This window comes from Manihot esculenta, chromosome 13, assembly GCF_001659605.2.
Source record: "Manihot esculenta cultivar AM560-2 chromosome 13, M.esculenta_v8, whole genome shotgun sequence".
Classification (NCBI taxonomy): domain Eukaryota; kingdom Viridiplantae; phylum Streptophyta; class Magnoliopsida; order Malpighiales; family Euphorbiaceae; genus Manihot; species Manihot esculenta.
Window position 1 is genome coordinate 28572226 of NC_035173.2, and position 72089 is coordinate 28644314.

Genomic DNA, 72089 nt, shown 5'->3' on the forward strand with positions numbered 1-72089 from the left:
TCGGCGGCACCTTCGGCGGCCGAAACTCCCAGACAGAGGCGAAACTCATGCATGTTCGGCGGCACCTTCGGCGGCCGAAAGTGCCAGACAGAGACGAAAGTCTCCTTTCGGGGGCAACTTCGGCAGCCGAAAGGCCTGCCTCCCCAGCCATGTTCGGCGGCCGAAAGCTCCTTCGGCTGCCGAACCTGGTTTCTGCCAAAGGGCAGAATCTTGGCTCCTTTATGCACATTTGCCTCCCAACTCTCCCAACATGCATTTAACTCATCCAAATCATGCAAATATACATACAATGGTTCCTAGGGGCCTCAAACTAACTTAAACCCCAACTACAACACACAACCACAACTCAATCCAACATACATTGCTCAAAACACATCATTAACTCAAAAACCTAACTATGAACTAAACATGCATTCTACCCCATAGATCTTGCATAAAACTTACTTTAAACATAAAATGAGCTTAAGATCGGCTCTTACCTCTTGAAGATCGAGAGGGAGACGTCCTAAACTCGGAGGTGGGAGATTTTGGGTTCTTGAACCTCAAAGCTCCAAAACTTTGCTCAAAGCTTGAAAATCTTCAAAACCAAGTAAAAACTCATGAAAATCGAGTAAGATGGGAAGGAAAGAACTCAAGATCGGTGAGGGGGCGGCGGAGAGCTCACTTTGGCCGGAAATGGGGAAAAAGCTCGCCCATTTTCGGCTAGGGGACCCTTTTATAGTGGCTGGCCAGGTCACGTTCGGGGGCCGAACGTGCCTCCGCATGCATGCCATGTTCGGCGGCCGAACTTGAGGTTCGGCGGCCGAACCTGAACTTCCCTCACTTGTGCTTTCGGGGGCCTAACGTGCCTCCAAAACGCATGCACGTTCGGCGGCCGAACCTGGGTTTTCCTCCAAAGACTTTTCATGCAAAAACTCATTAAATTTTCATACTTAAAACCATGAAATACCTTAAAACATTTTATGAAAACTTGTTTCTACCCTACTAGAGGCTTCCGACATCCGAGATTCCACCGGACGGTAGGAATTCTGATACCGGAGTCTAGCCGGGTATTACAAGTTAGTTCTCTCTATTGACACATTCGTTCATATTAGGAGTAATTAATTTTAAATTTTATAATAAATTTAAACCGAATTTAAATAACGGTTATCGTTGACGCTCGTGAAACCCACGATAGAAAATTTCAAAATACACGATTTTCAAAAGTATAACGAAAATTACAAATCTCATCACAAAGTTTGAAACGAAAATTCTAACGTTTAAAGATTAATTTTATATTTTTATTATTTTTTAAAATTTTTTAAAATTTTTTATATTAAAATTTTTGCTATTATAAATAGTTTTTTTCTTAACTATTTTATATACTTTTCAATTTTTAAGAATTTAATAAAAAATTTCAGTTTTTAGTCTTTCATGTTTTAAACTCATTTCAAGCGAACGGTATTTAAAATTCCTGACGGAATCTAATCAGTTTTATTTCAAACGTTATTAATTAAAACGTTATCAATCTTTTAGAAGGTATATTACTCTATATTTTTTTATATTTTTATGAAAAGGAAATAACTTAATTGTTTAAAAAAAAAAAAGAAATTTAAGCTAAGTTTCACCAACTGTATATGAATTTCTCAATTTAATTTATAAATTATATGTACTTTTATAGAAATATAATAAATCTTCATGTACTTTTATTTTATAAACTAAAGTTTGTCTAAATTTCATTAAGTTTTAGCACTGTCTGAAAGGTGATAAAGAAGCTAATGGCGACAATGTAAAACTAATAACAACTTTGCTATAAAAACTTAATGAATGATTATTTAATTAAGTTTTCTGACATTAAATTAAATTTTTTGAACCACATGAATTATTCTATATTCTGAAAATCTTATTACAACTTTTATATATAAATTTGCTAATATATTTTTTAAAATTAAAATTAAATAATAAAAAAAATTATTTTGTTAAAATTTTTTTAGAAATTATTTTCAAAAAGTAAAAAAAAATTATGAAAAATATTCTTAAAATATAAATTATTTTTTTTAAAACAAATGAAGGCTAAATCAAATATTTTGATATTCTCATTATTTTAGTTTTATTTTTAATTCAATATATTGCATCTAGGTTAGGTTGAAACCGATTAATAATTGAAAGAAAATTTTCAAATTCTATTTTTTTTTAGTTTTCATTTATTTCACGAAAATAATTTATATTTAAAAAATGTTTTTTTAATATAAATTATTTTAGGTTAGGTTGAAACCGATTAATAATTGAAAGAAAATTTTCAAATTCTACTTTTGTTTAGTTTTCATTTATTTCACAAAAAATAATTTATATTTAAAAAATATTTTTTTAATAATATAACTGATTTTTTATTATTTAATTTTAATTTAAAAATAAAATTTATTAAAAAATTTATATATAAAGACTTTAATAAACGGAGAAAATATTTTTTAAAAAAAGATTTATTTTTTCTTTTAATTAAGAAAATACTTTTTTATTCAAATTCATGAACTAATAATCGATTTTTAAATTTAAGATTAACTGGATTAATTTTGGTTTGTTTACAAAATCGAACGATAGAGTGAAGTAAAATTGATGATGATAAAAGAAAAAAAAAGTAAAAGTGATGAGATGCTGGGTTGGGTCACTTATCTGTTGAGCACATGAACATTTGTTCGAGAACCACATCAAGACCGGTGTGGGCGTGGTCCAAATAGGCTAGGGTTCTCTAGGACTGCAGGATAATACTTAGACCATTGAAGAAAACTTGTCTAAAGAAAATCGATGTATCTATAATAATCTAAGACATTCGCCTATTCATAAAAAAGAAAAATGTAATGATTTTTTTTTGTCAAATGAAAATATTATATTAAAATTCAGCTTAGTTTAATATAAATTAAGCCAAATTTAGAGAACAAATATAAAAATAATTAGAGATCATAATATATAAACTTAGTCTGTCATCCATTTAGAAACTTTAACAATTGTATGATCTAATCTGCCAATCTCTCTCTAAAAGAACTCATACCAAGTCCATCTATCTTAGAAAATTCATATCAACAAAGTGACGCTAAATTCATTATCAAATACACCCTAAACTTAGAAGAAACAATAAATCTTTTGATCTTTTACAAAAAAAATAGGAGAACACTCATCATCAAAACTAAAGTTAAAATTAATTAAATATCAAAAATTCTACACCAAATAACATTTTAGATACTAAAAGTGTAAGAAAATCTGAATTAGATAAATAAACTAAATTAACATTTTAGATACTACACGTGTAAGAAAATTTGAATTAGATAAATAAACTAAGTTAAAGAATCGGCGAGAAGAAATCAAATAACAATCTAACACTCTTTTATTTTTTGAAATCGTCTATTCAGAAAATAAAATGGTTAAAATCTTAAAAATGCTATGATTTCGATAACAAGTCTCACCTTTTCTATGCAAGAAACTAAAAGGAAACTATTAAAATCCAAGACAATAATGAAAACTTGCATTACCAACATGCAAACAATCAAAAACTAAAAAAAAAAAAAAAACATAAGGATGGAAATAAACCAAATTATACAATTAAATGGATTCTTCCAAACCAAACACAGATAAAGGTCACGCTAGAAATAAATATATATATATATATATATATATATTTCAATCTCCATAAATATAGAGAGATATTGTCACTCAATGAATGGTTAGATAAATTATTAAATATATTCAGAACATATACTCACTCACTCGCATGTAAAAAATAAATTTTATTATATATAATTTATAATTCATATATAAAAATATTCCAAATCTTGTTTTTATCTGAATTAATACATTCCAAATCTTATATATATATATATATATATCAAAAAAGTTTTCCACTGACTCCAAATAAAAAAAAATATGACAAAATTTTCATTTAGAACATAATAATTTACAAAGATACTACAAGTCTTATCGATCAAGGTTACCTGCATCGCGAGAACATGGATTCTCAAATTAGACATACAAAGTAAACATCTACCCTTTGATCCCTTCTAAAAACCAAGAAACAACTTCAGCTGCCTTTGCTCATTTCTATTGTTCCCTCCTAAAAATCAAGAAAAAACTTCAGCTGCCTTTGCTTATTTCTATTGTTTTTCCATACTTTTTGCGATTGCAATTTTGTCAAGGGGAAAAGAAAGTACATAAAAGAAACTTTTTATTACTATTATAAACAAAAAGTGCAAGGAAAATTTAAAATTTGCAGATTTTGCTCACATATTCGCCCACCAACACCATCATGCTAAGCTTACAGGAGCAATAACATTTGTACAATCACACGTGTCAAAAGCTAAATCAAACCCCCCGGAAAGATCCAACTCCAGGTCTAGTCATATGTGAATTAGATTTACATTTCGCGCTGATAATATAGATTTCAACTGAACATACTCAACTCTCACCTAAAGTTCAAAACCTGGGAACCTGGACCTTTCAGGTTCAAGAAGATCAAACCAGAGGCAAGCTGTTCCAGCGAGTCCTTCAAAAAGAGAGTAGGAATAATCAGCTCTGCTACCATGTCCTCCAGCTACAAGTTTAGTTGCATTGTGATACAAGAAGCTTGCAAATGCTTTTGCTCGCTCTTCATATACGGCATCTCCTGTAAGACGGAAAAGTGAAAGGAAGGCATATGCATTTCCAGCTACGCCATCAGCAAGTCCCACCTTCTTCACTATCCCACTCTTCCATACAACTTCCCCTGCTTCTATAGCAGCATCTCGAAATTCTCTATCATTTTGAAAAACCTGCACATACAAACCAGGAGTTGCAACACCCACCCTTAAAGTAAGAACTTATTTGACATTGCTGGTAGAACAGCCATCGAGTAAAACACTTCCTTAAAAATATTATTTAGAAAGTATTCAAAAATAATTTAAAATTATTTTTGACATAATTTAATTATAAAAACACCAAACTAACAAAACAATTTTTCCCAAACTGCTTCTTTGAACAAGATCTAAAATGGTACTATTTCTAAAAAACACTTTTCTGGCTTTCAAATGCAATGCCAAACAGGTTATAAGTTTGGCTCCTGCAACTATTAGCTTTGCCTGGTTTTGGGCTTCTGTTATTCCCTTATGCAATCATCGAGTATAACAATCCTGGCCTACAATGGGCAAGCAATCTCTACATGTCTAAACAGACTACTCGTGAAGAAACTAGAAAGCAAATTGGTATGCTTCATGGATCACCTTCAAACTTGACCAAAGTATCGATTCATATTATTTATTTCATTAAATTAGCAATGGACTGACGAATTTGACATGTACAAATCATCAATTTGATTATTCATTAATGAACGCAATAAAGTACGACTTTATTAATTATCACCTGTGATGCCTTGCATAAGGTGATGGCCATGCCAGTTGCACCATGAGACCACTGCACTAATTTGTCCCTTGAGTTTCCTTCACTTGATGGGTAATTTCCACTAAGAGGGAACCTGTTGCTCATCATATACCTTAAAGTCCCCTTAACATCCTCTGCATCCTCTTGGCCGAGAGAAAAGTGAAGTAGCACTTGCAAGATTCCAGCAAGGCCATTGGCTGCACCCCAATACCTTGTCCCATGCCATCTATACATCAAGGGGCAGGCTGGATTGTCAGATGCTCCTGCCCTTCCTCCAGCTAATATTGCATCAACAACAGGCAGCAGAAGATCACTTGGCAATGTCTCTTCTCCAAGGTACTTATTTATAAACAAAGCAGCCCATAGAAATCCTGCTCGTCCATACATAAGGTCATAAGACATTCCAAATCCACCTTCCTCGGGTCCGATTGGAAGGGCTCTCTCTTGGGCTACCTAAAAAAAGGGATCAGTTTAACTTGTATCAATGCTTTTCTCATGAACCTAACCATATATAAATGAATAATCATAATGAAATATGGATATGATGAACTTCTAAAACAATTGGATCCATGCAATTAAGCTGCTTTGACAGGATGTGAAATTCATCATTCTGACTTCATCTTATAAGAAAACCACAGAAAAGCTTGGAGAGAAGTTGATCAAACAGAAACATATCAATGTTCCACGAAAGAGAGAATCTGAAAGAAGTTGATAAAAAAGGAACATATTAACGCATTACCGTCCGCTGTCCAAGCAAAAAACCATTGTTTAAATCATCAACATGACCATAGCCTTATCAAAGCAAAATAAAAGGTAGTGAATAATTTTAAGAACTAATTTATGACATGCTTCTTTAGATTTCCAGGAGGATAGAATTGGTGAATAATTCTTTGCACCTAAAGAGAGTGGGTCATATCTAATGAAGTTGTCTCATCAGGTCCAAAATTAATGTCATGAATGTAGCCGTGATGGCAAATCCAGAAGATTCGAGCAAATCAGCATCAGTTGTTATAGGGATTTCACATCAGACAAAATGACCCAACTATCAATATATATATATATATCATTTTCAACATGCGGATAGAATGAACGCACCTAAGAATTGTTAAATGCTGTTCCTTAGACATCTAAGATATATCCAATAAATAAAAGTTGATTCAAGTAAATAAGCATCAGTTGTTATAGAGACATCACATCAGACAAAATGGCCTAATGTTCTATATATCAATCACTTTGAACACGTGGATAGAACGAGTGCACCCAAATGCTGTTAATAATATTTCTCAGTATCAAAGATACATCCAATAAATAGAAGTTATTGCTAAAGACCTAAAACACAAGAAATTGTGGCCATTTCCTATTTGCTCAGATATTGGCAGTGGGTTCACGCTTGTTACCCAGTCCTGCCACACGGTGAAAGAAATAGAATGTCCCGCCCTAGATAAGACGAAAATGACATGGGACCACATTAAAAGCAAAATTAGATTCCTTTTCACTTAGTAAACCTTAAAGTTTTAAGACAACCAAATCATTTGACATGGTCTAATTGCTCTCCAGGCCAAAAGTGGAATATGATCGAAGCACGTGTAGGGTACACAATATCCTCTTTTTTTTTTTTTTTAGGGGCCGAGTTTCATCTTAATTTCAAAGCTTGACTTTTGCATGATAAAATCAAATTTGCTAACCAAACGCTAGACCCTGAATTACTAGAAGCTAACAACAATTTATTCTAACAAATTAAATAGCTCCGAGACATAGGAATTCAAATTCTTTTTAGCACTTTCAGTGAAGCAAGCTATTTAACCATTTGGTAGGGAAATAAGTCCTTTTCTTAAGTGGTACCTACATGGACAATTAATGTTGAGAATTGGCAAGTTGATAATACCTCAAGGAAGAGATTCAAAAACAAGTTGCGTCCTTGTTGGTCTCCTTTGAGATTAGCAACCACAGCTCCAAGAGCATATAATCCACCTCTACCACATAAAAAAGTCACATGCCTGTACATACCCGATATCAAATCAAGCATCCCAAATGGAACAGCATCAAAAAAGATATAGCAAATGAAACAGCATCCACTCATCCAATCTTAATAATAGAAAACTAAAGGCTCACTGCCCTTACAAACAATCACCAACCTTCAATAATTAAAAGTTGTTCCCATCCAAAAGCATATTCTTTTATTCTGTTGACAGTAGCTTAGCCTACTGCTTGAAGTAAAACAAATTGTACTAAAAGGACCACAGTTTAAGAAAATTCTCCCAATTTAAGAAAGAAGTTAAAAGGGAAAATGATCAATCGTGTAAAAATGGATACATTCTTGATAAGGAAACAAAGAAGATTCGACAACTGTTATTATTTGACGTGCTGGTACATGAATGACATCAAGTTCTGAAGGAAATTAACAACACAGCAATACAGAATTGAAATCTAGGGTAAAAGATCTCAATTTCGAATTACCCACGATTGAATGAGTAAAATTAAAGTGGTTTTAGAAGCTGAAAGAAGAGCCAGAAACATCCAGACAAAGCCAATAATCCAACTTCATTCATGACCTTGTCTATTTTTGCTAAATACTAAGTGACCTCATAACCACCAAAATACTTAAAAGATATTTTCACCAAAAAGAGCCACAAGAAAACGTTGCCAGCTATCTTGTAATCAATACGACTTGACGTTCCACCACACAGGTTTTTTTCTCTTTTTCCTTTTTCCCCTCTAAGGCTTAAGCTCTAACCCAGAAATATAATTAGGTATAAAAATAAACAAATATATAAATAAATTACCTTGAAGATGCAGGTGCGGCAGCGAGACACGTATCAACAATCTCCGAGCACAACAGCAAGTCTTGCTGGTTTCCAGTAACCTCGTAAGAACGCAAGCAGGTGAAAACTGTACCTAGTAAACCTGAATAAATTGTCGGGTCAACCACCGGACCCGTAATACGGCGACTCCCTTTCCACGTCATCTCCACCACCTACGAAAAAATTTCCACTAGGTTCAGCTCACATGCTCACTGAGAGTGACAGATTCTTAACCTATGCATCCTAAAAACGTCCTTCTGAATTCTGATAACACACAAAACACAAAACACAAACACAAACACACCTTGTCCTTGAGAGAAATGGCTGCTCTGAGGACAGTTTCGTTAGGAAGTGACAAATTGGCGGCCGTTAGATCCATGTGAAGAATGAAATCAAAATCTAGGTGTTGGTCATCGCTGTTCTCATGGGTCTCTTGAGAAGCAAACTCCATAACAGAAGACATGGCACACAGAGAGAGCTTCGTCGAAGGGTTTTTGAGTACGAATGGTGGGACACAGAATAGAGACGCACTACTTTGTCATGTGATCGTGTGTTGAGCTTCGGTTTGTTATATGAAGCGGTGAGTAACACGCGGATACGTACGCACACGCGGCATTTTGACACGTGTCTTCCAGTAATATGAAAATAATCACCGTTGAATAGCATGAGAATCACGTTGCTGTTACTTGAGCGTGGGCTGGGCCAAGACGGTGATGTGGACATGAGAACCTAAATAATATCCCTTAAAATGGGGAAATTGTTAAGTTGATCCTCTTCATTATAGATTTACGCAATGTTTGGATTGAGGTAAAGTAAGAGGGGAAGGAAAATTGGAGAGAAAAATAATTTTATTTTTCATCCATCACTTGTTTAGATAGATAGAAAATAAAAAAGATTATATATATTAATATCTTTCATTATAAAAGCAGTGTCTGTTGGAAAGAATCCTCAGTATGATTGTAAATCAATCAGTGATCCTCTATCATGATTTTAAATCAATCAGTAATCAAATCTTCCCATGTTTAGCATAACATGATTCTAGGACATAATTGAGGGCACAATCAAAGGTCTAATTATTTATATTATATACTATATAAACTCTGTAACTTATTACACAAGAGATAAGAAAATAAAAACAGTTTTCTTCCTATAATCTCAAGATGGTATCAGAGCATATTTCGGCCTAAAATTATAGTCGTCCTGCAATCATCCGTTACTAGATACCTTTCCCGACCTTCTCTCACTAAACCAACCTACCAGATACCTTTCCCAACTTCTTTCTCTCACCGAAACAACAATGGCCGACCTCCCCAGCCCGGCTGACCAATCCCAGGCAATAATTGATCCAATAGCAGACCTGTCACAAAAACTATTCCAGTTAATTCAGAATAGCCAAAATGGAAATCAGAAATCAACAAACCAATTCACTCTTGATTCAGCACAGCCACCGTCCGACATAAAATTGAATGATTCCAATTATGTTGTCTGGACAAAGATGATGGAGATGTTTATCACAGGGCGAGGGAAATCAAACCATCTGACTGGGACTCCCTCCCCTCCGACAGAAACAGACCCCGCAATTTACCTATGGCAAACTAATGACAGCATTGTCCGAGGATGGTTAATCCAGACGGTAGAGCAGAAGCTCCGTCCAAATTTATTGCAGTACAAGACAAGCAAAGGACTGTGGGATGCCCTCAAGATCAGATTCAATACAGGTAGCAACAAACTTATCATTTACGAGTTACAGTCTAAAGCATACAAATTAACACAACAATGAAACAATCTGGAAGATTTATACAACGATCTTCAGGCCATCTGGGCCGAGATCGATGAAAGAAAACCGACCAGAATCGAAGGAGACAACAATATCATTATCCAGAACCAGGAAATCCAGAAGGAACGTCTGTACCTGTTTTTGGCCGGAGTACAGTCGGACCTCGATCCAGTAAGTTGAAAAGTTGAATCGTGGGATCTCTCCAAATGGGAGAGAAAGTGAATAGTAAATAATTGAAATTATATTTTTATTGTTATAGTAATTTATTTAAATTGTTAAAATAAAGAGCAAAATAGGTATTTTATTATTTAAAAATTAATTTTTCCCTTTATGATAAGATCACTGAAAATAAGTTTTTTATTTTTTTTATTTTTTCTTTATTTTTCACTTTTTATTTTCTTCTCTTAAAAACTTCACAAATATAATGTTAAAAAATATAATGTACACGGTCCCACTCGAGGAAATAAAGACTCGGATACTAGATACTGTAACACCCAGTTCATCATTAAAACTAGCGCTCGCTTGAATAGATCGAATCTCAGTATAAAGTATAAAGTCATCGTTAATAGGCACAAGCCAATATATCCCTATTACGCTTGTAATCAGGGGATCTCTGATCAATTAGCTGACAAAATCCCTTATCAAATAGTCAGACACATCATCGCTGAATTTTCAGAAAATACTATGTTAGCTCCATTTTCTTACGGTATAAAAATTAATGATTGCAGAGATAAAAGTATATAATTTTTATACTACTCTTAAATTTTAAGCAATTGCTTACATTATCTCTATTCTCCGGTTTACTGACTTGATCGTCAGAGTAGCTAACATGGGCACCCACTGCCTCACGTTCTCTTTTTTGCATGATTGACTAATCACAATACAGCCCTACTTTTGATCGCATCATTTGATTCTGTTGCCGAAAATTTCATTGAATTCTCTCTGTTCATTTGGATTAAAACCGGTCTTTTAATTCCCTTATTCTTAAAAAAGAAATATCTCTTTTTTCTTTCGAAATGGCCGGCAATTCACGAGTTGTTGCTAGGTATGCTACTAATGAGGATGCTATCATTTCTTCCACTTTTGGCAATGGACAAAACGCACCCTCTATGGCTAATGAAGCAGATTTCAATAATCTGAGAATTGAGCAAATACTCTAGTATGTCAAAAAGTTGCAGGTTATTTTCGAACAATGCAAAACTCGAGAGTGTTGGATTTTAATCGGATTGAACGCAGTGGAAGAATAGAAAAATAAAATTTTTCTCCAACATATATCACATTTAAACGAGAAAAACAATAATAATTAAAGAGAAAATAAATACTTTTTATTTTCTTTGCAGCAAAATACGATATCGATCGCTTTGGTTGAATTGTCACCAAATACAAACTGTCTAAGTGTCTGGTTGATAGGTCTCAATCAATAGCCAAGAAATTTGATAAAGAAATAGGAAGTTTGTATTTTCATCGCTGTCCTGCTACTGCAAATTACATGTTCTTAAGAAGGAAAATAATAACTTTGCCTATTCTCATGGCCACAAATCGGCAGGAATGAGATTTATTTGCTTTGACTCTAACTGCAATTGACTAAGCAAATTACACACTAAAAAATAATAAATAAATAAGTGCAGCAAAAATAAATGACAGCAGCAACATTATTAGTTCAAGAACTTCCTATTCTTCACAATGACTCTTGTTGACCGACGTACTGGCGTATCATTACCTCCCCCATCAGATGGAACCTTGTCCTCAAGGTTCAGATGCGGAAATCGTAGTTGCAGTTCTGCAGAATGTTCCCAGGTGGCATCCTCAAGTGGCAAATTTTTCCAGCGAACAAGAACTTCTTCCAAGAAGCGATTGCCAGTTTTAGTCCAACGAGCATCCAATATTTCTTTAGGTTCCAAAACAGCATATCTATCATCTGTAAGCTGTGGCAAGTCATTAGAAATAGGAACAACATCGCCAACATGTTGTTTTAGAAGGGAAACATGAAAAACTGGATGGATTTTCGAAGTAGCAGGCAAATACAATTTATAAGCCAAATTTCCAATTTTTTCAATGACAGGAAATGGTCCATAAAAGCGATTGGCTAATTTCTGAAATGCTCGCTTAGAGACAGACTGCTGACGATAAGGTTGTAGCTTAAGATAAACTAAATCACCAGGAGAGAATGAAACATCTCTGCGCTTCTTATCTGCGGATTGCTTCATGTGATGTGCAGCTCGGGAAAGATGGATTTTTAAGTCTTGTAAAATCGCATCCCTCACTGCTAATGTCTGATCAACCTCTTGAACTAAGGAGTGGCCCAACTCATAACGTGGAATCATTGGAGGGTCTCTGCCATACAAAGCTAAAAAGGGAGTCATGCCAATAGAGATGTGGAAAGATGTATTGTACCAATACTCTACCCAAGTCAAAAAAGTGCTCCATTTGCGTGGTTGTTAACTTGCAAAACAACGCAGATACTGCTCCAAACAGCAGTTAGTGACCTCAGATTGTCCGTCAGATTAAGGGTGATATGAAGAGCTCATATTCAATTTAGTTTCAGACAGCTTGAAGAACTCCCGCAAAAAATGGCTCATGAAAATAGGATCGCGGTCACTAATAATCGATCTCGGCATACCATGATATTTCACAACCCCATCCACAAATTTTTCAGCTATCACTTTTGCAGAGTAAGGATGTGATAATGCCAAGAAGTGGGCATATTTGCTCAGGCGATCAATGACAACCAGAATTGAATCTTTTCCACAAGAGGAAGGAAGACCATCTATAAAGTCCATTGCAATATCATCCCAGACTTGATGTGGAATTGGCAATGGTTAAAGAAGACCAGCTGGGGATGAGTTTACTGCTTTATTCTTCTGACAGACAGTGCAAGCTGCAATATAATTTTCAATATGTGTTCGCATAGAGGGCCAATAGAATTGCTGGGCTATTCTCTTAAAAGTGCGTAAAACACCAAAATGACCACCAATAGGAGAGTCATAAAATTCCTGCAAGAGCTAAATAGGCAAGTCAGAAGTTGGAGGAATTACCATGCGATTTTTGTAAAACAATAATCCAGATTTCCAAGAGTATGGCTGCCCCGGTTTTGTAGTTGCCTTTTTATCAAGATCAATCATATACGGATCAGTAGAAGCAAGGGATTTAATGCGATCCCAAAGAGAGGCATGAGGCATGAAAAGTGCATTGAGACTGGGACTTCCCTGTACACGTGATAAAGCATCTGCCACTTTATTTTCTTTGCCCGGCTTGTATATAATTTCATAATCATACCCCAAAAGCTTTGAAACCCAATTCTGCTGTTCTGGTGTGATAACCCGTTGCTCCACCATATATTTCAGGCTTCGCTGATCTGTGTGAATAAAAAATTTGCGATCGAGAAAATAAGGACGCCAAGTACGAACCGCTTGTAATACAGCCAGCATCTCCTTAGCATAAGTGGACCAGGTTTGCTTAGAGATCCCCAAGGCACGGCTCATGAATGCTATTGGGCGATCCTGCTAAGATAAGACTGCTCCGATTCCTGTATTAGAGGCATCGGTTGTGATGACAAACGGTTCATCAAAATTGGGCATGGCTAGTGTTGGAGTAGTAGTCAAAGCTTGCTTCAAGGTCAGAAAGGAGGTATCAGCTTCGTCAGTCCAGAAAAAGTTTCCTTTCTTCAATAAATTTGTCAATGGTTGAGCTAGAACTCCATAGTCACGCACAAATTTTCTGTAATAACCTGTAAGGCCCAAAAAACCACGCAACTCAGTTATAGTAGATGGTTTAGGCCCATCAAGAATTGCCTTGACCTTAGATTGATCCACCTGTACACCCTCACGAGAAACAATATGCCCCAAGTATTCAATTTATTGTTGGCCAAAAGCACACTTGCTGAGTTTAATAAAGAAACGGTGCTTTCGAATTAACTCAAAAGCCAGCCGCACATGCTCCATATGTGATTCCCAAGACGGGCTATATATAAGAACATCGTCAAAGAAAACAAGCACAAATTTCCTTAAGTAGGGTCGGAAAACTGTGTTCATTAGAGCCTGAAATGTTGATGGAGCGTTACATAGGCCAAAAGGCATTACCAGATACTCATAGTGACCGTTATGAGTCCGGAAAGCCGTATTATACACATCTGATGGATGAACTCGAACTTGGTGGAATCCTGCAATGAAATCAAGTTTAGTAAAATAAGCGGATCCATAGAGTTCATCAAGCATATCTTCCACCGTAGGAATCGGAAATCGATCCCGAATTGTAACTTCATTAAGGGCACGGTAGTCTGTACAGAATCTCCAGGAGCCGTCCTTTTTCTTCACTAGCAAAACAGGAGAAGAAAAGGGACTTGTACTAGCCCGAATTAGACCCAATCTCAGCATATCCTGAACTTGCTTATCAATTTCCTCCTTTTGAAAGTGAGTATACCTGTAAGGTCTTACATTAATAGGATCGGTACCTTCTTTTAGATTGATGTGGTGGGAAATTGCTCTCTCTGGTGGCAACTGAACTGGTTTCTGAAGGATATCAGAATATTGAGTTAACAACTTTTGCATGTCTGGATGTAATCCTTCAGGCAAAACAGAGGAAGAGGATTCCATACAAATAGCCCGCAGTTCCTTGGTCATGGCTTTCAAGGAGAGAGGTTCAATCGGCTTACTCCGAATTCCCTGTAAGTGTCTCTGTTGGCCGTCCCATTTGAAATCCATCGTCAGATCCTTCCGATTGCAAGCAACAGTTCCCAGCCGCTGCAACCATTGTCTCCCAAAACAACATCTAGACCCATTATTGGCAGAGAAAAGAAAGTAGCCACAAAGGGTATACCTTGAAGTGAGAAGGGAATATTGTTGAATTTACTACTGCAAATTAATGGAGTACCATCGGCCACTTTGACATTGAAAGGCTTGGTCGGCTTTCCTGGAAGTTTAAGTATCTCAGCAATTTTCGTATTGACGAAATTGTGAGTTGAACCACTGTCAATCAGAGCAATTAATTTGAAGGAATTGATTTGGATAGCAACTCTCATAGTACCCACCGAAGACCATCCTGTAAGGGAATGCAAAGAAATCTCAGGCTCTGCGGCATCATCGTCTTCGTCATCAAAATTACATCCACCGTCGAGTAGAAGCAGTTGAGGTTTAGAATACCTGTGACCTGGCACAAACTTTTCATCGCAGTTAAAGCATAAACCATCAGCTCTCCTTTTCTGCATCTCTTCCCAAGTGAGCCTCTTTACTGGTGTCATCGGTTTGCCCTTAACTGGAGAAGAAGAGCTCAACTGGGAAGATGGGCGAGTTGCCTTTCGTTGTTGCAGCAACTGCTCATCCCTCATTCGGGCGTAATCAATTGCTTCCTTGAGTGTCTTAGGCTTGAACATTCTGATACTATCTGAAATCTCTGTTTTGAGGCCGCCCATAAATGTTCCCACTAGGGCTTTCTGCGTCCATCCTTTCACCTTATTACCCAATCGTTCAAATTTCCGCTGGTATTGTCTCAAGGGACCAATTTGTCGTATTTTGGAGAGGGACTCGTCAAAATCCTCGCATTCAGTGGGTCCAAAGCGGGGCCATAATTCGTCGACAAAGGCCTCCCAGGTAATTTCCTTGGACAAAATGCACCCTCTATGGCTAATGAAGCAAATTCCAATAATCTGAGAATTGAGCAAATACTCTAGTATGTCAAAAAGTTGCAGGTTATTTTCGAACAATGCAAAACTCGAGAGTGTTGGATTTTAATTGGATTGAACGCAGTGGAAGAAATAGAAAAATAAAATTTTTCTCCAACATAGATCACATTTAAACGAGAAAAACAATAATAATTAAAGAGAAAATAAATACTTTTTATTTTCTTTGCAGCAAAATACGATATCGATCGCTTTGGTTGAATTGTCACCAAATACAAACTGTCTAAGTGTCCGGTTGATAGGTCCCAATCAATAGCCAAGAAATTTGATAAAGAAATAGGAAGTTTGTATTTTCATCGCTGTCCTGCTACTGCAAATTACATGTTCTTAAGAAGAAAAATAACAACTTTGCCTATTCTCATGGCCACAAATCGGCAGTAATGAGATTTATTTGCTTTGACTCTAACTGCAATTGACTAAGCAAATTACACACTAAAAAATAATAAATAAATAAGTGCAGCAAAAATAAATGACAGCAGCAACATTATTAGTTCAAGAACTTCCTATTCTTCACAATGACTCTTGTTGACCGACGTACTGGCGTATCACCGGTCTCTCACGATATCTACACAGAATAGCAATCGAAAAACCTTAGAACAGTTCTAAGGAATTGAGAAGAAGAGAGGTTTTGAGTACTAGTTCTCTGTCTTTCATATGAATTCTGGAGGCTCTCAAAAGGGTTTCTTACAAGAGTCATTTGAGACTCTCATAAAATGCCTTTTTATACTAAAATTCTAGGGTTTTAGTATAATAATATTTATTTATTTATTTAACTAATTAAATAAATAAACTACAGCTATGGTCTAGAATTTTAATAAGTAAGCCATATAAATCTTAGACAGTTTTAAAAAAAATTATTATTTTATCTCATTGCCAATTTATATGCAATCAGGTCATACTTGATTTAACTTTTCGTTTTATTTTTTCTTACAATTCTTTATGTGTGTGACCCATTAAGTTCCAAATATGTTGGCAACAAATATAATTAACTAATTAATTAATTTGAAAGTCAAGAACATTGTCTAGCAACATGTTAAGACTACCCAAATATTTGGAATATCAAAGGTGGTTTGACTTAACCTTTCAATACATGGTTTGTCAGTATAATTAATATCCCTTCATCACAAATATTTCGATTTAACATTTGATACATGGAACGTATCTACAATGTTAAATCATATTAGTTTTCATTTTATTAGTCATTGACCTATTGAATAAAATTTCAAATCTCATTTACTAATTTCATTCCACCTTGTGCAAGGATTTCTTAATCAATGCTAGCAGAGAACAAATGAGACATTCCCTAATTTAACCTAGGGTGATGAATCCTACCCCAATCACATAAATACCTTCATACATTTCTTAATATATCCAATTCATCCTCATTTTTTACTCATGAACTAAGCAAAGTGTAAGATGCATTAAAACATAAAAGTCTTTATATAAGTTTATTTATTGATTTCAAATTAAAGGATCACTTACACAACCATCACTTGAGTAATCCATAGACACAGGTTATTTTTCATATGAATTTCTCAAGCGGGTATGTTCAGTGCACTTATTCATAAAATAAGCACCTACATATTAGTTCTAGATATCTCACATATCTCAACCTATGAGATCATTTGCTTCTTCTAAACCTCCGTGGCTGGACCACATCCTTTTTCAACTCCACATACACATTCTATCTGGTACAAAAGGGACCAAAACCCCCGAACATTCGATGGCAGAGAATAAAAAATTTGTTCTTCCATCTCTTTAGGGAAGAAGGTATTCGTTGAAATAGTGTCTGCATTTCCTCCCACTGAAAAATCAAAACTCTTCATTTTTTGAGTGCCCAACTGGTACAGCTGGAAGAAGAGACTCACACTCGGCTCAATGTTATTATTAAAACAAATAAACCAGAATGCCACCAAGATTCTCCAACTATTCCAGTGCAACTAAGCAACTGAAAGCTTATGGAATCGAAGGATCTCAATGAAAAATGAGTCCATGGGGAACTAAAGACCCGTCTTCAGCTGCTCTTCATAGATTATGATGGTATCCACTGCATGGATCTGGTCATCTGCGAGAACGCTTGGGAATGGAGAAAAAATGCAAAAGATTTCTCGAGAGATGTGGTATTTGTTGTGAAGACGGTCTATATCTCTCTCCGTTGGTATGGAAGGTATGTCGCTGATCAGACTGCCTTCGCTTTTGTGGACTGCCCTCAGCAGAACGATGGGAGCTGAAGCACGAATTGGACTATCGGAGGAGGAGCTTGAGGCAGCAGAAGTAGAAGAAGACGCATTCCTATTTGTTTCTATAAAATTGAAAGCGAAGAAGAATTACCTAAAGTATGTGAATAAGAGAAGTGGTCGAAGCTTTTCTAAAACATAGAAGTCAGTTATAAGCAAAAGTGGTATCTGGAGGAGAAGTAGGATATTTATATGATGGTTTCGACGGTAGGTTTTGAATGTGGTTCAAAGAAAAAACCGTCATCATTTATGGGTAGGAGTAGGCAAAGCGACGTGAGCAAAGAAAGGCCAATCTAAATGAGCCACGTACCCTAGATCGTAAAAACAACTGCCACCTTCGAATATAAAGAATTGAAGACCAGCAGGGAATCTATGATGTAACACAATTGTAACGACCCGAAAATCGGACCGCTACCGGCGCTAGGATCCGGGTCGACTTAAGGCCGCCGGGACCCGTAGCAAGCCAAACATACATCCTGGAAACCTGTTTAATCCCATACATGATCAAGAAAATACATAAAAATTTAAACCCTTTCTTTCAAACATCCAACTCAACCTGAACATATACTGAACATGGTCATAATCATAATTATGATCCCTCTGTGGGACCTCAACAATGCCTCAAAGGGCAAATACATCATGAGATGAGTTGGCTTCCATAACATTATAAAACATTTTGATCATGTAATAAAAGGGATACCTCAATACATAATGTCAAGCACAATATCTAATCCTCAAAATCATTACACATAACATAACTATAATATACTGAAACCTCTTATTTTACATCATAATACAACTGTCATGTCCACAAACTAACTATTACATACACTCTTCATATCTCTGGCTAACCTCCTGGTCTACCCTGTACCTGCACATCTGGGGTTAGGGGAGAGGGGTGAGCTACAAAGCCCAGTGAGCAGAATAGAGAAAACATATATTAAAATTTCATGCCATTATGTAATGCAACACATCACAACAAATCACATCTCGGATGGTATTGTCACCTATAGTCCTCTACATAGGTCCAACTGTGCCGGGACGTAGAATGGGTCAACCGGTCTTTCCCTTATCATAACATATCATATGGACCAACTGTGCCAGGGACGTAGAATGGGTACAACCTGGACTTTCTCTTACATCGTGCCAGGGACGTAGAATGGGTACAACCTGGACTTCCATACCATATCATGCCATAACATCATCATATCATAGGAGGACTAAAGGGTCATCCAATAACCAATCCACATCAACATCATGATCATAAATACAATGCAACATGTTCGTGAATACTAATGCAAACAACCTACTATATCTCATGGCATTCATGATGCATGGATCATGCTCAAAATTCATATTCATTTATTTTAAAACTTAAGGTTATTCCACTCACCTCTGGCTAGCTCTGACAAACTCTGTAGCAGCTGGCTCACTGCTGGGGTCCTCGGTTCCTCGGGTCCGAACCTACACAGGTGGACTCCAATGAGGGACCAAACATACATAAACATAACTCTAACATACTCCCCAAAAACCCCCTAAAACATCATGAAACAATCACATAAAAACTTGTAAGAAATGGCTGAACAGGGCACTTTCGGCGGCAGGTTCGGCGGCCGAAAGTCCCTCCAGAGCCGAAAGTCAGGCAGGTTCGGCGGCACCTTCGGCGGCCGAAACTCCCAGACAGAGACGAAACTCATGCATGTTCGGCGGCACCTTCGGCGGCCGAAAGTCCCAGACAGAGACGAAAGTCTCTTTTCGGGGGCAACTTCGGCAGCCGAAAGGCCTGCCTCCCCAGCCATGTTCGGCGGCCGAAAGCTCCTTCGGCTGCCGAACCTGGTTTCTGCCGAAGGGCAGAAACTTGGCTCCCAAATGCATTTTCGCCTCCAAACTCACCAATCATGCACAAACCTCAGCTAAAACATGCATACAAGTTCCTAGGGGCCTCAAAACATCAAATACCCCAACTACAACACTTCAAGCATACTCAAACATGCCACATTGTTCAAAAATCACATAAAACCTAACATTTACTTAAAAACTCATACAACCCTATACATGCCATTCTACCCCATAACATCACTTAAAACTTGTATAAAACACATAACAAGGGTGGATCCGAGCTTACCTCTTGAAGAAACGAGAGGAAAGGCGGTCCTAGCTTGGAGATGGAGAGATTGAGCTCTTTGAACCTCCAAGTACCCAAAACTTGCTCTTTACTCACAGATCTTCAAAACAGAAGTTAAAACCCGTGAAAACCATGGAAGATCTAAGGAAAACACTCAAGTTCGAGGGAGGGGCGGCGGAGACTCACCTTGGCCGACAACGGGGGAGAAAAAGCTCGCCCGTGCGGACCTAAGGGACCCTTTTATAGTGGTTGGCCAGGCCACGTTCGGGGGCCGAAAATGCCTCCGCATGCATGCCATGTTCGGCGGCCGAACTTCACTTTCGGCGGCCGAACCTGGGCTTCCCTCACTCATGCTTTCGGGGGCCTAACATGCCTCCAAAACGCATGCATGTTTGGCGGCCGAACTTGACTTTCGGCGGCCGAACCTGGGTTTTCCTCCAAAGACTTTTTAATGCAAAAACTCATTTAATTTCATACTTAAAACCATTAAAACATGAAAACATTTTTATAAAACATGATTCTACCCTTCTAGAGGTCTCCGACATCCGGGATTCCACCGGACGGTAGGAATTCCGATACCGGAGTCTAGCCGGGTATTACAACAATAATCACCCAAAATAAACTATGAGTTGTCACCATAAGACAGGACTATGTGGCAAGAGTATGATAAGCCGATACGCGGTCCCACCCGTGGAAAGGAAGATACGGACATCGTAGCACCCTGTTCTTCATCAAGACTCGCACTCTCCTGCAGAGATCGAGTCTTCACATAAAGTTACCGTTAACAGACACAATCCAGTAAATCTCCATTACGCCTGTAATCATGGGTTCCCCAATCAACTAACCGGTGGGGTCCCTTATATATTAGTTGGCACCAGCCGAATTTTCAAAAAATACTATAATTAATTCAATCTTTTTATAGTATGAAAGTCAATGATCGCAGAGACAAAAGTACGCAATTCTTATATAACTACTCTTGAGTTCTAAGCAATTCCTTGCATTCGCCATTTTCTTCAGTTTACTGATTTGAGTATCAGAATGATTGTCGTAAGTGCTAACCAACTCACATACTATTTTTTACAAATTAACTAAACGCAGCACAATTTATTTCGGCCATATCGTAAATCTAAAATAAAATAAAAGTTTGACAGAAGAGTTTATCACCAAGTTTCCTCCTCTTCATCAAAAGAAAATAATTCATGATGAGATTGAATTTTTTTGAGCTTGAAATTTTAAAAATTTGGTGTGGAAATCGTAAAAAGTTTGAGTATTAATTGACCATCTCAAATTAAATTAATTTATTTTGATTTATTTCAGTTGAAATAGTTTCATTTTTTTATTTATATATTAAATAGTTTTCATATTATTGTAATAAAAAATGGCATGTGTCCGTATACCTAAGCATAGTCACATCTCCCTTAAATACTATTTATGAGCTTGCATTGACAGTGACAAAAAGCGATAGAAGAAAATAAGTTATAGATAATTGTTACTTATGTCTTACCATAAATAATTGAATAAATTATTATGTGCAACACAAAATAATAAATTTTAATAAGCAATATGATTACGTTGCACTATAATATATAAATATATTTTTTCATTCCTATTTATTTTAAATAAATTAATAAAAAATAAAATTAATTTATATTTTTAAAAAAATTAATAATTATTCATGAACTCGGGAAAGCAAATAGAGAAATAATAAACGAAACCAAAATTAAATATAAATTGTTAACATTTATATTCTGTCATAAATAGTTTAATAAAATATAACACGTTGAATAATTCAAATCATAAATATAGTTTTAATATAAATATACTATAAATTTATAATAAAATAAGAGTTTAACGAAAGAGTTTATTATTAAAATGTTTTATTAAAAAGGAGAATTTATAAGAAATTGAATTTATTGCTGAATTTTAAATTTTAGAAATTTTATTTAGATATAGTAAAAATTTTAAATGTTAAATAAATCGATTAAATTAAATTAATTTATTTTAATTTAATTTTGTTGAGATAGTTTTTTAGTTTTTTTATTTGAATATAAATATCAAATTTGCCTCTATATTTTTTATTAAAAGTCAAATAAGCCTATTTTTATTATTTTGGCCACGTTGGCCATCAACTTTTCAGAAATTTTTTATTAAAAGTCAAATAAGCCCATTTTTATTATTTTGGCCACGTTGGCCATCAATTTTTCAGAAATTTTTTATTAAAAGTCAAATAAGCCCATTTTTATTATTTTGGCCACGTTGGCCATCAACTTTTCAGAAATGGCCAAATATACCTCTTGTAAGAAAATGGCGCGTGTAATTCACGCATTTATAACTAAATTATAAAATAATCTAATGAAAATTTTTAGCTAAAAACACAAAACACACAAACACAATTGCTATCTCGCACCACCACTCCAACAACCAAACCAAAACTTAGTGAAAAAAATCCATTAGTTAGCCAGCTTACTGTAACCTTTTCCGGATGACGTTGCCTAAGTGCGGCGATTTTTTCTGAGGAACAAAAGTGGAGATAGGGGAAGCACCAGTTGACTGCAACCTCTTCCCGGCAATGTTGCCTAGGGACAGAAGCAAAGATGTCCGATGCTCCACATGCAACAGCTTCTCCACATCCATATGACTATCATTGAAAAGAAAAAGGCTTTTCCTTTCATGAAGGAAATGAGCCGAGCCTAGATAGAGAAAAAGGGAGCTTATTCACTTTGCTCGTAAACAGTTTCATTGAGATCACCACGCTGGCGTCTTTTATACGCGCCTATTTTCTGAGGAAAGTAGAACCAATTTGGCTTTTTAGTGCTTATATGGCCTAAAAGTTAATTTTAGGCTTATTTGGCCTCTGACAAATAGTTGAAGTGCTGATTTGGATTTTATTACTTTTTGATTTATATATTAAGTAGTTTCAATATTATTGCAATAAAAAATAACAATTGTTCATCCATCAACACCTTCCCAAAATATTATTTTAAATTTAGACAATTTTTGTAAATTTTTAATTTTATTTATATTTTTTATTATTATTTTATATTTAATGATTAATCTAATATTTATTTTATATTGAATATTTTTATTTTAAATCATTATATAAACAACTAACCACTATTAATTAATATTCAATAACTAATCATTAGTAAAACAATAATCAACTATTAAAATAGTTAATAATTATTCAAACTATTAATATATTTTAATTGGCAAATAAAGCCAACACATGTTAAAAATATAGTGTTTGTATTACACGCTCATAAAAAAACAATGAGGATTATTATTTTGAAAAAAATAATGGAAAAAAGTTAATTTAAAATTTAAAAAATAACGATTTATGAGAGTAGAAGAAAATAATATCTAGATAGTTGACTCCTATATCTTAAATATTATGTGCAAAATAAAATAATAATTTTTATCAATCAGTATGATTATTTTGCACTACAATAAATAATTATATTTTTATTATATTTTTATCAAAAAAATTAGTTTTTTTTTATAAATGAAAAAAATTCATGATAGAGATTGAATTTATTATGTGTGGTGTTTGTTGTTGAACTTGACCATTTAGAAATTTAGTTTCAATGTTATAGAAAATTGAGTGTTAATTAAAATAGATCAAACTACATTAATTTATTTTAATTTGATTAAATTTTATTAATTTTTCACTTTTTTTTATTTATCTGTTCAGTTGGTTCCATATTATTAGAATAAAAAATACCACTTATCCACCCATCTATATACAATTTCAAATTTAATAAAATTTCACAAATTTTTTAATTTTTAACTAAATTGTTAAAATTAAAACATCTAATTGAAACTCATATCAAATTTAACAAGGCTTTCGGACAGATTCCATAATTTATTATTTGTAAAAACAAATTGATTTGACTATAAATCTAACCATTTATATCCGATTATATCCAACCCATAAGATCAAACATCACTTCTCTCCAATTAACTTCAAACATTTTATGGTACAAAAATCTTGCAAAATAAAATACACCTATTATTGAAATTATAAATTACATACTTAACAATTAAATTATTATTGTTTTTTAAATTAAATATATCAATTAAATATGAGTTAATATTATTTTTATATATGAAATTAATTTATATTTAAAAAATTAATAAAATATCATCTTAAATTTTAAATTTAACCAAAATTACACAAGTACAAAAAAAATTTTCGTCAATTAGCCTAAAATATAAAAGGAACCCAGCAGATCACATTACAACTGGTTAAGAAACACAGACAAGAGAATGAAGACCTAACACAATAGAGAATTGAACGAAGTCCCACTTATAACAAGTACAGATATTTTGAACGTATTCCGCAAATCCAAATACTTGATTTACATGTTGAGCAGCTTCTCCAAGAATAGTCTGGAAAAACTAGAAAAATGAGGGTGAAAAAAAACCATTTTGACTGGTTGATTTCTTTTACAAAGATACAAAAAAGGACTAGCACTACCTGGAAACAGCTCTGAGAAAGGATCAAAACCATTAAGATTATACACCCATTAGTCCTAGAGAATTTAACTATTACTTACACACCTGCGAAACATCAAGCGTCCAGCTAACCTTGACAGCAAACCATACAGTCTGAAAATTAGCAAGGTTGCGCATAGGTGGCGAAACAAGCAGAAAGCAACCATGCTCGATGACACAATCTCTGCTTTGCCAGCTTCATCTCCACCATCAGTTATATTCCTCTTTTTAAGTACCCTTGGAAGGCAACTTGTTAAATTCAAGTTGGTCATCTCATCAAATGAATGAAATTTGATTGCCTAATGCCTAAAATTTTATCCCTCGAGTTCTTCAACAGCTTGTGATCTTACTTACATGTCATCAAAGTGGAAATACTTGGCTACATTCATATGATTTGAAAGCCGAACGACTGCTGAATGCACAACTTCAGAGGTCGGGGACACAGCACTGGGAAGATGGGGCAGGCAAACAGGCAGATAATGCTCATTGTCTCCTGGAGGACAGAAGGTCGATAGAACACAACGGCAGAATATAAATCTGGAGATGGACGCACATCATAAACACATTTGAGTTAGCTCATTATATTCGAAGCTAAAAAGAATTAATGTCATATGCATTTCATAAAAAGAAACCCAAGTGGAGAGGGGAGTAGAAAGGATCGCATTTTCATCACCCAAAAAATCTCATCATTGTAACTTTTGTCCCCTTGTTGGAATTAAAAAAATTTCACATGAATTCAATTCAATTCTTTTTTATCAATTTTCTTATTTGAAATGGAACATTTCTTCTTTTTTTTTAACTTATAAAATTTTCATTTTCAAATAAAATGAAATCATGTATGATTTTGTAAGAATTCATTTAAATACTTTTCTTCCAAAAATGAATCATGTCAAATGCAAGGTGTAAGAGTTGAAAATGGTTTCAGACATAAAAGGCCAACACAGTTTCCATGCATCATACAATAGGAGACCAAAATCTCGTCATTGCATGGTCATCCACTTGTTTGCTTATAGCACATAATACGAGAATACATCTTCACTGGTTTGATAGCTCATCAGTATAACGCTTGCTTAGGAATACAAGGGCATAGATACTAGAACTTCAATCCCCCCCAACCCCCTTCTCCCATCTTCTGAATATTAGAGAGAGACAGAAATGTGTACCTGATAATGAGACGCCGCAGAAATGGATCAGATAAAACTTGAGCCCAAACTAGATCCAGGCTATTTTCCTTACATAGAATCACCTCCAACTCAGAGAATGCACTGGAGAGTATCTCCACAGCGTCATTGTAAACATCCTAAAAGCAGAATCCACTTAGCAAAGAAGACCAAGCAGGAACAGTATGATTATTATACCAATTAAAAACATTATGCAATCAACTTACAGTATCAGTATCAATAGATGAGAGGCCAACCATCTGACAAAAAGCCTCCAGAGGAGCAGTTAAGAAAAAGGTAAACTGACTTCCATTATGTGTTGTATCAACAGCAGGCAGGTTCTTGAAAGCTGGCTTCAAAGGCGAAAGTAGCAATGCACATGGCTCTCCCCTTTCTACACCATGCAAGACCTGAAAATCATCCACAATTCACATTTAAGCTGACAAGTAATCAAGAACTTGGAAGGGCGTAAGAAATGGGAAACTCCTGAAACCTTGATGATACACCTGAAGATGATTAAGTTCTAAAGGATTTATTCCTTTCCAAATAGGCACAAAAAATCTCAACTTATTTGTACAAAGTCATCAGGTTTAAATACGTCATATCATGAGGCTCAACTCTATCTCCCAAATTTAATAAATAAAAGAAGGAAAAATTACTACTTAAACCCTATGGCACTAAGGAAACCTACTAGTTAATCTCTCGATTTTAATATCTCTAATGTTTTAAAAAGTCTATTAGTTAGTCCTTCCGTTAAATATTTTATTATTTAATCTCTATAATTTTGAAAACTTATTAATTGGTTTCTCAAATTTTCAAAAAGTTTACTAATTGGCCCCTCCGTGTCAGGAGCATTTTAGATTTTTTTACAATACTTAACAGTTAAAACTAAGAGAATGACTAACTAGTAGACTTTTTAAAACGTCAGACATGTTTTAATGTATCTTTCAAAACGAAGAGACAAATTATTGAGTTTCTCCATAGCATAGGAACCAAATAATAATTCTCCCATAAAAGAATCAATCCCACCAACTCTCAAACATTTCCCTTCTAAGAAATAAGAATGGAAATGGGTAGGATCTGAAAATTTTCCTATCCTTAATTTCATCCCTCACCACCTATACACATCCCAAATCTGAATAGCACTAACCATATGCTACCGAAACTAACCAAAAACCCATTTAATATTTACATAAAATAAAAAATATATAAATTTTTAAGATGATACTCCAAAGTTGACATATGATACTGACAACAGCACAACAACAAGAACAACTAAGCCTTAATTCCAAAAGACATATATGATGCAACATTAAATATTTATTTTTGTCCAAAACTAGCAACTTACTAATAGTGCATACTAGCTTTATCAGCTGCTAAAAGGCTAGAACAATCTACTTTTCCATGGCTAACATACATTTTTCTCGGATAACATACTTAATTGAAATTTATACATCTACAGTCAAAGCTGCTGTTGTGTATCAATTAAACACATCCACCTAAGCATACCAATTGGTAAATTCCATTTTATATTCATGCACGTGCTTGTATATGCATATCACCAGGCTCAGGGTAACCCTAAGAAGGGTTTCACAAACATATCATTTTGTAAATTTTTTTTTTATCAAATTTCAAATCAAGCACATTATCTATATATCATGCTACAATTTCTAAGACTGGGTACAAGATGGAAGCAACCCTTCAGAGTTCAGACATATAAGGTACTCTCTAAAAAGCCAAATAACTTGGACCATAAACACTATCTTGTTCATAAGGCAGCAAATTTTGGTTTATTAACCATGTAATCCAGTAGAACATATTAAAATCCAGTAAGTCACACACAAGTTATGACAAACCTGCCTTGAATGCATGGCTGCAGTCACTATCAATAATCAAGAAAAGTGGTCTTCTGGTAAAAGGAATTATATCACCAGGGTAAAGTGCATTTGAACCTGAAAATTCAAAAGCAGCATGCATAATCGCAGAATAAAGCATGGGATGTGGAGAAGCAATTGTCTTTTACTAGGAAGTAGCACTTGAACAATGTGCTAGGGGGCAAAAATAAAAGGCCACCTACCAGCAGTTCCTCTGGGACCTAACCACAGGTAATTGTCATGATAGTCACTTGACTCTCGCTTGCCATTACTATGTGATTCAGATACAGAACTATTCTGCTCGCTAATTCTTCCAGAAACAACTTTGTTTTTTGAAGACTTCCTTGAACCTCCAGAATTTTCCATTGGAGAAACATTACTTTGACCAGCCTTCCCTGCATAAGGGATTCATTTAGATCATTAATATGATATGATTAGTTGAATTCTAGTAACAACATGGAGGTAAAATTAACCTGAGGCTGATATATATATTAGCATAATGCTTTCTGAAGGGAGCTCCTCACAAATTGTTGCCATAGCCTGCCCACAAGAGTACTTAAACATTAGACATAATTAATAACAAAAAGGGACATGAAGAAGTGCACAAGAAATGAATGTAAAAATCGTCATAACCATTATTAGGACTAGTGACTGTTCCAATGAGCCTATATGTTCCTTGTACACAGTACCGTAAACTGATTATGGTTTTGGTAATTGTACTACTGGTATTTCTTTACTTTTGAAAGTAAAAACAATAGACAACAGACTACAATTGACAGAAACTACTCCTTATAAGAAAAATAAAATATCTGATCTTTATGAAGTAGACCAGGACAGAATATTAGAGGACAACAATATGCTACAGCATAAATTGACTGTAAGTAAAATGTTGCACTGTTGCAGAATTCACTATTTCACCAACAATTACAACAAAAGAAGCCTAGTTACAAGGAAATATTTATAATAATCACCTAAATATTAGTAGGAGCATTACCACGCACACACCAATGTAACTGCCCTTAAAATGCAAAGTAACTTTCACAAAAATAATCAAATCAGAGCTTCAAAACTAACCGCTAGCAAATGTGTTGCAGAAGGACGATAAAGAATAGCTTTCCTAGGATTTGACGGTAAAGTGGGATCAGTCAAATCTGCAGTAAAGTTTATATCTATTAGTCCAGAAGCTCCGGAATGATCAGTTACAGTGCCATTCTCATATGATTCAACTGGACGTTCGACAGGATGCTTTTGCATTAAAGACCCACTTGGCTCCCATTCCAAACATTGCAGCATTCTGTAAGTATCCAAAGTAATTTCTGCAAATTTAACCTGAAAGTGACAAAATATAACACATTGTAAATATTTCCCTTTGAATGGAAAATACCTAATTACAGCCACATAGATAAAAAAACTATTCACCTCATTCCGGTGATAACTTGTCAGGACTGCATCTTTAAACTTTAGGACCTTCCTTGCATGGAAACGTGCCACATATGGATGAGAAGTTGGATGAGAATCAAACAGGACACAATACCGCAGAGGTCTGATATTTGCAAAGGCAGTATCAACTTCCAAAAAGCGGACAATTTCTTGCACCACTAGCTTCCACTCTTTAAAGTTTGTCTCCTGCAAGTATATATCCATAACTGTTGATCATGCCACTAGCAAGTAGTAAGGACCAGCTATAAGTCAAATACAGCAATTGCTCCTAAAAGCACTTGAGCACAAACACATAGACACGTGTAAATTTTAGAGTTAGCTTAGCTAAGAAAAATGACATATTTAAGAAATGTCTCCAAATTCATTGTCAAGCATCTGTCATGATGTGGGATTTTTACTCAATGGCCATTTCTAGTAAACAAATAATTCTATTGCATATAAATCTGAAATTTCCTATTATACCCCCTAAACTTTTAGTTAAATTTCACTTAAAAATGTGTACATTGCTCAAGTTATGACTTACAAGAAGGCATTTTTGTTGTGTAAATACACAAAAGAAGCAAGTAAATTTGCATAGTCAACAAATTGCACTCCTGTATTTTTGTCATAGTATGGAGACCAACTCTTACAATTTACATATCACCCTAACCCAAACTGACTTGACAAGTTATAACATTGTGAGAAATACTTAATCCAACCCAAAAGCCTAAGTTAATTAGTAAAGCCAAACATCACATTAAGCTTTAATCTCTTATGTGTCCACATGGGATTTTTAAATCTAACATCCCCCTCTTGACATGTGCTAGATCCTATCAACACATGGCACAAATGGATTACTGGTGAAGAAGAAGAGAGGGTGCAATTGGTCCCGACAAACACGCATTTCAACCCCTGTTAACATGTGGAATAGACATGGCAGGACATGGGAGTACAAAGAGATTGGGGTGTTGAGCCAGATTTCATACCATGTGAAGGACACCCACTCCAACCCAAAAGCTTAAGTTGGTGAGGTCTAAGAATATTGAACATTGATCTATTATATGTTTTTCCAACGTGTGTTTTTTCGTAAGACCAATGATCCAATGAGTTGCGACAGTTGCGCCGCAGCAAGGGAAGTAAGCCTAATGAGGTGATATTAATTATCCTGAACCCCTTTTTATCTTTTCTAATGCTGCACAAATATGTAAGAGAAAAGAGGGAAAAACAACTATAGAGGCAGAGTTATATAGAACCCCTTCACTATGTCACTTTCAAACTTTCACTTCTTCAAGTGTTATAAAAACAATCCAAATTTCAAGAGTTAACTTTTTATATGATCTATTGACTTTGGCCTTGACATTATTGTAAGCTGTATTTGAAAAGTTAGCTTTCTCTCGATCACATATGCCAATATGTGCACTCATATGGAGCCATCATATTAGTGCTACTTTCCCCTTTATCTTCTACCTCCTTTCCTCTCTCCTCCAAAAAAATGGAACCAAAACCCACATCACCAGCCTGTTTCCCAGCAATCTAGATACCTCAACTATTGCCGTTCCTTTTCCTTAATGTGAAATTTAACTTCACTAAGAAACAAAGTAATCATTACATACATCCAGAGCATTGAAAAACATGATAGCTTCTAAGACATCTATACCTCACACATGATCAAAGTCCAAAGTTTTTCCTAATTTCAATCAGCACAATGACAGCTATTAGTTCCTCCATTCACATGAACCCAAAAGCTAGAGATCAGCTACATAAATTACATCACCCATAACCTTTAAAAATAGGGTGTATATTCCTCGGGTCAAAGGAAAGTATTTGCAGTTTAATACTCAAAACAAGTAGCCAAGCTCAGTTAGCTCTAATGAAATTAAAATAGCAATCCAGTTTTTCTCAAACTTCCCATTAGTAGAGACAGAACAAATTCACTCACACCTTAACCTTTACCAGTAATTAATTCATCAACCCAGTTAATCTACATGCATACTTTTGTAATATTGCATCTCTGTAAATGGGCAACAACAGCCACGGGTAGGATCTGACGAATCAACTGCCCTTAGCTATGATATATAATGCATAACTGAAGTATTTTATATTTATATATATATATATATATAACTTGCAGTTGCAGGTCCCATGATACCTACATGATGGATCTAAATAATATGGGACATAGCATCATCTTGATTAGCAAACAAAAAGTTTAAAAATAAAAGAAAGCAAGAAGGGAAATCCTCTTGGTTGCTCTTTCTCTCCAATAAATGGAAAAATAGCTAAACCTCCTTAGCACAATGCTCCCTTTGTAGAAAAGCTAAAATAGTTGTCTGGTCTAGTCTGTGGTATTAATCTTTCAAGAAATCCAAATAAACAAGGAAATCTAGTTTTGTAGCAAAAACTAAGCTCTCTTGGTAACAAAAATTAAACAATTATCTGTTTCATGGTTTTAATTTTTCAAGTAAAGCAATGAAAAGTAGGAATCTAATTTTATCAAATTTGAACTAATTTCAACAAAAACAAAAAAGAAAATAACATATAAAAAAATCACAGCTTTTCCTTCAGCAACCAAACAGTTACCTATTCACCTCAATCCCACCCAAAACACCAAGTCTGCGAATAAGCCTTAAAATTTGTCCGATATCACAAAGACGGCAAATTGATTCCTATTCAAGCAAAGCCTACCTGAAATTCGGTCCCTACAATCACTGAAAGAAGAGCTAATTCTCACCAAAAGAACTTTTCACAATCTCCAATTCCACAAATTCAGCGCCAAAAAGTTTTAGTCCTCAGACACTAAGGAGAGCATACTAAAAAATTATTAAAAAAAAAAATCAAATAGACCACCAAAACCTAAAGGGAGAGATAATTGCAGCTAAAAGCACCAAATAAACATACACATTATTAGCACATAAAGATTTACAAAACAATATTAAATTAAAAGTACCCGGAAATTTGACTTGCTATCATCAACGAGAGTTCTAAACCTGTCTACGAGCGATTGAACCATCTCGGTCCGTTTCAAAATCAAGGAAACGAGCAAAAACCGCGCGTAAAATCTCAATTCCTTAAATCTCACACCAAGATCCTTAGCTTTAGCTCCTTCAAAGTACTTCCGGTGCAAAATTGCTTCATAGAACACATAGGCTTCAACCAAAAACCTCGAATCACTCGTCCTCATATACTGGTTAAAGTAGAGTTGGCCGATCCGGCTAGCAATCTCGCCTATTTCCCAGCGTTTGAGACCGGCCTCGACCAGCTTCGACCTGTTCTCTTGCTGGTACTTCCATAGACGCATGTAGGCCTTGAAAACCTTCTGGAAGTAGTGATTCTGAGCATGTCCATACGACGGGAGGTCACGAACCCGAGCGAACTTCCGGTCCGCGCTCTCCACCAGAGCTCGGAAGGTCTGCGAAACGACGTTGCTCTGGGCGGCCATGAAACGGAAGGGGAAGGCAAAGGAAATGTCACTACCGGAGCAGGAAGAGGTTGGTTGTTATCATCGGAAAACGTGCAGAGCTCTAGAGAGAGAGTATACTCTTGTTTTTTTTGGGTGTGAGCTGTGAGTAAATGGTGTCAGCGTGATATATACTTTGCTTTCTGGCTTTATTATTTTGCAGTTATAATAATTTTTTATTTGCTTTTTTCCCCATTTTGTAATTATTAATTTCAGTTACCTCACTGGAATACCGTGGCGGCGTCGATAGAGAAACTTTTGAGCTCGCTGTTGTGGGGGGCGTGGGGGGCGATATAAACGGATAACTGTGTTCTTTTAATGATAGGAAGATTGCTGAAAATATTGTTATGAGGGAGATAATTGTGTGCTCACAAATGCATATGAGATTGTTGATTTTTGATCGTTGGATGGAGATCCAAATCAACAACATGAGAATGATTGCTTGAGATTTCCATTAGGAAGGAAGCAATAATTATTTAAATTTGTCATTGTATTTTGTTTATCTATATTGTTAAATAAAAAATTCAAAATGTTTAAATGAGAAATTTTCATTTATCTAATCTAATTGCACATAATTAATAAAATAAATTGAAGCTTGAAATATATTTTTTTTGCTTTTTTTTCACGACGGAAAAAGCTTTTTTTTTCAGATAAAATAATGAAAAAGATTACAACTACAAGGAATCCTATTCTGGAAAGTTTGACAACTCTCCAAAAGTCAAACCTAATTCCTCGTATGCTTTTGACTTTTGCAATTGTGGAAGTTCTCTGATATCGACCGAGTTGTATAGAGAATCCAAAGCTTTTGACATTTCCAGTAAATAATTATACATTTTAATTATTTATATTCAAATTTCAAAAAGAAATATTTATATTCAACAATCCATAATTGACTTAGCATATAAATAAACTTTTAATTGCTTAAAAAGAATTAATTAACCTATTGTTTAGTTTTAAAATATTACATAATTGACTTCAAATAAAATTGAATGGTAAATACAGAATCTGTTCAAACAATTTGAAATTTAGATTTAAATATTTAATTTAATTGTTGAGCTCATAAATATTGCTAATATCTTTGATGTTTAATAAAACTATATAATTATTTTTTATATATAGAGATGTAGTTATTATTTTATTATACAATATAAGAATTAAAATATAATTTATAAGATATATATATCATATCTTTTTATTAATTTATAGTTAGTTTAATTATTATTTAGAATAAATTGTAGCTTATTTTTTTTAATTTAATAAAATATCTATTTTAATCTCTATATTTTTAAAAATTTATAATTTAATTTTTAATAATTAAAATTTATAATTTAATTCCTGACATTAAAATTAGATATAATTTACCGTTAATTTTTATAAAAATGATGAAAATATTCTTAATATTTACTCCCTGCAAAGAGAAAAATAGAGGGATTAAACTACTAATTTATCGAATATTACAGTGGTGGTCTGGCGTCACAACACTAGGAGAAAATTTAGCATTGACCGGGCAACAGACAACGCGATAGGTCCAACGGCCGAAACGTGTCTATCTTCGACAAAGGTAGAAATCATGTGTGGTGATTGCACACTAAATCTAGTTACTTTGAGGTCGTTGAAGAGGGATGTCGTGTGATTCCAGTAGATCGCGCATGTTTTCGCGATGCTGTCCATTTTCAAATTCACATGTTCTTTTACCGTAGTGTTTCTATTACCGGTATAAGATGGTATTATCGATTGCCAAGGCGGACGCCTGTTATGACGGTCGACAGAATCGAGAGGAATTTGTTCCTCTTCTCAGAGACAAAGAAGACGGAATGATCGCCGACGGAAGAGCAATGATTGCTCGGCTTTCCATGTCTACCAATGTCTGACCAGGCCATATCGTTGATCGTTGCGCTAACCCACCGTCGGACTTGGACGAGCTTAGTCGTTAGTTGGGTCACGATGATGGTGTTGACCGTTCAACATAAATCCAACTCTACAATATTCAATAAATTCAATATTGAGCAGTTTAATCTTTCTGCTTTCCTTTTAACATTTAGTTTTTCTATTTTCTCTAACTCAAAAAGTAAAGACTAAGGATATTTTAATATTTTTTATGAAAATTAACAGCAAGTTAACCTAATTCTAGCTGTAAAAACTAAATTCTAGTTTTTTTTTTCAATTTTTAAAAACTAAATTATAAATTTTTAAAAATAAAAGAATTAACAAATTCATTTTATTAAACTAAAAAAACTAAACTGCAGTTATAATTTTTAAAAATAAAAGAATTAACAAAAACATTTTATTAAATTAGAAAAACTAAACTACAGTTATCTTACTATTTATAATATATTATAATTATTTATTATTTATTATAAAGATAAATAATTTGTTGTACAAATAATTAGTTTAAAAACTAAATTTATTCATTAATAAATTTTAAAACATAATATAATGTAAATAAAAATAAAAAAAATATCCTAAAAAATAACCACTAAACTGTTTTTCCTTTTAATTTACTTGTGTGTCAATTTTTTAATGACTCATTATATACAATAGTGATATTCCATAATTTTGCCATAGTAGAGTGTTGTGACTCCTATTATCTTTTTACTACATATGTATTTGATAATTACATATTTGACCATATTAATTGATGCAAATTTGTATGGGCTGGATTTTTTTTCATGATATTAATTAGCATGATTTTTTTTAATTGATGATTATACATATGGCAGCATAACAAGGTTGATTTAAAAAAAAAATTAGAAAAATTAATATTTAGTTTTTTAATATAGAAAAATTTATTAATTGATCCATAAATTTTAAAAATTATATTAAAATCTACTTGAAATTTTAAAAAGTTTACTACTTAATCATTCTTCCATTAATTATAGATGTTAAATGTTGTAGAAAAAGTTAAAATACTTTTAATACGGATAGATACCGATTAATGAGTTTTATTATACTATATAAGCTAAATAGTAAAATATTTGACAACCGAAACTAATTAAATAATTAATTAATAAATTTTTTTAAAATTTTAAAGTTGTAATATCAATCAATTAATTTTCTTATATCATAAAACTAAATAATAATTTTTAAAAAAAATTAAGCGAAGTCTTATATATTAACTTTAATAAAAATATATAATTTTAATTTTGATCATATTTATATTTTCAATGTTCTAAAATATACACTCACAAATTTAGCTTCGCAATATATTCATTAAATTAAACTTCGAGAGATCTCAAGTTCAATATCCAATTTTCTTTTTTCCACTTTTATATGTGAATGTAACACAAATTCAAATTAATTTAGTATAATTAATTTTAAGAAATTACTATTTGATTCTTTTATTATGAGAAAATATATATTAAAATATTTTTAATGTTTTAAAAGATCTATTAATTAGTCTCTCCATTAATTTTAACCGTTAAATATTTTAATATTTAGTCCCTATGAAAAAAATTTATTAGTTTGTTTTTAAATTTTATAAAAAATTTATTAATTAATCTCTCTATATCAAAGAAATTTTAGATTTTTTTTTAATATTTAACTGTTAAAATTAATAAATAGACTAATTAATAAATTTTTTAAAATATTAAAATTATTTTAATATATTTTTTAAAACTCATTGATCAACTAATAAATTTTTTCATAATATATAGACTAAATGGTAAATTTACTTTAATTTTAATTGAGATTTTGATTTGGAGACATCCCAACTTTTCAAGACAATTCTACTATCAGATATTTGACAAAATGGAGCTCCTAAAAGTTAAGAAAGAATGAAAAGTAAGCTTGTGGGAGAAAATGCAAAACCAATAAATGTGGGGTATGAATGGGAATGTGAAAGCCAAAATAAGAGAATGTGGTGGTTCAGGCGGTAGCTAGTGGGTTTTTTTGTTTTGGCTGGCTTGACCTGAATTTCTGAAAGGAATGTTTGTTGCAAGGAACAAATTTGCATTTTTCTAAGATATGTGGGCAAAAGCATCACAATCATGACCCATAAAGGAATTAAACTCTGTCCTATCCACCACCCACTTCCACCCATTTCTCTCAAATCAAACAAACAACATTCACTTATTATCCTCACATCAGCTGCCAGATGTACTCATTATATTTCATATGCATTTACTAAGCTTGCAATGACATAAATGTATTTATAATAGTCATTTCGATATTTGAAATTTTGATACGAAAAAATAAATAATAAAATAAAAAATTTTAAAAATGTATTCAAAATTTTTAATATTTAAAATTGAATTCAATGACTCATATCAATAATAAATTCATTGAACTATAAGCAGACGAAAGGTGAAGGAATGAAAAGTGTGCATTCATGAAGAAGAGATTATGGCAATTTAACACTACGACTATCTATAAAAACTTCTTCGATTTCCCAATAACTTTGTCTTATGAAAGTTGTGGGTGTGAAGCCAAAATTGCAAGAGTTGTTTTGTGGGAGAATTGTCATCAGGACAGCTTCCTTAAGACGCATAGATTACCCGATTGCTGTAAGATTTCTAGCCTGTAATTAATGTGATTGTTGAGAAATAATGTCCAGCTAGTTATTATAGTTAGAAGTGAACAGTATTCGGTTCAAATCGAAAAAATCGACCGAACCGAATTGATTTAAAATTTTGATTCAGTTTTTTATATATTTCGGTTCGGTTCGGTTTTTAATTTCAGAAATTTCGATCGTTCGATTTTATTTTAATCAGAAAAAAATAAAAAAAACCGAACCGATTAGTGATAATAATATATTTTTTCAATAATATAGAGAAATTAAATCATATTAAGATTAAAATATTTTAATTAAATTTTAAAATACTAAAAATAAAGTGTAAAAAATTATTAAAAATTGAAACCGATCAAATCAAACCGAATTGAATCGAACCAGACTGGTTCGGTTCGATTTCTGACCAAAATAAGTTTGGTTCGATTTTTATAAACACTAAAATTTTGATTTTTAGTTTATTCGGTTCGGTTCGATTTTGAACCGAACCGACTGAATACTCACTCCTAATTATAATTCAATTTGAGGATCAAATAAATTTTAACATAATACAATATTATTTTTTAATAATATTTTTTTATATATAATTTAAGAATTTAGTATTTTAATTACCATAAAAATTTATATATATATATAATAAACAATTTTTAAAATAACAAAAATAAGTTTTATCATATAAAAAAGTATTTTTTATTATTAAAAATAATATTTTATTATTAAAAAAAATATTATATTATATGGGAGTTTATTTGACTCTTGAATAATAATACATAGATTTAATTAGTCTAAATTTGTTATTTTTTTAAAAGTCTTTTTAATAAGTAATTTAATTGAGTGAGGATAATTAATTTACTTTCTGTTTATTAAGGATAGAAATGTTTTTAACTTTTCAGAAAATTAAGTAAAAAAAGCCAATCAAACAAATATAATTTTAATATTTTTTGAAAACTTGAAGTTTTTTAAATAAATTATTTCCCATCAAACAATTTTTTAATATTTCAAGCATGTGTAATTAAAAATTATTTTCTTACATAAAATAATAATGCTACTAATTATATTTTTAGTAAATAAGTAAAAGCCACGTGTGATGTGATAATCAGCCATGAAAGAAATAGTTAGGCAATTGAGTAGATAGTCAGAGCTTTGGAAAAGAGGATAAAGCCATAAAGCATAGGGAAACAAAGAAAAAGAGCAATTAGCCTTCAACTCCAACTTTTAAAAGAGCAGAATCCAATGGCAGACTTAAATGGGTCTGACAGGAGGATGGAATGTTTTTGGATATTGAATTTATGGAATTAACAGATTTAAATAGTATATAATTGAATTTAAAATAAATTTAAGTTTGAAAATTAAAATCTGTAATGGGTTCAGTTTTATATATAAATACTTATATTCAAATTTATTTATATAAAAAATTAATTTAATATAAATTTTTTTTTTATAAAATTCTTATATATTTTTATTTAAAAATTAGAGTTTAAATGAAAGAGGTGTATATACGGTGAAGTTTGCATTCTTTGTGTATATGGATTTACTACGAGAATCATTTTTTAATGTGAGGTGAGTTGTAGTCTAATTTGTTGAATGTTTCGGTTCTTTCAAAAGTGAAGGATTTCTGTTAGAGAGCTCGTAGGAATATATTGCCTATAAGCAAAGGGGTGTGGATGTGGATGTTAGATATTCTTGGTGCCATAAAAATGAAAATGTCAATCATATTTTATTATATTGTCTTGTGTCAAAGGAAGTTTGGAGGTTAGGGGAGTGAGATATTTGCGGCCTAATGATAATTTTTTTAATTTTTTACTACAGATTTTGATATCTCAAGACAAGGTTTGAAAATTATAATGGTCTAATGCATGGAGATTATAATCAGCAAGGAACTCATTATTATGAGACTAGATTGGAAAGACGTCATGCATCATATCTTAAATTAGGAAGCTGCTAAACGTGATGGTGCTTTGCATGGAAATATCACTGCTATTTTATATCAGGGTAGGAACTTGTTTTATTCCTTCAATCCTGCTTGTGATTTTGAAACAATTTCTCTTTAAATTCGTGCGTCATCTTTAAATTTGGACAATTTCAGTTGGATTTGTCAAGTTGATAGAGTTTTGTTTCATGTTCAATATTTTATTGGTTACGGTTTTATTGTGTAAAACTCTGACAGTATATTTCAACGTGGTGTTTCTGGTTTCTCGGAAGGTAATGGTACGCCGATAATTGTTGAAATTTTAGCTCTCCGTCACTGTTTACTCTTTGCGACGAAATTTTTGTATTTTAATGGGTGCATTCTTATGGACTGTTTGTAAGTGGTTCAAACTCTTCAGTTTTCACGTCTAGACATTTCTGAATTGGGTTTGATTTTGAATGAATATAAATCTTTGTTAGACTCTACAACTGATATTTCTATTAGATAAATTCGTTTTCATGCCACTCTAACTACTTATATTTTGATTAGAGAATTTATTAAGTACGATCGTTTTTCTGTTTATAATGATATTCTTCTCTGTTTGATAAAATTTTATTAATATAACTAGTAGTTTTATTTAAAAAAATGATTGAGAAATATTATTTTTAAAAAAATCAAATTATTAATAAAAAATATTTTTATATAAATTAATAATTAAATTATATAAAATTAAACGTGTTTAGATGATTTATGATATATTTTAATCTGGTCGAAAACAAATCTGAATATTGATAACATTAATTTCTTTATAATAGAGTGATTTTCACGAATATCTTATTCATTTATATTTTTAATTGGCAGGTAATTATTTTTTTAAAATTTTAATTTTTAAGTAAGAGGTGGTTGAATACAAATTTATTTGTAATAGTTTATTATATTCAACCTTGATAAATTTTTAATAAAAAAAAATTAAAAAATTAATTGCACTGAACCAGAGTTAGGCGTGGGAACTTGATGATCATATCATGGGTGGTTTAGGGATGGTGGTGTGTGGTTGAAACTTGAAACTTGAAACATGAGACTGACATAGATTTGAGAGTGTTGGTTGGGAAGTAAAAAGTTCATGAGTGTTAATGTACAAATGTTAAGAATGACCTTTTTGAATACACAAGTAGCTGAAAATATGTAACTAAACCCAGTTGTAGAGCAGCATCTGTGTGTCTTTATTGTGTGTGGTATCAAAGGTGGGGTTTCTATGTGTACATACCCATCATCTACTTCTTTTCTCAGCAGAGTTAAAAACCGAACTTAACCGAATAAATCAAAAATTAAAATTTTAATATTTATAAAAATTTAATCGAATTAATTTTGATCAGAAATTAAATTAAATCAAATAGATCTGATTCAATTCGATTTGATTAATTTAAATTTTTAACAAATTTTTTATTTTTTTATATTTTATTTTTAATACTTTAAAATTTAATTGAAATATTTTAACTTTGATATAATCTAATTTATTTATATTATTGAAAATAATATACTATTATCACTAATTGATTCCATTTTTTCAATTAAAATCAAACTGAACTAATCAAAATTTTTAAAATTAAAAACTGAATCGAACCGAAATAAACAAAAATCAAACAGAATTTTTAAATTAATTTGGTCCGGTTAATTTTTCAGTTTAAATGGAATACTACTCATGTAACAGGCCGGCCTTCCTCTGGGTCCGGCACTGTTACCGCTCACGGCCCAGGGCTATCCCTCGCCTGGCCTCTTTGCCACCTCGGGCTTTCCACTGGCGTCGTGAGCAGCTCTTAACATCCCTTCACCCTCACGGGTTCCAGGCAGGATTTGTCCCTCGGGGGAGCCATTACGGCCCGCCCTAACCCGAGTGGATTTGGCCCAATTCCTTCCTCTGGGAATTAGGTCGCCTCCCCCACTGCTCGAACCCTTAAAGTGGGAGGTCAAGGGTTCGAGCAGTGGGGGAGGCGACCTAATTCCCAGAGGAAGGAATTGGGCCAAATCCACTCGGGCTAGGGCGGGCCGTAATGGCTCCCCCGAGGGACAAATCCTGCCTGGAACCCGTGAGGGTGAAGGGATGTTAAGAGCTGCTCACGACGCCAGTGGAAAGCCCGAGGTGGCAAGAGGCCAGACGAGGGATAGCCCTGGGCCGTGAGTGGTAACAGTGCCGTGCGTACGGGCCGGGCTGTTACAACTCACCCCTAATTATAATAATTTTTTAATCTCTATTTATTTCACAATAAACATTTTTTAAAAAAATATGATATTTTGAGAATTTTTTATAAAAATTTTATTAGAAAATAATTTTTTATAATTAAAAATATCTTATTTTTTTAAAAAATATCTTATTTTTTATAATTAAAAAAATAAGATATTTTAAAAAAATAATTTTCTCTAGGAAAAAATTATTTTCTATATTTTGAGAATTTTATTAATATTTTTATATATAAATTTATTAATATATAAAAATATTAATAAATTAAAATTAAAAATTAAAAAATATTTGTTATAAAAAATATTTTTTAAATTTAAATTATTTTTTATAAATAAATGAAATTTTAAATAAAATAATTAGCATAAATTTATTGTAACTTGTGAATATATAACATTATATTTAACCTTTATTTGATATTATTTTAGTAGTTATTAGTTATTTTAATAGTGAAGGCAGTTTTATAGCAATTAATTAAAATTAAAAAAAATAAATTTTTTTATTTATAATTACTACTTTTTTGAACTGGTTATAATTACTACTTAAACTTTTAAATAATAATGTTATAACCATATCCAAATATTAAACCGTCATTTAAAAACGATTTAAATGAATTGAATTCTTTTTTTATTAATTTTTATATTTGACAAAATTAAATATGTAAAAATTTAATTTTTTTAAATTATTGTGATGATTGATATTGAATTAAAAATAAATTTTATAAAAATTATTAAAATTTTATAAAAAATAATTTTACTTAAAACTTTTTGTATCAAAATTATTTAATTAGTCTTTGATCATTTTTTTTACCCTTTATTTTTATTTATTTTAACTTTAAGTTTATTTGTATTTTCTTAATTAGTAACTACTATTTTAGGGTTTAATTTAATATTAAATATTAATATTTAATGTTTTTATAATTGATATTAAGAAATTTATTATATTATTTTTGTTATTTAAAAAAAAATATCCATCTTAATTTATATTTTTAATGATAAAAAAATTATGTAAAATTTTATATTTTAAATATTGTGAAAACATTAATAATGGTGTTCAAAAAAATTTTTTAATATGATAAAAATATTGTTATTTATACAATAAATATTTATATTTAGTTTAAAAATAATAAGAATAATGAATATAATAAATCAATTTAAATTTATTATTAATTTATTTAAAATAAATAAATCCAATTAAATTCTATTATTTTGAATTTTTTATAAATTGAAATGATTAATAAAATTCAATTATTTTCAACATTATCATTAAGTTTGTTGTTTTTCATGTAATATCTATAAACTCAATTATAATATATAAATGAGATCAATCTCATTATTAGTAAAAAAATAAAAAATAAAACGAAAACTCATTATGTTCATAAATTTTTTAAAATTTTTCATATGATGGTACGAGTAGGGGTGTGCAGTATTTGGTTCAAATCAAAAAAATCAATCGAATTAAAAAAATTGATCGAATCGAATTAATTTAAAAATTCAGTTTGGTTTTTTATTCATTTTGATTGGATTCAATTTTTAATTTCAAAAATTTAAGTTATTTCAGTTCAGTTTGTTTTTTATAAAAAAAATAAAAAAAATCAAACCTAATTAATCAGTGATAATAGTATGTTATTTTTAATAATATAGAGAGATTAGATCATATTAAAGTCAAAACATTTTAATTAAATTTTAAAATATTAAAAATAAAGTATAAAAATTAAAAAATTTATTAAAATTTCAAATTGATCAAATTGAATATAATCAAATTGAATTAGACCGGTTTGATTCGATTTGATTTTAAACTAAAATCAATTTGATTTAATTTTTATAAATATTAAAATTTTAATTTTTAATTTATTCGATTCGATTTAATTTAAATCGAACTGACCGAACCATCGTTCCAAATCGTAAAAGAGAAATGATTGTCCAACTTGAATGAGCATTGCTTGAGTGGATTCAAAATCCCATTGAAGCCCAATTGCAAATGATGACAAAATTGGCCCATCCTCGCCCCAACAGCTTGAGTTTGGCAAATTGTCCCTAAAAAGAATAGGCCTATAATTGTCTAAACAATTCAACTAGGAGCATTTACAGTGGTTAGCCCAATCCCCCATAAATAAATAAAGCCAAATTTATTATTTAATTTTATATTATAAAAAAAATTATTTTTTGGTATTTTAAGTTTAAAAAACATATTAAAATATTTTTAATATTTTAAAATTTTTATTATCATTATTTCTATTTAATGTATATAATTTTAAAATATAATTATTTAATTTTTATAATTTTAAAATATTAAGTATTTGATATTTACAAATAATTTAAGGAGCTAAATAATTAATCATTTGGAATTAAATAATTAACAGTTTTAAAAAATAAAAATAATTTAATATATCTTTAAAAATAAAGAAATTAAATAATCACATCAACTAAATAATATTTTTCAAATTAATAGTGTATTGTTTAAAATAAATTTTATTTTTTTAAATAATAAAAAAATTAAAATTGAGATTCCTAAATTATGTAAATTTGAAAATTTTATGAACTACCGCTCTGTAAATATTAAATGATAAAAATAATGAATGAATGGATTAATAATTTTTTTAAATGAATGAATTAATAAATTTTTTAAAATATTAAAAATATTTAAATATATTTTTTAAAATAAAAAACTAATTAATAAATATTATTGATTAAATATTAAATTTCTCATAAATAAATCGGGTACACTCAATCACTTAATTGCGTGAATGATTTAGAAAAATTTAGTCATGCTAAGTGGAAAATGAGCTTGCTTGCATAGAGACGTAGACTGCATTTAACCCTTTAAAAAAAATTATAATAAATAAATAAATAATATAAAAAATAAATTTACTCATAAACTGTATAACAGAACTAAAAAATAATAATTTTTTTATGTAAAAATATTTATGAATTATTATTAAAAAGTTAACTATGTTCAAATAAAATTAAATAAAAATAAAAATTTAATATTTTTAGCATTAATGGTATAATTTTCACGTACTAGAAATGATATACATGCAAGTAAAAAATTCATTGTTCATTAGTAAAAGGTTTTCCATGCGTTTTCATCTCCTTCAAGTTATTGACACTATTCTCGCTTTTCGTTGAATTTGATCTCTAACCTAACCATGATTTCTACGTGCAGGGTTTGGCTTTGAAACCCCAACATTACTCCACTCGCTGGATTCTTCAAGTTATTGACTAATTCGTTTATATTAAATGCTTTGAATTTGATTCTCTTATTCGTATAGGTTATGACATTCATCCTATTGCTAGCCGCTCCCATTTCATAAAGATCCACCCTAGTACTGCTCATTACTCATATTTCAGCTTCAGTCCGAATATATTTCATCCGTTAGCGTAGAAAGAAATAGTATTCGGTTTAAATTAAAAATATCGATCGAATTAAATTAATTTAAAAATTTAATTTAATTTTTTATTATTTTAATTCGATTCAATTTTTAATTTTAAAATTTTTAATTATTTTAATTTGATTTAATTTAAAAAAAAATAAAAAATTAAATCGTATGATGATATTATATTATTTTTAATAATATAAAAAAATTAAATTATATTAAAATTAAAATATTCTAATTAAATTTTAAAATATTAAAAATAAAAAAATTATTAAAAATTTAAACTGATTAAACTGAATCGAATTAAATCGATTCGATTCGATTTAATTTTTAATAAAATCAATTTAATTTTTATAAATAATAAAATTTTAATTTTTAATTTATTTAATTTAATTTAATTTTAAATCAATTCGATTGAATATTCTCTTGAAATTCCATATTTTACAAAAAGAATTCAAGAGATTAATAGTGAGATTGTCAAGTTTTTAAGGGCATTATGGTAACTTCATGTTTTACGGCCATTTTAATATAAGAATCTTCAATTTTAATGGAATTATAATTTAACTAAAGTATTTATTTGGAAAAATAAAAGGATATATTTATTAATTATATTAAATTTCAGAAATTAAAAAGGAATTAAGAAAATGCTATAGGTTTTGTTTTCAATAATTTTATTTTTATTAATTTAATTTTCAAAGTGCACGCACACAAAAAAGCGCACAAATATATTTAACGTTAATTAAACAGGTCGTCTTGCTAATAGAAAAAGGAGGCGCGACTCCAAACGCGACGCGCGCAATATAAGAAAAGGACGCGCAAATGATACATGATAAATTGAAGCGCACATTAGCTGAGAAGGAAGGAGAAAAAGAAAATTTTATTTGCAGCGATCGGGCCTCTCTCGGATCCACAGTACCGGGTCGATTTCCTTCTTCTTGTTTGCTGAAAAGAAGGAAAACCGATAGAGATCATTGAAGAAACGAAGAAAGATGTGGGTGTTTTACCTGATCTCGCTGCCTCTAACCCTAGGCATGGTGATTTTGACGTTGAGGTACTTCGCCGGCCCGGAGGTGCCTCGTTATGTCCTATTCACCGTTGGATACACCTGGTTCTGTTCTCTTTCTATTATCATCCTTGTACCTGCCGATATCTATACGGTACTTGCTATCCCGTTGTGATCTCACTTGTTTCATTTCTCTATTTTTGTGTTGTTCGTTCCATTTGGATTCTTTTTTTTTTTTTTTAAATGAAATTAGTGCGCAATTTATTTTGTTTCTTTTCTAGACCTTAATTTAGCGTTGGTTCATTTGGGGCGTTTGGCTTTCTTGGGGAATTTTGTTGAGAAATCCTTAGTTTTGTTTTAAGTTCGATAGAAGTCCAGAGCATTTTACAATTTTAGCTGAAATATTAAAATAAACTTAGCCAAAGTATATTTGTATTCCTTTTAAGAAACAGGAGCTAAATTGCCGTCAATTTCAGTTTTGGGTCCTCAGTTTGGATGATATTGAAGATAAACATTTTGATCAGTGCTTAAATTTTGTATTTCATTCATTTTCTAGTCCAGTTTGTTTGATTATGAACATGAGAAGAACAAGTCCCCCCCCCAAAAAAAAGCTTTGAAAAGCTAGTATTAATTTTAGGTAGTCACTACTGGTGCTTTTATGTTAGCCTGTTGTTTCCTTTTTTTTTTTTTTTAAATTTCATGGAAAGAAAATACGCTTATTGCATTTGTAGCATTGATTTGATGGTGGTTGTTAATTGTAAGGATGTTTCGAAGTTGACCAGGTTGCTCTCTTTTAATTTCATGGGCTTATTTGTATTGCTTTTAAGTTTTCTCTATCTGGCTTATTGTGTTTTTATTACTTATTTTTCGAGCTTATTATTTGTGTTGCTCTGAAGTTTGTTATGTCTAGCTATTATTTTTTCGTTACCTATTTTTCAACTTTTTGTCTTGTCTCCTCCTTATTAGTGCATGATTGTCAACCTTCACCCAAGAGAAAATATGCTGAAAAGTTTAATTTTTTGCTTGGGGTTTTCAAATGGTTTATGATGCGAACCCCAAAGTACCTGCCTTGTAATATTCTTGCCATAGCTCTTGTGATTGGTCCTTGTCGCATCTAATAAGACTTGGAGTTGCTTGGTTTCCATATGTTACGATTGATTGAAGCATTCATCAACTTAACTCGGTCTTTTATTATGTGTACAGGCAAAATTTCAGCTTAATAATGGAGGCATTTCTTTCTTTTGGAGCTGGTCATATTGGAGTACATTTTTACTTACTTGGTATGTGGCATTGTAAACTTATGTTCTTTATTTTTATTCTCCTTCATGTCGTTTTACTTACCATACTGAGTTGTAATCAGATCACATCACCTTAAGATTTCCTATTATTCTATTATAATGCAGCAGTTGTGTCCCTTTGGTCACACACACACACATAAAAGATCTTGCTATTGAGATATTGAACTTATGTACAAACTACAAAGAAATACATTTGTCAGATAACTGTACTCAACTTGCTTTGCCAAATTGATTTATATATTTCCATCACACATGCAGCTGAAAATTGACTTGGTTCATGACAGACATGCATGAGTAATAATGGTTTTCTGTGAGATGCCATTTCCTCCATTTCTTGTTCATTTATATTATTTTTCATTTTCAATTTTGCTCTCACATACCCTTCCACACATGAAAACGTGCTCACATACTCCCTTTGTCCAAGAAAAATAGCCCATAGTTTGCAAAGTCTAGGCAACTTTTATTGGACACATAGAGGGACAGTAATTTTAAGTTCATTTTATTTGGCGATTCTAATTTTCTTACAAATACTTGCAGACAGTTCTTTAGTTTTTAGAAACATGACTCCTCATTTATTTAAATCATGTTATCTCTAAGCAGGGCTGTGGTGCCCCTTATTCAGGGTTTTGAAGATGCTGGAGACTTCACTGTGACAGAAAGATTAAAGACTAGTATACATGCTAACTTGGTCTTCTATTTAATTGTGGGATCTATTGGACTCTTTGGACTTATTCTCCTTGTTTTGACGCAAAAAAGGTCTATTTCTTTCCTTCCTAAATTTCCTTTCTTTGGATTGCATCATGGTTCTTACCTCATATTCCTAGTTTCGCAGTTCACATGAGTGTTCTTCGTTCTTTCATTCATTTGCATTCTTTTATAATACTGCATCTTTCTCTTTCATTTACATGCTGAATAACATGTATTAGTTGTCTCTGCTCTCCATATTGGATTAATTGGTTATTTACAATTGTGTGGTTCATTAATTGGTTACTTACAATTGTGTGGTACGGACATGAAACTATGACTAATGCATATAAAGTTGTACATCAATGAAGCATTTTAACCTCAGCTCTCTGAAAAGTTGGTTGGGTGTTATGCGATGTTTATTGATAGGAGTGGGAGTAATGTGCTTGGTGTTGCTATGGCATGCTCGAACACATTTGGACTTGTAACAGGTGCCTTTCTTCTTGGTTTTGGTTTGAGTGAAATTCCTAAGAACTTGTGGAGAAATGCAGATTGGACAACTCGCCAAAAAGTTCTTTCACATAAAATTGCCAAAATGGCTGTGAAACTCGATGATGCTCATCAAGAACTTTCAAATGCTATTGTAGTAAGTATTCTATTAACCTCTCCCTTCCAACTCCCCTCCCCATCTTTTTCTAATAAAAATGTTATAATTCATATTTTCTTTTTTACATCTTACATATTTGTTAAAAAATATGCCTTTATTCTTTGTTATTGTTCAAGTTTATATTTCGGGCATTAACTAGAAAATTATTCCGTTTTTTTTTGGGTGCTGTAGAGCGCTTCCTCCTCCCCCCTAATCATTCATACTTCATTAACATTTTTCTACCTTTGTGAACCTTTTTCCCAATTCCATGAAGTTGGTGCATGCTTCAGTAATCAGTGTGAAGTGATTTTTTTTTTCTCACCTAAATTAGTATGTGATCTTTCTCTCAGTTCATTAGTACATCTTATTTCTTTTTTTAGTAATATGTTTTTAATCCTGTCATTAAAGAAAATGATGTCTTCATATGTGCATAATTATGGTGAAAGTGGTGTTCCCACACAAGCACAAAGCACCATTTCTATGTAACCAACCATATGTGTCTGCGTGCATACATGTCCCCGCAAACATTTTGCAATTTCAACATCCTTTTTTCCCCTTGCCAGTTAATAATTTCTAGTATCAATATTATGGTCAGCATTTTGTCTTATTTTTTCTATAAGAATTAGATTTTTGACTTGTTTGTTCCATTTTCATAAAACTTTTAATTTCGTATGCATCAGGGTGGGGGCATTTGAACTAACTGATTACTGTCTTTTGCTTGCTTGGTTCCTTAAATTATTGATTATGCTTCTCTTCAACAGGTTGCGCAGGCAACATCCACTCAGATGTCCAAGCGTGACCCTTTGAGACCTTACATGAATGTCATAGATAACATGCTAGCTCAAATGGTATTGCTTGTTCTCTCTCCACTTGATATAGTTTAGTGTTTCTTCAAATGTTTTCAATATTATTTCCTAATTTTGCAGTTCAGGGAAGATCCATCCTTTAAACCACAAGGTGGCCGATTGGGAGAAAATGATATGGACTATGATACGGATGAGAAATCAATGGCAACACTTAGACGCCATCTTAGGGTGGCTCGTGAGGGGTATTATCGTTATAAAAGGTATACTGCGCACTTCAATTTTGTATTTGATGTCTGATTGTCACATACAGGGAGATTAGGAGGTTAGTTATTTTGGAGGGATTGGGAAAAGTAGTTCAAAAGTTAGAGAGATAGATATAGATGTTGGAATCAGTTATCAAGAGTAGTATAGGAACAGAAACACTTACCTATGGAGATTCATTCAATGATCAATAACAAAATATACTTCTCTCATTCTCTGGTCCTTTCCTTCTCTCTATCATCTCTTTCCTTCTGATTCTTTCTGGTATGCTTTCTTTCTATTTTCTGGTTCCAGATCACTATTGTAGATCTGGTTCCATGACAGTGGCATCAGAGCCCTGCTCGAGGATGGGCTTTGCTTCCAATGAATTTATTGGAGTTGCAAACAAGTCAAGGTCAGATGCTGCCTTTCCAAATTCCAGGTTTCTCTTTCAGTTCTTACTTTTTTCCCTCTATTCTTATTCTTCTATCTTTCCTTAAACTCTCTCTCTATCTTTCCCTTCTTCTTTCTTGTTCTCCTTTCTTCTTGAAATTATCTGCTTCTTCTTCCTCTTCTCCTCAATTTCTATTTTCTTGATTTTCCCTCAAATCCTTGATTTCCTATTCTTCTTTCTGAGAATCAGGTCTTTATTCTGTGCTTGATTTTTTTCTCTTGAAGTTCTTGAATTTATAATCCTTGGATTCTTTTCTCTTCTTTTTTTAATTTCTTTTCTAATCTGAGCTTTTCTTCAGACAATTCTAGGGTTTCTGTTTCTATTTCTTTCTCTGAATTATTGTTCCAGAGCTGATATTGTTTTGGCTGTTTCAGCTACTTTTTCTATTCCATTCTGGTTTCCTTTTTCCTTTAATTTCTTTCTATTTGCTGCAACTTGGTGGTCTTTCTCGAAAATTATTCTTCTTCCATAATTGTTACTTCCTTGTTTTTCTGATTATGGGAGACCAATCTTGGGAACAACAGCTGCTGGAATTACTTAGGACAAGTCATGTGTGACATTATTGACAGGGTATTTGGAAGATATGAGAAGTTTGGGTAAAAAATGGGAGAAGTTGGAAAATAGCATTTGAAGAGAAAATGCAAATTGCTCCAGTTCAAATATGGAAAATGTTATAGAGGAGCAAGTGCGTGTTAATGATGTAGAAGCAAAGGAGTTAGTTTTAGATTCCAATAAGGAAATATCTGATGTATCTTGGAGTGAGGACCTTGAATTAGAAGTATCAATTCAAGACAGAATACAACTGATTTTAATGAGAGAAACGAACTTAATCTTGAAGAGAAGTGGGATTAGAAGTTGGTTTCTGTTCAGACTTTAATCAATCCAATTCATACAATTCAATTTGGACATCATGGTGATATGGATTATGGATATCAAGCTCATTGATGAATACATATTTGGGAAGCAAATTTTAGGATAGGAATCTTGATTGTGGTAATTGTAACTAAAAAATTAGAGAAAGAAAAAAATGAAGATGAATTGTAAGAAGATGCTAGAGAGAAAAGACAGAAAGAAGATGGAGAGAAAGGTAGAGAATTGAGAGAGAAGATCGACCAACTATAACAACTTTTCCCTCCAATTCCTAGCACACAATTTTTGACTTTTCTAACTTCTTTATTTGTGTACTACATTCCTTTGATGCGTAATAGCATTTAGGGTCAATTCCTTTATCCATTCTGGAGAAAATAATGTTTCAAGGGGTGGGGAGCACTGGTATTAGAATTTTATGATCCTCGATTCAAATCTTACTATTCTAGATTATTTCCCAACAATTCAATTCGAATCTATGAGTTGAATCTTAAATGTACCTAAATCTTATAATTCTGGGTTTGAATCTTACGATTTTCTACATCATCTACATCCTAGCGATTCAAATCTATAGGATACATGAATTTTGAGTAAATGAAAAAAATTGATAGCTAATAAGGTGAATGAATATGAATTGATATTCAATTAATTATTAATAAAGAGTTTGTTAGATATTATAATTTCAAATTTAAGATATTATTCATTTTTGCTATAAAAAAGTGTATATAAAACATTTCCTTAGCTATTTTTCTTCCACTAACCATTCTTTTTCCTCTCCCTCTTCTGTCTTTTTTTTTTCTTTTTAGTTAATTTACATAACAATTATAGTTGTCAAATTATGATAATATATATTAATAATATTCTAATTTGCTATCTTTTTTTACTGTTTAATTATTTGCTCAAATTTAAATGAGGGTTTCAGTATATGTATAACGATAACTATTGTCTACAATTCTAAAGTTTATAATTTATAACATAAAACTATATAATATATATGTATTATTCTATTATGAAGAATATTTATAATTAGATAAATAATTCTATATTTACCAAAATGTGTCATTATGATATATTTTTATTTTTAGAACATATATTATTTTTAATTGATTTTTAGAAGTTTTAGCGAATCTTACAATTCGATTCTCGATTCATGTAATGAAGATTTTGATTATCGATTCGAATTTCGATTTGACAATTATGGTGTGGAGTACAAGGAGATGAGATGGGATGAGTTGACTGAGATGAGATGAGCTGACTGAGTTGAGATGGGCTAATTATAATGTGCAGTAATAGATAGGGCAGTTGTGCGGTTACAAGTAGGGATAAGCATAAGTAGGAGGGAAGTACTCTTAATGACTTCTTATTTTTATCACCCTCTATTTTCTCCCCAATTTCTACTATTGCCTATAATTGGAAAAATGGCTATGCAACTCAAGAGGTCCAAGTACTCATTTAGGACTTGTTCTCTCACTTACAAAATGTTATTTGCTTGGCATGTGCCTATCTTGTTTTCATATATTAGCCATAGTGGCTTTGTGCTTTTGTAATTTATGGTTTCTAAGTTGCAGTTTTCTTTAGCAACGACGTCTGGTTCCACTTTTTTTACTGGATGTACTTTGCTGTTTTCCCATTTCTACTGCTGATATGTATGAAAACTCTAAGATCATCATTATCAATTGGTTGGGCAAATTAGTGATTATTGTATGTTCAAATTCAGGAGAATATTACCATTTTTAGTCCTTGTAGTTATATTCTTTTCTATAAGTTGATGAGACCGTATAATAGAAGAAGAGTTGGGTTGGGGGATGTTTGGCTTAGTTGTCATGGTCAATTGATAGCTGTTTGAGTTCTAAAAATTAGGTCAACATGTTTGGTACTGAGGAGAAAAAAACTGTTAGGTGTTGGAAGTCCTGGCAGCTGATGTATTTTTATCTTTATTTGTTTTGATTTTATGTTTGGACAAAATACCCTATCAAAAGTTGTATTACATTTTTATAGAATAATTAATTCGATGTGATAAAACAAATATACTTTTTAAAACTAATAAATAGTTCTTGAAATATCATGTGTAATATTTGCTGTGACTACTAAGTTCATATTTACGATAAAAGAAATCATATTACAAACATCTCAATAATTATAATTTTCTTAATTAATAGTTTTTATTACTTTTTTTAATATCTATAACACATTAAAGGGTAAAATAATATAAGATGTGTGATAATATATTTAAGAAAGATCATATCCTTGTTGTTCTTTGTCATATTAGCAACCAGTAATATTTATTTGTAATGGGTATATGCTATGGGCTACATATTTATTAGAAAAGGAAGTTTTAAAAATTTTATAATGTTTACCAGCTCTTGGCAACATGCTATTAGATATCACTAATAACTAAATTGAAAGGGCCTTATTGATAATGAGCATCTGCTGTGAATATATGAGGGAGGAAGGATAGAGTCCTTTCCTCCCGTAGCTCATAGATCTCTCACGTGCACACACACACATGTAGACACATGCATGCATGTGTGCTAGACACTACGCTTACATGTGCTTTGCTCATACCGACACATGCATACGTATGCTGATAAATTCCTTTGTTAAATTGTTGGCTGCTTTAGTACAATACATGCAAAATAAATAAATAAAATAATAAATTAACTAAAAAAAGAGAGATTTTTTCATAATTCTTATTTGCTTATTTAAATATTACTGTTTTTACAATATACTTTTCCCATTATCAATTCATTAATTGTAAAGTTTAACTATTCTGTACCTTGTATTTAGATTGCCAACTGTGGTAATAGCATTTTAGTGTTTACTCATTCTTGGCCCAGAAGAGTGTTCTTCATTCGGACAGTGCCTCTGATGATTGTAGCATATGTGTGAATGTGCTGAACTTTTTTTTTTATTTTATATATTTTTGCCTCTTAGAAGTCTCATGTCATTGATCTGACAAGTGCAGATTCACACCTTTAAGTGATTTTTTTCAATTGATGGTTTGAGTGACTGGAGGTTTCATTTTTTTTTATTTTTTATGGTAGTCAGTTTGGAAGACTGCCTTCAATTTTGAATTCTAATTTTGTGGGATTGTACTTGATTGTTTTTTGCTTATCTGATTTACTTTTCTGCAGTGAGTATATGAACTATGTCTTGGAAGCCCTAGAACTAGAAGATACAATTAAAAATTATGAACGTGGCAGTTCAACTGGATGGTTTGCTTCTGACCACATTTCGTAGTTGCATTTGGTTATTTGTTTGTATGTTCCAAGTTCCAACCTGTTTTCTGTGGACCTTACACCTCCACATCATGTTATGTTAGGAAATATATTTCAAGCTTCAGACCTGCTCGAACTGGTAAATTGGGGGCCTGCCTTGATACAATGGGTAATCTTCACATAACATATCTGTTAAACCATTTGTTTCTTTTTGGCTTTGAATTGTATGTCATGAGGATTGGTCTCTGTAATCTTTTTTTTTTTTTGAAGAGTTTTGATTCATTTATTTATTTGATGGGAAATCATTATTTTTATTTAATTTTTTTAAGAGAACGCAAAAAATTATACTTTGTGATCCTAGTTGGTTTGGTTGGTAAGTAATGATGCTGATGTATGATTTTTTTTTTTTTTTTGGGGGTGGGGGGAGGGGGTTCTGATCTTGTTGGTTGTTTTGCTGCTTGTTAACCTCAGGTGATTCAGCATTCTAAAAAAGCGCTTTACCTTCTGTTTGATGCTATCATGCCATTTTGCTCCGCCTCGAAAACATTTGATAAAGGAATAATAATGGGAGAACTAAGGTTGTGATTCTAATGAACTAGGAATTCAAGATTTCTCTAAATTTCTAAATCTGTCTATGGTAAAAGATGGGGTTGCCATGCAACTAATTTTCTGCCTATACATGTGTCATGCAATGTTTTAACAAATTCCATTTGGTGGTGGGTCTTTTTTTATTGAAAATTAATTCAATAAATTATTAGCATTGTCTTGAAGCTGAGACTTGTCGGAAAAAAATGTTTCTGCTTGCAGAATTTTTTTTGCGATGCATTTTAAGTAAGCAATTTGAGAAGCTCTCAGCTATCGTACTTGGTACTATGTCAGCTGCAATTCTTTTGGCCGAGGCAACTCTGCTACCATCTAGTTTTAATCTCTCTCTTTTTTCACTTCTTATAAACTCTATTGGAAAGCAAGAGATTTTTGTGCAGGTATATTTTCATCTTCTGTTGAATATTTCTATGATTGATCAATCGGAATCTATATGCATCCTCTTGTAGATGTGTTATTACCTGTGTTTTTTTTCCTCTTACTCATCTCGTTGTTTTATTCTTCAGGTGTTGGCTCTTATACCTTTGATGTATATGTGCATTTGCACGTACTACTCTCTGTTCAAAATAGGAATGCTAATGTTTTATTCATTAACACCTAGGCAGACGAGCTCAGTCAGCTTGCTTATGATATGCTCGTAAGTTTTCCTTTGGAGATATGTTATGATCAAACATCCTTTCCCCTTTTTTTGGACTAGAAGAAACATTGGTGCTATCTAATCTTGATAAATGACATTTTTCTTAGGATGGTTGCTCGTTATGCTCCTCCAATTTCGTATAACTTCCTCAATCTCATCAATCTTGATGCTAAAACTATATTTGAAAAAGTAAGTGTCCTTGCCATTCTCATAGATATGCTTATCTTCTGCAGAAATTGAAACAAAATCAAGTATTACATTGTCTATTTAATCTCTTTGCCATTTAAAAGATTGTCTTGCTATCTTATCTGGTACCTTTAACTATATTGTGGGAATAGGTATCAGGTTTCTAGTGTGATTATGGTCCATAAATTTTTTAGAAATGTCTAATTCTAGTCTAGCTTATTGAATTCTGTACCTTTTTTATGTAAGCTCTTTTACTTCGGAGACACCTTAGCATAATGGAAAATGAGAAGTTCTATTGGATATTCAGTATGATGTTCTAGTGGATGTTCACTAAGACATTCTTGTTTTGCTTTCTAAATTCAAAAGAACTATTCTATAATTTGTATCTAGATTGTAGTAGTACTGAATTTCAGAAAGCAGACCAATTCATAAGCCTCTGGAACTTGTTTTTCTTTGATTTGTAGCAAAAACTGTAGAAATTCTGAGTAGCTTTTGTACAGAATTAAGGAAATAAGGAGAAAGCAATGCCAATTAGAAATATGCTCCTTGCATTTAGTTTTTAATATTTAAGTACTCTCCCAGTGCCTGTGAATATATTCTTCATGAATTCCCATTGTTTGATATTATATATTTTCTTAAAAACTTAAAGAACCAAAATACACATTTTGAACCACCGAACCAAATGAAACTGAAATAAATCAGTTCGGTTTGTCGGTTTTGATTTCAACAGTCACACAAGCACAATACCCTCTTCAGACCACATCCATTGGTTTTGTATATAGAACAAAACACCCTTTGCCCAAGCAAAAAGCAAAGTCTTTAGTGACAATAATGAACCAAAAAGCAACCAGAACCCGTCCAACAATCTACAAGAAAACAACATTTTAAACAAAATATGTGAACAGTTTATTTTCCTTGCCTTTCCTTCACTTGCATATTTTCCCTAGAACCAAACATAAAAAATATAATGAATGAAACCCCGTAGTAAAATAAAATGAAATAAACCCAAAATCAGAGAAGTCTGACAAACCCATACACAATTATGGCTTCTGGAAACTTGGCAATGAAACGCTGGGATATTGTGTCCTTGCGTGGTGAAGGATGAAGAGCAGAGCAAAGAGAAGCTAGAATAAACACTGATAACACCCTCATACCCAAGAAGATATTATGGAACAAAGAAGAATAACAAGCAGGCAAGGGAAGATTAAGAAGAAACGGACCGTTGGGATATCAATTATTATCCAAATCTGTCTCGAGGGAAGAAGAAATCATCTGAAGGAGAGAGGAGTTCAGGGCTGCGTGGGAAGTGGGAACTAGAAGTGTTGACAATGACATGTATACCCTCTTAAAATGACACAGCCTAGTGACTTTCAGTTATAGCAGAAAATGCTCACCCCTAGTTTTGTGGCCATAACGAGAACTGGTTGGCTTTTTTCGCTCTTTATTTCTTCTATAATTTTCTAGTTTCCTATTTTTCTTTTATTATTTTATATTTATTATATTTATGTATTATTATATATTATTTCTATAATTATATGTTATTTCTATGTTATTATCATGTTATATATTAGTTTATATATTAGTATACAATTTACAGCTGTAAAATAAATATGAAATATGTAAAACTTTCATCAACAATTCTTCTATTTTCGTTTAGATATATAGATAAAATAAGGGCATTGATATATAATCCAAGAGATTAATTTCTATCTATTATTTACTTCTTGTATTACTATTGACAAATTATATGTAACAATAAGTCACAAGGATCATGATAGTTAAAATACGTAAGACAAAAGGATGATTCTGCTTTTAGGAATCATTAAATCCTATATATTAATTCAATGACCACTAAGATAATTTACCCCTCAAAAACTTTTCCTTAAATTATAGTTCTTTGCTTAAGCTTTGCAGGTTGTAGATGGCGTGTGCGTATTTTTCCCAATTTCAAATCTGTGCTGTATTACAATTATTATTTTCATGAGAGTTCATGTTATCTTCTCCCTATTTGTTTTCCTTTCCTCTCTTCAATTAATTTTGGCACAAAATTGTACACTGCTGCAGCGAATGGGCAAAATTGATGACGTTTTAAAGATATTTGGAAGTGGGTTTAACAAAATCTATCCCCTCATAATGGTTATATACACCCTTTTGGTTGCAAGTAATTTCTTCGACCGTGTGTTTGGTTTCTTTGGGAGCTGGAAGAGATTTAGATTTCAAACAGAAACAGATGATACTGATGGATTTGATCCGTCAGGATTAATTATCCTACAGAAAGGTAACTACTCTGACCTTTTTATTCCTAATGGTATACGCAATATGCTACACAGTGCTGCCAAGATATAATATATTCTTGATATTTAATAAGTTGTCCATTTGTCTGTGAAACTTGACAAGTTCTCTCTCTCTCTCTCTCTCTCTCTCTCTCTCATTCTTTCAGAAAGATCTTGGCTGGAACAAGGACAAAAAGTTGGTGAGCATGTTATCCCACTGGCAAGAAACTTTAACAATGTGGATATGGAGTCTGGCAGCAATAGTGCAGTATGTATTCACATCTTAAACAAAAGTGTCTTTTCTGTTTCTCAACTATTTTTTTTCTTTTAATGTTATTCTCGTATATCACATGCAATTTGAATGGACCAAGTGCACTTCATGTCAGTTTTGCAACAAATAGCGAGGTTATTTAATGTGATTCTATCTTGTGATCAATATAACTGTTTTTTCTTTTTCATCTTAAAAACAAGATACATCACCGTATAATAATCAAGGAAAACTCTCAGGATAAGACTGCTGTTGAAATGAAGGCAACAACTAGCTTAGTTGCTGATGCTAAAAAGGGAAGTCCATCATCACCTTTAAAAGAAGGCGGCCACAGACGTGTCACCAGTAAAGAAGCCATTAGCAACAAATATAGTGTGTTGAGAGAAGAAAGTAGACATGCCAATACTGCGCCTGCGGACAAGAACGTGACCTCTGCTAAGGCATCATTGCTTGATGTGGGCAACTCAGAATCTAACAACACAAAAGGAGGACCATCTGGTTTGGCATCAAAATGGGAATCAATGAAGAATGGTTTTCAAAATTTCAAGGCAAATATAGGGTCTAAAAAGTTTCTTCCTTTACGTCAAATCCAGGAAACTCAATTCATCTCACGTGTTTCATCATCCGAGTCTCTTGATGAGATATTCCAGAGGTTGAAACGGCCATCTAATGACCATGGCAGTAATAGTGATGATGATGCGATGACATCAGGCCCTGGCAGATAATGTTTAGATTTGTCAACGGAACAGGAACACTTAATTGCTGTTGTAGAAATTGAACACGAGATGTACAGAAAAAGGGTGGTACCCGGCTCATACCAAAAAAATTATTTTCCTGAAATTTGGGAGGATGATCTACCAGACAGAGACTTCATACATACTTCAGAATGGGGAACTCAATACGAAAAGGAGGAAAAAAAAAATACAAGGGGAGGAAAGGAAGACATTTGTTAAAGATGCAAAGATAATGTGTAGGAGGAATTTTGGCATTTAAATTGCAGCAGTAGAAAGCATATTGGCTTATGCATATGTGTAGCATGTTATATTTTAGTTTTATTATTATTTTGGTATTCTTGGACATTAGAGGCTAATATGGGTTTAATACCTTACTCCTTAAAGGCGAATATTCTTGATTGCTTTCTTATATTCTGGAGGTGGACTGGTATTTTAGGCTTGGATTGTGTTTAGCAAGTTTAAAAAAAAAAAGAAGTTAATTTGAAACTTTTTTTTTTCTTTTACAAATCATTCTGTTATTTCTTTTAAAAAAAGAAGCCATGTGAAAGTTCTCTTTTTTTTTTTTTTTAATCAAAAGCAATGCGAAAGGGTATTTTAAGGTTTTTATGATTAAAGTACGTCAGTTTTGAAAGGGTATATACAAATTTGATATTAGTTGGAGGATTATGCTTGTAGTATTAACATGAAGGATTTTGATGGTCACACATTGTAAATGAAGTCATGAGATTTGAATCACGCGCATGGTAAAGTTTTTTCAAATTTCCCGGTCACAGCTAGCAAATCATTAGAATATTTCCAAGTTAATCCTGATTGGAGGTCGAATGGTACTATTAATAGAGTGAATGATGATTGGAGATTAAGCATTAACAGAATGAAAGTTTGGAGGGTAAGATATTGGCCTTTAGGCCGTTGATAATAAGTACGTCAGGATCATAGGGTTCAAAATGATTTGTTATATGATTACATGGAGAAGATTTTAAGGGCTAATGGAAGCAGCACCATTGTTTTTGAACCTGCAAGAGAGAAATTTGAGGTTGCTTACATATATTTAGGCTACTAAAAGCTGCTTTCAATGAAGGATGCATACGTCTAGATGGGTTGAAAGGGACTTTTGGAGGTCAGTAAGGTTTTCTTGCAGTTGCATAGATCCTAAAGAATACAAGTATTTTTTTTCTTTTGAATACTATGTTTCTATAAATAATTAATGATATTGTTTTTTCTTTGGGCATAAATGAAATATCATTGATCAATCTTGATCTTTTCTGACTTGTCGATCTAAAAAAAATGATAAAATGGCTGGTATTTCAGCCACTTTATTCTTAAATTAGTAATAAAGTCTTAATAAAAGTTTTTGAATAGAATGAATTTGTCGTGCGTAGAATAATGTTTCTAAGATCTTATGGATGATCAACTTATACAGCATAGAAAGACAAGACAATCTGTATATTTTTCCATGGAATTCGGATACACCGGCTATCAAGTAGCACTTTTGTATAGATATCCTTTTATATATTGATTAGTCCATTGTCTTAACGGCTAGCTCCACCGTTAGATCGATTATAACTGATGGTTTTTTATCAGTATCAAAGCTGTATCAATCATGAATCATGGAACTTCTGCTTCCCTAATAGGATAAATAAGACAAACAAGAGCTATTATTTTATAAACGACAAACAACTTTCACAAAAAACTAAAGAAACCATCCAACCATAATAAGCCTCATTTACACCATCATTACAAATAAATTTAAAAAAAAAAATTTAAGCATATATATTGGCTCTAAAATAACCAACCCACTTTCTCATTAGCATCTACACACAATTTTTCATTAAAAAGAAAAGCAAATGCTTATTTTCTCCATATTAGTTGTTTTTGCTTCCTTATAAGCTCCAATTTGCGCATTCCTTTTCCATTCTATTAATTCAATTCAATTAGCAATTCCACAGCAACTGCATTTGCTTGTCTTAAAAACTTTAGATCAGTTCATTTAAAAAATTACAACGGTGACTTCCACATATTACGTTTTTTTTTTGAAATGGATTTTTACATATTACGTTAACCATAAAAAAAAATAAATTTTATTTCTTTTCTTTTTTAAGCTTAAAAATTTAAACTACAAGTAAATAGTAAAAACCGTCTCCCATTTACCTCCTACTATGAACACTCGTAAAATCTCCTTCTAGAGTATTCATTTTCGTTTGTCCATGAAGTTGTCATTTTGGCTTCTTCATTATATTAGCACAAAAGAATTACATTTGATTTCAGACCTCTCCCGTTGAAACACTATATTTTCAACTCTTATATTTTAGGTGTTGATCCTTCCATGAATATCAAATAAATCTTTCAATTTTAATTAAAAGAGATAAATTTATAGAAGAGAGAGAATGATTTCAAGAAAAAATTGAAAGATAAGTGAAAAGCAAGACACTAGCTCTTTTATTTTTAAACAGAGAGACAAGTGCCATGTTGGAAGAGAGAAATATGAAGAGATTAGGTAAATGTTGCCACTTTGGGCTCATCAAATAACCTGCAAATCGGTGATAAAGGATAGCATGGAGTTTATTACTTGAAAAAAAGTTGGAGGTTTTAAGTGAGAAAATTAAAATTTGTGTACCTTATTGTTAATATATTGCTAAATTAGTGTACCTTCTATGTAATTTACCCAATCAATTTGAGATAGAATATCACTCATTCCCACTATCCTCAATTTGCCAAAAAATTTTAAATCGAAATGGTGTACTGAACCAATTAATTTTAAAAATTTAATTGAATTTTATTTTTAATTCAATTCGATTTGATTTTAAATTTTTAAAAAATTAATAATTAATTCGATTTAATTTGATTTTAAGTCTAAAATTTTTAGTTGGAGGGAATCAAATTGAAATCACGTGGACTTTGTCGTTTTCAATAGTTTTCTTTCCTGCCCTAAATCTAAAAGAATTCACGACCTCACCTCACCTCAAATTACCTCAGTGTCTCTAGCGCCGTGTCCACCGTCCAGCCTCCAGTCTCTACTCTTTTAATTCACAATACATGAAACTATTCAAGAGAAATTTAAAAAATATCACGAGACAACTGTAGAAATAAACGAAGAAAAATCAAAAGTTAAAAGAAACACAAGAAAGAAAATTTAAGAGAAACACTTTCAAAAATTTAAACAGTATGCAAAAGAAATTTTTATTTTATCATTTTATTCAATAAAAATTTTGAATGTAATTTTTTTAATTATTGTCTTAAAATTATTTTCTTTACATTTATTTTGAATAATAATATAAATAATTTTTAATATTAATCAAATAATCACAATTCATTTATACTTTTAGTTTCTGCTAATTTACAAAAATCGAGCTTGTTTATTAAAGATAATATATAGCATAATTATTTTTTATATCTATTTAATAATAATTTTTAATTAAATTTTTTTTATATATTAACTATGCATACGATTAATAAATATTCTTAAATTCATTTATTATTGGTTTTACTATGATAAAAAATTAAATGTTTTATTTTTTTTTATAAACAAATGGACTTCTATTTTTATAAAAGGAAATTATAAAATTTTAAGATTATATCAATTCAGCATAAAATATAAATATATATATATATATAATTAATAAATAAATATAAATTATTTTTTATCAAAAAGCAAAAGACAAATTAAACAAATTTAAATTGTGTAAAAAAAATTAAAAAGGTAAATTAAATTAAATTTAGATTGGAAAATTATTAAAATAATTTAAAAATTAAGAAAAAAGATAAATGTAAATTAATTTTTATAGAAAATCTAAAAGATAAATTAAACGAATTTCGTGTAAAAAAATTAAAAGATAAATGAAATGAATTTAAATTAAAAAACTATTAAAATAATTTGAAAATAAAAAAGCTATTTTTTATGAATTTAAATCGAAAAAACTATTAAAATCATTTAAAAATTAAGAAATTTTTTTTTTCTTATTCCTCTCTAAAGAGCCTACTTTGTATATATATATATATATATATATTTCACAAAAAAGAAATAAAGCATTTTAAAATTATGTCAATCAAACAAGATAAGAAAAGATAAATTAAATAAATTTTGAAAAATTATTAAAATAATTTAAAAATTAAAATTAAAATTAAATGCAAATTAATTTTTATAAAAAATCTAAAAAATAAATTAAATAAATTTGAATTATATAAAAAAATTTAAAAGATAAATTAAATGAATTTAGATTAAAAAACTATTAAAATTATTTGAAAATCAAGAAAAAAGAAAAAAAATACTTTTTTCAGGAATTTAAATCGAAAAAAATTATTAAAATAATTTAAAAATTAAGATTTTTATTTTTTTTCATTCATTCATCTCCAAAAATCTAATTATATATATATATATATATATTGAGCTGTCACCATAAGATAGGACCACATAGTAAGAATCTAATAATTTTATACGTGGTCTTTATATGTGGTCTCATCCCTAGAAAAAAAAGTCTAGGCATTTCAGGTCTGCCTTAGGGCAGGTTGGACCAAGGACGAATAAATTTGCCCTCTCAACTTTAGAACAAGACTTCAAAAGGAAATTACCGTTAAATAACTAAAATCCAGTAGATTCCCTTCACGTCTACGATCACGAGATTTTCGATCAATTAGCCGGTAAAAATCATTTACCAACAAGTCGGCCACAATATCGCCAGATTATCAGAAAATATTATATTTATCTCCATCTTCTTATAATATAAAAGGACAACGATCACAGAGGCAAATATACGCTATTCTCTAACATAAATACTCTCAAATTCTCTATATTCGCTTCATTCTCCAGATTATTAACTTGAGCGTCGGAGTGGCTGCCATGGGCACTCACCACTTCATATTCTTTTTCTCGTAGGTTTAGCCAATCACCGCACAGCTCTATTTTGGCCATATCATCAATTTGGTTTTAGCAACATCATTTGGTTTTGCTATCGAGAGGTCCATTAAATTATCTCTATTCATTTGGATTAAAATCGGTCTCTTATCCTTACTCTCTTAAAAATAAGTATCTCTTTTATCTCTCGAAATGACCGACAATTCACAAGCTGCTACTAAGGTCGCTACCGACGAGGAGGCTATCATTTCTTCTACTCTTGGTAGTGGATAAAACACACCTCCTATGATAAATAAAGTAGACCTTAACACTATGAGCATTAAGGAAATACTCCAGTACGTTCGAAGGTTGCAGGTTATTTTCGAGCAGTTCAAAACTTAGGAAAATGCATCACTCATGGCTCCAAGGGAAGAGAGGAAGTCCCTGTAGATACCTCAAGGACTCGGATAAGGGCAAACCAGACGCAGTCCAAAGGGAAGGACAAGTATGGGAAAGAGGAACCATTAGATGGTAGTCCGAAGGACGCTAGCCAGAAGAGGGTACGGGTTATTTAAAGGTGTCGAGAAGGATGGAAAAAGGACAAAAAGATGGGTCAAAAGCAAGGCCAAAATTCGGAGAAGCCAGAGTATGAGGGAGACCATAGAAGGTATCTAGTCTTCCGAGGAAGGAATGACCAAGATAAGTATAAGAAATATACCCCATTGAACGACTCACAAATGCACATTCTAATGTGGATTAGGAATATGATAAGAAGATTAGGTGGCCTCTCAAACTCAACCCTAAGAAAGCCAGAAAATGAGATAGGACCAGATATTGCTATTTTCATGAAGACTAGGGATATGTAACAGAGGAGTGCCGACAATTAAAAGACAAGATCGAAAGGTTAGTAGGGAATGGTGTACTTTAGAAGTTCATCAAAAAGAGTAAAAAAGATAGGAGGTTCGAGTTTGAGGTAACAATTCTGGAAACTACCCCTGATAGTGAACCTGTAAGGGGTTATTCATGTTATTATGGGAGGACCGAGTGTTAATAGGGGTGACAATAAGGAGAACATCACATATGTCCAGCTCCTGAGTCAAACTCCGAATTTTGAAATTGGTCAAGTCAGACGACCGAGTCTTTTACTTTATCCTTAGAGAAATAGTTGTGATTTATGAAAATGTTATAAAACTAGGATGCATTCTTTAAGCTTCTTTTTTGATAGGAAAATCATAATCGTTGGATGGATGAAAGCACGGAGATAAGAACAAAGGCCACAAGGCCATCCGGGCATAAGTCCCACATATAATTCAGGCGTTGATCCACGGAAAAAAATATTTGTAAAAGGCCATAAAGCCATCTGGGTATGAGCCCCGCATACAATTTTGGCGTTGGTTCGCAGAAACATTCATAAAATGCCACAAGGCCATTCGAGTATGGGTCCCGCATAACTAGGTATTTCATACCATGCCACAAAATGAGTATACGCCAGACCAACCGAGTGTTAGTCCCGTTTCATAAAAAGATTCTAAGGCATTTGATGTCAGGCTATAAGGTGGGTATACGCCAGGCTAGAAGACCGGGTGTTAGTCTTATTTCACGAAAAGTTTCTACGACATTTGATGCTATGCCATAAGGCGGGTATATGCTAGACTAACCAACCGAGTATTAGTCCCCTTTCATGAAAAAATTCTAAGGCATTTGATACCAGGCCATAAGATGAACATGAGCTAGGCTACGCAATTGAGAGCATTGATCCCATCTCACCTATAGAATCACAAGCATGTGTCACTGCTCGGAAGCTCGTCAGGGTTATAAAAATACATATAAAACCGTCAGGGCTATAAAAGACTAGGAAGCCCATCATGGCTGTAAAAAGCCAAGAAGATCGCAAAGGCTAGAAAATGTCCGGAAGCTCATCAAGGCTGGTTGGGATAAGAAAATGCTCGGAAGCTTGTCAAGGCCGTAAAAGGCCAGGAAGATCATCAGGGTTGTAAAAAGTCAAGGAGCACGTCAAAACTGAGAAAATGCTCGGAAACTCGTCAAGACTGAAAAAATACACCTAAACTTGTCAGGACTATAAAAGACCAAGAAACTCATTAGGGCTGAAAAAATGCTCATAAGCTCGCCAAAACTGAAAAAATGCAAGGAAGCCCGTCAGGGCTGAGAAAATACTCGGAAACTCGTTAGGGCTATAAAAATACAAGTAAGACCATCAGGGCTGTAAAAGGCTGAGAAGCCCATCGTGAATATAAAAAGTCAGGGAGATCACAAAGGCTACATAATGCTTGAAAGATCTTCAAAGCTGGTCGAGGCAAGAAAATGCTCAAAAGTACACCAGGGTTGAAAAATGCTCGAAATCTCGATAAGGCTGGAAAAGGCCAAGAGGCTCGTAAGAGTTCAAAAATGCTCGGATGATCCCCAAGGCTAGAGAAAGCCCGAAAACTCATCAAAGCATCACTATATCACTTGGATTAGTTTTTGTTAGAAAAGATCTTGAACTTGACTGGCTGGCAGGACAAGTAAGGACATCGTACACATAACCAGGATAAACAAGCCACATGCCTTAGATCATGAAGACAATTGTTACCTTTGAATTTAAAGAATTGAATACCAACGATGGGATCTCTGATGCTATATAAAACTCGCCCAAAGTAGGCAGTGAGCTGTCACTATAAGACATGGTCACGTAGTAAGAATATGATAATCCTATATGCGGTCCCACCCGTAATAAAGAAAACCCGAGTGCTTCAAGTCTGCCTCAGAGCTGGTTGAACCTAGGATGGATAGACTCGCCCTCTCAACTTTAGAGTAAGGCTCCATAAAAAACTCACCGTTAAACAGTTATAATCCAGCAGATCCCCTTAATGCTTACGATCACAGAATTCCCGACCAATTAGTCGGTAAAGATTTCCTACTAACGAACCGGCCACATCATCGCCGAATAATAAAAAAATGCTATATTTATCTCAATTTTCTTATAATATAAAATGAGAACGATTATAGAGATAAAAATATGTTATTCTCTAATATAAATAGTTTCAAATTCTCTATATTCGCTTCATTCTCTATATTATTGATTTGGGCGTCGAAATAGCTGCCGTGGATACCCACCATCTTACATTCTATTTCTAGCAGGTTTAACCAATTAAATACAATAACATTTCGGCAACGCCATCAATTTAGTTTCAACGACGTCAATTATTATCATTTAACTTTCACAATTTATAAAATTTAGAAAAAATTAACAAAAGATGTAAATTAATTTTTTTAATAAAATTTAAATAATACAATTAATTTATATTTTATTATTATAAATTTTATAAATTTAGATATTAAATATATTAATTTTTTAATTTAAATATTTGATAGGTTAATCAGCTTAAAATACAGATTCGGTAAAAAAAATCCAATTGAAATATTTAAATGGATTTCTACAAGAGAGAACCTTCTAGTATGGACAGAAAATTGGAAAAAAAAAAAACAAAAAAGCAGGAAACTTTTTAAGATAATTTTTAAAAAATGCCCACGGGAAAGAAGATAAGTAATCGCAGCTGACGACAATAAAATTTGATGAAGCGATGGAATACACGGCTCTTTAATTTTTTAGTACAAAATTACACGTGTGGAAAATGAAAAATGGGAAATGAGAAAGCCCAAGCAACCTTTCCACCTTCAAGACTTTGACAATACGCACCAACCTCTTATTCTCATAATTAATATTTGGATCGGTTCTATAATTTTTATTTATATATTTATTTTAAAATTATTATTAACATATAAATAAATTATTATAATTTAATTTAATTTTAGTTTTAAATTATTTTTTTAAAATATTTTTTAATATTTAATAAAATTTAATATATTTAAAATAAATATAATTGAAAAATTAATAATAAAATTATATATTTTTAAAATGTGTAAAAATAAAATGAATAAAAATTATTAAATAGATGAAATATATAATAAAATAAATATACAATAATAATAATAATAATAATAAGATAATATGTATTAGAGAGCAATTTGATTAGTTATTCCTAATTAACAATACATCAATTTAACAATATTAAATTTTATTTTTTAATTTAAAATTAAATAAATTAAAAAAAGCAAAATTTAAATTAAAAATTTCATAGTTTATATTTTAAAATTTTAATAAATAATAACTTTATTTAACTTTTTAACGAGAACTCTGTTAAATTCAAAGGATACTCAATGAGGAAGGAGAAATTAATTATATTGCCTATGAATTATGATCTTAATTATTATTCAATATTGAAAAGAACAAAAAGGAAAATTTTTAAGACATGAGAGAATTCCCAGAGATAATTAAGAAACAGATCCTACATGTTCATATGTATAAACAAATTAATTATACATTAAACGGCCATCTTTCCTCCTTTCAAATCGAGCAACTTTGACCAAAACCCTTTCTTCTTATTGATCTTCTCCGATGACCCATGCTTCACCTCTCCGGCAACGCTGTTTCTTGATACAAAAGCAACCGATCTGCTTTTCTTCAACCCGTTTCCTGCACTCACCCTGAAAGTTATCAAACCCTTTTCAGACATGTTTCGTAGAGGACGATGACGATGATGATGATGATGAGCTGAGGATATGCTGTTCGAAGATGAATAAGGTCCGGCGGCCATGTCTGCTACTGATTCTTTTTCCCTGGAAACAACCATATGAAGTTGAGATAATCTTTCTCTTAGACATGATGGACAAACACCTTGTTTTTTATTGTGAGATGGATGATCTTTGCATGATTTCTCTGCCTCTGAGAAACCCATTTCTTTTCTTTAAAGATCTCACCAACCCCAAATCTTTTTTTTTCTTTTTCAATCGATACAGTTGATCTTTTTGTCTGTGATTCTCTTCTCTTTCTCTCTGGTTGCGTCTCTTTGTACATGAGCGTCTAGATATGCAAGGAGGAATTTTATAGTCAAGTAGGACTACTAGAACTTCTTTGTTGATATAATATAATCTTAGATTAATGATTTTAAAAAATATATTAAAATATTTATTAATATTTATTATTTAATATTTTTATTAATTTTAATAATTAAATATTTTATTAATTTTTTTTATAATGTTAAAAAATTTATTAGTTAATTTTTTAAATTTATAAAATATTTATTAATTAATTTTTCTTTATTAGAGTTATTTTAATTTTTTTAATATTTAACTATTAAAATTTATTGAGAGATTAATTAGTAAATTTTTTAAAATATTAAAAATAATTTAATATATTTTTTAAAAATAAAGTATCAATTAATAAATTTTTTATAATATAAAAATTAAATAATAAATTTTTTAATAAAAAAACTTGTTGTGAAAAAGCTAAATTCACCTTTCAACTATACATGAGTTAAAAAGATAAAATTTTATTTTTTGGTAAAAAATACATCAAAACTCTTATTAAAAAAAATTAAATACACTTAAATAAAATTAAATAAATTAAATATAATATTATCTGATTTGTGAATAATATTATTATTTGACTTTTTAATAATAGTTAAAAAAAATTTTAATAAAAAATTAAATTTAATATTTTTATCTCTATTGTATAATTCAGAAGTAAAATTAACAATTTGCTAAAAACAATTATAAAAATAAATTTAATTATTAAATTTTTTAAAATTATGTTGAAATAATTAGATAACTTTAATTAAATATTAATTTTATTAGACAATATTTATTTCATATATTTAGATTATTTTTAAAAAAATTATATTTTAGTATATTATTTTAATTAAATTTATTTAATATAAATTCAATTCTGCACTCATATATTTAACTCGATAATAAATAAATTTAAATAAATTTAAAAAGTTTTAAGATTTTACTCTTTCAATATCTGCTCACTATTTTAAAATAAAATATATATATATATATAAATTAATTCCTTTCTTATAAAAATTTATAATAAACCTTAATTTGTTTTTTATTTTATTTTTTCTATTTTAATAGAGATTAGACGCTTTCTTGCTCGAAAGAAGTTTCCTTTGTGTGGTTTGGTCAGTCAAGAATGAGCGATTGCTACAATCACAGCCCATTTAATGGAGTAGAGGTGTAACCCTCAATTTTTTACTTTTTTTTTTTTTGGTAAATTCAATTCAAATTATTTAATAAATTTGTTTGACAAAACCATAATTATAACCAAATTAATTTATGCTAATATTCATTAATATAAATATTATTTAGTTCATTACAATTATATTATATTTTGGACGTTTAAGGGCATTAATAAAAATTAATTAATCAAAAATATTTTTCTTAATAAATGACAAAGACAAATTATTTTATCAAAAAATAATATTTTTAATATAATTTTTTTTTTCAAAATAATCAAAGTCATAGTCACCCCTAATAAAAGATTAGTTGCTCATGAATAAAAAAATGATAAATATTTTTTTTAAAGTAAAAATATATATAACTACAATTTTTTAATTTTCTATATATTATAAAATTAAAATATTGAATTATTAATTTTAAATTTTAAAATAATTTTATTATTATATTTATTATATATTCTCAAATAGTAAATAATACAATATAATAATTATACGAAATGAGTAATGGACTGGCACTATAAAATAAAATAACGTATCGTGAGCTTTAGAAGAATTCTTATTCAAAAGAAAATTGAAATATAATAACATTTCGATATTTCGTCAAAACTTGAGTTTACTAAGTAAAACAAAGTTAATATTATATATAATCTAATAGATTCGCATTATACTTATAATTGTGAGATCTCTTATCTACTAGTTAATATTAATCGAATTTTTAAAAAATTTGATAATTAATTCTAACAAATTACTAATTTGAATGTGTCTGTTCAAAAACGCTAACTAATTTACTCTTTTTCTTTTAAATATTATCAATCCCAGAATAATAAATAACTCTCAATTGCTTATTATTCAAAGCCCATACTGAATTTTAAATTAGTAATAACTTTGTTTGCCATTCATTTTGGTAAAATTTCAATTTTGACGGTAGATTATTTTATTAAAATTTTAAAATTTTATGTGAATTAAAAAATTTTATTTTAATTGAAAGCATAATTATAATGATTTTATATAAAATTATGTAGTATAATATACAAAAAAGACTCAACTATTACAAAATGGACCAACTAAATAATTAATTAATTTTTTATAATAATAAATAAATTTATTGTTATTTTTTGGATTTTCACTTTTAAAAATTTAATAAAATCACCCTTAACATTATCCATTATTATTTTTCAATTAAAATTCGTAATATTGTAAATAATTTAGAATATTTATGATATTTCCTTCGTCTACAAATTAACTCGCTTCTCATTTACAAAGTTTGATTTTACAAAGTCTTTATAATTTTAATGATCATATTATTTAATTATTTTTAAAATAAATAAATAAATATTTTATTTAATAAAATAGAAAAAAGTTTGATTTTACAAAGTTTGACCGTTTTAATTAAGTTACTGAAAAAAAGTAAATAAATATTTTACTAATGATGAAAACTTGATAATAATTTAGCTTTACATTATTGATTAAAAATATGAATTCATATATCAGACGAAAAGGGTGCTAAGGTAGGAAATACCTAAACTCTCCTTCTCTTCAGACTCTCTTTCTGATCTTTAGGACCCCGTTCCTATAAGTTATATTGGACGCCTAGGGGCTGTTATTACACTTTTAGGCCTTTATGGCTTCTTTAGTAATTTAACAATATCTTAAAAGCCATATCTAAAAGCGACATTGTATTGTGTATGAAGAGACAGTTGGGTTATTTTGAAAGTGAACCGTCAGCAGCTAAATGGACGGCGAAGATTGAGGCTAAAAGACAAAAAATGGGGGACCCACAAGGGTCAGATTGGATATCAGAAAGCGTCACGTCACGGCGGTGCACGTGGACAGATATACGTATATAGAAGTAATCTCGAGCCACTCTCTTTGAAGGATGAGTCAGCCCCATAATTGACGATGACTCGCATATACATATATATATATACGCTTACCCAGTCTTAATCTAAAAAAATAAATGATTTTTTTTTTATAAAAAATAAATATATTTACTCATGTCTTAGTCCATAATTACTAAATGTTTATATAAAAATTATATATATATATATATAATAATAATAATGATAATAAATTTAAAACATGATAAATTATTAATAAAAATATTTAATAAATAATATATTATTATTTAAAAAATTAATATTTAATTTACTGTAAAATAATTAAATTTATTAGTTGATCAATTTATTTTAAAAAATTTATTAAAATCTCATAGAAAAATTTAAAAATTTACTAATTAATTTCTGTTTTAACTAATATTATTTAAAAAATTAACATGTATTTAATATAAAAAAATTAATTAATAAAATTTTTAAACTTTTTTTAACCTTTTAATGTATTTTTTAAATCTTATAAATTAACTACTACATTTATGATACTATAAGAATTAAATAATAAAAATATTAACTATTTAACTGTTAAAATTAATAAAATTTTGACAAAATAATCTAAGCTATCAGTGAGCTTTTTATATATAATTTGATAAAGTTTTAATTAAATTTAACTCATTTAAAAATAAATTTAATTTAAATTTAATTTTTAAATTTATGTAATAAATGAACTGAATTTAAATTTAATAGTATTTAATTTGTTAAAATTTATGAGTTCGACTGATTTTTAAATTTATGATTTATAAATTAATTTATTAAATTAAATTTATTTTAAAAAATAACTCCGTGTTTACGAATTAAACTTATTGATAAAACTCTTCAATTATAGGATTTTTTAAAAAAAATATAAAAGTAAGTTTTGTGTTTAGTAAATATAAAAGTGAAAATTACAAAAAAAAAAAATAATACTCTATTGTTTTTAAACGATTTGGATATAACTTTTAAAAAGTAACAAG

At 31.3% G+C, this 72089-nt stretch overlaps 5 protein-coding genes across 8 annotated transcripts; 2 read left to right on the forward strand and 3 right to left on the reverse strand.

Annotated features, from left to right (window-relative positions):
* Positions 1-4175: 4175 nt before the first annotated feature.
* On the reverse strand, positions 4176-8727 carry LOC110630428 (lanC-like protein GCL1). The gene is made up of 5 exons (XM_021777934.2): positions 8485-8727; positions 8163-8353; positions 7265-7376; positions 5362-5832; positions 4176-4775 (listed from the first exon to the last, which is right to left on the reverse strand). The coding sequence occupies exons 1-5, from the start codon at positions 8641-8643 to the stop codon at positions 4434-4436; spliced, it is 1275 nt and encodes a 424-aa protein (XP_021633626.1). The 5' UTR covers positions 8644-8727; the 3' UTR covers positions 4176-4433.
* Positions 8728-9477: 750 nt separating this feature from the next.
* Positions 9478-9960, forward strand: LOC110629257. Its single transcript, XM_021776169.1, has one exon. The coding sequence runs from the start codon at positions 9478-9480 to the stop codon at positions 9958-9960; it is 483 nt and encodes a 160-aa protein (XP_021631861.1).
* Positions 9961-24283: 14323 nt separating this feature from the next.
* Positions 24284-32628, reverse strand: LOC110630389 (protein SCAI). Of its 2 annotated transcripts, XM_021777865.2 has the most exons (9): positions 31888-32613; positions 28941-29147; positions 28596-28850; positions 27995-28061; positions 27725-27916; positions 27508-27599; positions 25875-26057; positions 25651-25787; positions 24284-25024 (listed from the first exon to the last, which is right to left on the reverse strand). In XM_021777865.2, the coding sequence occupies exons 1-9, from the start codon at positions 32377-32379 to the stop codon at positions 24838-24840; spliced, it is 1812 nt and encodes a 603-aa protein (XP_021633557.1). In that variant the 5' UTR covers positions 32380-32613; the 3' UTR covers positions 24284-24837. The 2 variants fall into 2 exon arrangements, 1 of the variants encoding a protein (XP_021633557.1); XR_002490380.2 differs by lacking the exon at positions 24284-25024 and having other exon boundaries at positions 27504-27599; positions 31888-32628.
* A 12599-nt stretch (positions 32629-45227) lies between these two features.
* On the forward strand, positions 45228-58684 carry LOC110629677 (LMBR1 domain-containing protein 2 homolog A). 3 transcript variants are annotated; one of them, XM_021776761.2, is made up of 14 exons: positions 45228-45579; positions 46629-46705; positions 47324-47479; positions 47837-48053; positions 48815-48901; positions 48980-49119; positions 53555-53635; positions 53743-53807; positions 54446-54621; positions 54748-54878; positions 54986-55067; positions 57129-57342; positions 57505-57605; positions 57809-58684. In XM_021776761.2, the coding sequence occupies exons 1-14, from the start codon at positions 45412-45414 to the stop codon at positions 58328-58330; spliced, it is 2217 nt and encodes a 738-aa protein (XP_021632453.1). In that variant the 5' UTR covers positions 45228-45411; the 3' UTR covers positions 58331-58684. The 3 variants fall into 3 exon arrangements, with proteins under 3 accessions (XP_021632453.1, XP_043805359.1, XP_021632454.1); XM_043949424.1 differs by having other exon boundaries at positions 45229-45579; positions 47346-47478; positions 47835-48053; XM_021776762.2 differs by having other exon boundaries at positions 45233-45579; positions 57845-58684.
* Positions 58685-67549: 8865 nt separating this feature from the next.
* On the reverse strand, positions 67550-67963 carry LOC110629259. The gene has a single exon (XM_021776170.1). The coding sequence runs from the start codon at positions 67961-67963 to the stop codon at positions 67550-67552; it is 414 nt and encodes a 137-aa protein (XP_021631862.1).
* Positions 67964-72089: the final 4126 nt, after the last annotated feature.

Excerpts from the sequence above, each read along its gene's own strand:
- LOC110630428 (XM_021777934.2), bottom strand. The coding sequence starts at position 8,643 with ATGTCTTCTGTTATGGAGTTTGCTTCTCAAGAGACCCATGAGAACAGC. Across the intron at positions 8,354-8,484 it reads CCATTTCTCTCAAGGACAAG|GTGGTGGAGATGACGTGGAA; the intron begins GTGTGTTTGTGT and ends ATTTTTTCGTAG. Across the intron at positions 7,377-8,162 it reads GCCGCACCTGCATCTTCAAG|GCATGTGACTTTTTTATGTG; the intron begins GTAATTTATTTA and ends GGGTATGTACAG.
- LOC110629257 (XM_021776169.1), top strand. The coding sequence starts at position 9,478 with ATGGCCGACCTCCCCAGCCCGGCTGACCAATCCCAGGCAATAATTGAT.
- LOC110630389 (XM_021777865.2), bottom strand. The coding sequence starts at position 32,379 with ATGGCCGCCCAGAGCAACGTCGTTTCGCAGACCTTCCGAGCTCTGGTG. Across the intron at positions 27,600-27,724 it reads AGGTCCCAGAGGAACTGCTG|GTTCAAATGCACTTTACCCT; the intron begins GTAGGTGGCCTT and ends TTGAATTTTCAG. Across the intron at positions 26,058-27,507 it reads ACTGCAGCCATGCATTCAAG|GTCTTGCATGGTGTAGAAAG; the intron begins GCAGGTTTGTCA and ends GATGATTTTCAG.
- LOC110629677 (XM_021776761.2), top strand. The coding sequence starts at position 45,412 with ATGTGGGTGTTTTACCTGATCTCGCTGCCTCTAACCCTAGGCATGGTG. Across the intron at positions 49,120-53,554 it reads GGGTATTATCGTTATAAAAG|TGAGTATATGAACTATGTCT; the intron begins GTATACTGCGCA and ends ACTTTTCTGCAG. Across the intron at positions 54,622-54,747 it reads AGCAAGAGATTTTTGTGCAG|GTGTTGGCTCTTATACCTTT; the intron begins GTATATTTTCAT and ends TTTATTCTTCAG.
- LOC110629259 (XM_021776170.1), bottom strand. The coding sequence starts at position 67,963 with ATGGGTTTCTCAGAGGCAGAGAAATCATGCAAAGATCATCCATCTCAC.